Genomic DNA, 72,089 nt, shown 5'->3' with positions numbered 1-72,089 from the left:
GGTTGGCTGTCATTAAAAGTGTACATACCCTTGTGTGTTTGTGTTTGTGTGTGTAGACCTACATATATCCATGTGTCTGACCGCCGTTAAAATACCTAATATTTTATGAAGGAGGAGGATGAAGGAGATCCTCGTGCTATTAAATTAGAGCTGGTAATGCAGGGATGGGAACTCCTGTCAGCCAGTAAAGTTATAAAGGAGCTCATCCAAACCATCCTGCAGTCAGTAATGCACTCAAACTGAGATTGTAGTGAGAATATAAATAAGTTTGGTTTGGCTGGAACATAATAGCTTGTAAGTCCAGGGTTGGGGTGGTTTCTTTCTTTTCCAAATGCCCTAAAGAGGTTGTTTATGTGGTTGCATAGTGCAGATGAATCCACTGATTGATTTGGCATAAAACTTCACCGTTAACATCAAAGAGGCTCTGTCTATCTGAATGAATTAAATAAAGCATCATTTAAATCTTCTTCATACTTTTTTGGTTGATTCCTTTATTTTGAATAGTGGGCAGATCATAACTCAAACATTGATGCAAAACAACAAAGCAAACAAAATGAAGAGGTCACACATATGACGCAAAAAATAAATGACAATCAACAAAGGAGGGATCTAGATGTTCAAAAGGGAGTAGGAAGAAATGTGAAACTCTATCACCCCCTTTGCCTGTAGTTGCCATGAAAGATATCAGGAGTTGTCAAACACCCCCCCTCCCCGCAAAAAAAGGGAGTAAGTAAGAAAAAAAACTTTCGCAGCACAACCTGAGGTGTTGTAGATTCTGTGTGGGTTGTCTTTCATGACAACATGACATGCTACATGGCATAAAACAAGCAGATGTCATGCCTGATGCTCATTTTTGTTCCTACTCCTTCTGTCTGTCCAGGAAGAAGGAGTTGTCACAACTGTGCCAACAAAGCCTTCAAATATTGTTTAAAATGTTCCTAGATTATTATTTTTTTTTTTTTTTTTTTTTTTACTCTTCAGAGTTTTCAAAAAATACCTCCTATGTCAAGTTTGGGGAAAAGCAGGTAAAATCCTTCATAAGGGAATATTTCCACGTGAGTGACTGGTGCACCACATAAAACATCATAAAGAAAAACTGAACAGAAATATTTGCATCTCTTTCCAAACATTTGTGCGCAAATTAAGTCTTACTAGATGGCTTTTTGAGTAACACCTTAAAATGAATGGCATGCAACTTGTGCATGCGTTAAATAAAACATGAGCTCATGGTGCACTGAAAGGTATTATAATATATTTACAGTTATTACAATAGTTTTTGTTCTCTTTAGCATTGCAGAGTGCAGCCGAGGGGCAGACTTGTCTCTGCCTTGTGGGAGCTATGCTGACTTGTAAGTATAATAAAAACAGACACTTTGCCTTTAATATAAACAGTTTCTCTGTATAGTTTTCTTTTTTTTTTTTTTTTTTTTTTTTTTGCAAAAGCAGTGTTGTTTCTGCAGCTCAGGTTAGCTCACTCCAGACTTTTATAACTGCTGACTCTGAGAATGAACTTAGTACTGTATATACATACATTTTTGCTTTTGTATATAAAAAATGCATTCAAACCCTTCACTCTTGTGTGGGCAGTTGAGCTTGCTTTTTCAAACTTGGGTCTTATACCAGGTGCTGGGAGAGCTTGGTAAGAAATAACCAGTTTATTAGTCAGTATCTGAATATCTCATAGGATTCTAGCTCTATCGCTTTCCACCACTGCTGACGGTGTCCTCGATCTTGATTCTGGGACGTCGAGCCCGACCTTGATGCAGATGTTCTGGATGCTATTTCAGCTCCTTGGTTATGCTGCTCCATATGTGCATCACCTGTCTGCATCTCACACCCTGCTACTATTTGCTGGACTACCTCAAAGCCATCTTTGCAGCTTGCATCTAGCATCCTGTGTGATGTGGGAGATATTAAGCTCTATATCTCTCATGCTCAGTGACTTTTCTTGTGTGACCCTGATGAGTGCCTCTGTGCTGTCTTTCAGACCAGTGTTTTCTACCCACTGATAACACTTATTGATGTCAGTCACCTCCTCAATCTGTCAACGCTGCATGCCACGCATGTGTTTATCCTTCCACAACTGTGGTATGAGGAGGTTTCACCGCACGGCTTTCAGCTGCCTGAGGCAGTTGCTTAGCAGTTTATCTCTAGTGGCCATCTTCTGAATGTAGTCTTGGATCTTTGTGGTTTCATCCTGGATAGTGGCTCTGACGCTGACTGGATTAATGTGCTGGCTCAGAGTGGACTGGTGTGAAACCCCCCACGCATTGCGAGGTGCTTTCTCGTCTTGATATCTGTGGCTTGAATCTCGTCATTGGGCTGGGCTATAACACCAGCTGTTTTTCTGATGACTGCCAGGCTGTACATGTAGATGGTGTGGACTTCTTTGCTCCTCTCATAAAGCTGACTCAGGGATCACCATATACTAGGTCAGGGGTGCCCAGCTCCAATCCTTGAGGGTCACAATCCCACAGGTTTTTCATGCATCCCAACTCCAACACACCTGACTCAAATTAATCCATCATTACGCAGGATTTCAATGTCTGTAGGATCCATTTAATGGAATCCAGGTGTGTTGGAACAGGAATACATGGAAAACCTCTGTATAGGATTGATTTTGGACACCCCTGCTCGAGGTACTTGGTTGTAGCTGAGTTCCTTGCAACCTCTTTATGGTTGTCATCATCCTGTGGTATCCCAAGGTAGCTGGCCTGAGCATGTGTTGAGTTTGTTTCAGGTAAAAACCCCCTAAAGTTGTGATCATCTTCTCTTTGAAATGATTTGGAGACATTTATCTCATGCGTCTTTGCAAGGTGAATCAGCAAGCCGATGTCTCCCTCAGTCCTGGTATACAGCTTCAATCAAGAGAAGGTAACTACAGAAATTATATTTGTAGGAAGTCTTCCTGATTATCTCAGTAACAGTGTTTAGGCCTTTGCAGAACATATTTTATGCATATAAAACTTCTGTGCAACACCATGGAACTGAAATATCACTACAACCTTTGTTTCAATCAAAACTATGACTCCACAAGTTCACCCCATGTTGACCCCATGTTGCTGCTTCTAGCCTTTGTCTTTTGAAGATGTTTTATAGACATTACCTCACCTTGTTGTCAAATTTAGTGTAATTTGGCAAAAGATGCACAAGCTAATTCAATCAATACGTTCTTTGCTAAAGTGTACCTATCTCATGCAAAACTTCATGTGTTGTGGCCATGTTAGGATGAGTAAAATATATAATTGGTGAAGGACTCTGAGGTGCACAGTTAGTTAGCCTAAAACCATACAAAAACTTTTATACATAAAGCTTTAAAATAAAAAGGAGAGAGAAAAAAGAAAGTAACCAGAATGTTTAAGGATTTAGGAATACTTGTTGACAATTTTATAGGGTCAATATTTAAATCAATGCAAATCAGAGGCATTTTTCGTTTTCATACTTTCATACAAAAAGCAAAGTTTTTAGAAGTTTTGTTTTCTTCTCTGTTAATGTGACATTGAGATGACACTAAGGTTGATTGGATCAACTCATCAAAGGTTTTGTCAAGTAAATTAAACTGGAGGCATTGTCACATTTTTCTAACAGAAGAAAAAATGCCCTGTCATATCAGAAAGCATGACATCATAAGCAGACAAAGTAAAACTATTATTCAAAGCAAAGCAGGCCTTTTGAAAGCCAAACAGCAGTGGGCTTACATAGCAATGCAAAACACTAGAAACTGGATCATTTTTATCTAACACAGCATTAGGTAGATCAACAGTGACGACATTATTGCAGGATCAATACATCAACCTTTGATTCCCGGGATATAGACAGGAAAACGTCACTACAAACACAGCATCTGCTAAATAAAGAACACAAGACTCCAATCAGCAAAACTTCCTATCAAAAGAAAGCAGTGTGGTCTCTGAGGATGAGTCGCGTCTCTAATCCATGTCTCAGGAGGTAGAACAAGCCAAAATACCCAGGGTTGGCTGAGGCTCACCAGCCTTTCACAAGATACACGAGAAAACAAATTATGTGTGCGGCATTAATATAGAAAATTTTCTGACAGTAACAAGAAAGTGTTTTAATGGAGACTTGAAAGTCAGTATGTTGTTACTTTCATCTCAGTCTCATGGCAAAACATGAAACATAAAATGCTCATATAGGAGAAAATGAAATCTATTTAGACTAAATCTATCTTTTTATGCTGCTTCACCCAGTAAATAAAACCCTCAAAGAATAACATTTGGATAGATTATTTCATATGCGTGCCATTTGGTTTGGAGTATTTAGCAGAGGGGGTGGCACATTGTGACCCTGTAGCAATACATTGTTTTAGTGTGACCCATCATGCTTAACCTCAGTCATCTAACTTTCAACTAACAAGTTAGTTTGTAATTGATTAAACAGCTATTAAATGCTATGTAAATTTAAGTTTAATTTAAGCACTGCATGCATGAAATGTGTGAATTACATTTTAAAAGTCAAGACAAGAGTCAATCTTGACTCTCCCACTTGTCAGCCATCTTTCAACCCCTCATTAAATGTGAAGATGCAGTCATACTCATCACTGAACACATTTCATTCCCTTTATTCTGCACCCGCACACACTGATGCACATGCCTGAACAGTCACCGTGTTGCTGTGTAGGTTTGATGTAAATAGCTACAGTTTTTTTTTTTTTTGTTTTACAGTCTCACAAGCTTCCTGTTGTTAAGCACAACAAGGCAGCAAGACCATCTTTCTGCTGCCATGATGCTTGACAAGCTAAAAAAAAAAAAAAAAGAAAGAAAGAAAAAACTTTTTTTCAAAAAGTAGAGATACATGATTGATTTATGATTATATGATTACATGCTCTGACACTTTGCCGCTCTCTCAGCTATTTTTGTTTGAAAATCAAGAAAAAATCATGTTTGTGGACATAAATCAAAGCACTGTGTGTGTGTGTGTGTGTGTGTGTGTGTGTGTGTGTTTGGCCAATTATTTCTCTCCTTTAATAATGCCAACTTGTGTTGTTGGATAGTCTCATTAGTACCTTTAAAATGAAGTATAACTTGTAAGGATTGTGCCTCTGTGGAACAAATAACACAGCTAAATGTGTGGTTAGTGCCTTCCAAAAATGGACCAAATTCCTCATCAATATTCTCATGTGTGTAATAGTTCTTGTTTTGAGAATTCAAGTGTTGCCAGGTTACAGATGTGTGACTGCTATCTGACAGGCACATCATCGATAGACAGACATATCACAATGTGATTCTGGTGATCCCGTATCTCCAAGATTTTCAGGACAACAACACTCTTCTCCCACCGAGCGAGGATCATCACAGATTAACTCTAGAATTTTGGAGTGGAGAGGTGCGATCAGCTTAGTCATGCTGCATGTGCGAGAAGAGGGGTACCCAAATCCAGTCTTCGAGAGCTACAATCCTTCATCTTTTAGATGCATCCCTTCTCTAACACACCTGAATCGAAAGAATGGCTCATTACCGGGCCTCTGCAGAGCTGAATGATGAGAGATGCACTCAAAGATGAGAAAATCTGACCATTTGGTTCAGGTGTTTGGAGAAGGGACGCATCTAAATGTTGCATGATAGCAGCTTTTTAGAGATGGACTTGGGTGCCAGAGTGACAAACTTCTGGTTGAAGAATGGGAGCCGTTCCACAGCCATAAATGAAAAAAAGCTGGTGGCTGGCGTTAGGTGGAAGTGTGAGGCTGTGTACGGCTCTTCTACGTGCTACTGAGGGGCTGGTAGTGTAAAATTATAGAAGTGTTAAAATGGACAATATGTATTTTTTTCTTATTACTGTTGGAAAATGTAATAATCCAGACCACCAAGCAACTGAAACCAACAGGAGATTGTTGCAGGGGATTTCGGCACATTGTTAGAGGCTGTACCAAAACATTTAGCTGTGTTGTCCATTCCACAGAATCCTTATGAGTTATGACTCATAAAGACATCAGATCATTAATAATTCCTTTATAAACCATCTGTGTTTGGCTTGGTTTAACTAATGTTTGGAAGTCTGTTGTCTTTCATGTCTTGTATTCTTGTTTCTTCCACACCTGAATTTATTTATTTATTTGTTGTGAGCTCTCTGCGTATAAATTCTGTGTTTATTGCCAGAGCCTTTTCATTGTTCAGTGTGTCATGATGCATGTCAGGTTTAGAGAGTTCCTGCTGGATTAACCACAGCCATAGCACTTCTATAAACATATAGATATAGATATAGATATAGATATAGATATAGATATAGATATAGATATAGATATAGATATAGATATAGATATAGATATAAATATATCTTTGGTTTCACACCAACTCCTGATAGATTAACATGTCATATAGCTGCTAGATTTTACACTTGACTTATACCGTGTTGTACCCTGTCTTCACATTTGACTTGTTATTTCTAAAAGTTCACCACAGATGACTTTGATTTCCAACTGGTTCATAAATGAAAATCTTTTTCAAGCCGTTTATCCATCACACAAATCTTTGTCAAATAGATTTAATATTTGATGGTGAATCAAAACTCAGAGCAGAGTCAGTTTTTGAGTGGCTTCCGCTGGATGTGTCTGAATGATAACCTTTGCAATGAAGGACTTCAAAGATAAAAAAAAAAAAAAAAAAAAGGTGCTGTCATGTAAAGAATGGTGAAAAAAGACCCAGACTGTATTCACTTTTGAAATGTTACATTCATTCTGTTTTTTGCTTCCAGCTCCAAAGCTGAACTTTCTTTAATTCGTCGTGTTATGTCAGTTGCTGGTTAACATTGCTTAGATGTTGCATATATTACAGACAATTCATCCTTTTATAAGAAATCTTTATTTGTATTGTCAGTGCATGCACAGTGCAAGTCCTTGGCTTCCACTGAGGATACAGTACTGTACAAAAGTTTGAAGTTATTTATGTCTTAGATGTATGCTCTGGTTCATAGTCCAGCTGTGAAATAGGTTTAACCTGATTACATTGTCACTCTGTCACTAGTCTATGAGACCTCAAGTCGAGAAATTTAAGGGTCTAGTTCATGGTTGGGAGCAGAAAGGGGCAGAAAATTGAGAGCCGGTTAGGTGCAGCATCTGCAGTAATGAGGGCGTTTTAACAGTCTCTCATGGCAAAGAGAGGCCAGAGTCAGAGTGTGAACCTGATCATTTACCTGTTCATTTACATTTTGACCTTCATCCATGGTCATGAGGGTTGAAAAGAGATTGGAAAAAATGAGATTGCAAACACGTGTGACAGAAATGAACTTCTGCCAAAGGACGGCTGGGCTTGCCTTTAGGGAGCTTAGAGAAGTTTGGACATCTGGGAAGATTTCAGAATATTTTCATTTGGAGAGTGTTTCAGGGCAGACCCAAGACCTGCTGGAGAGAATAAATGTCTCAGCTGGCTGGGAAACAACTCTGTGTCCCCTTGAGGGAGCTGCAGAATGTGGCTGGGGATGCAGAGGTCTGCCCATCTCTACTTGCCTCAGCGACCCACGAATAGATGGATGGATAATTTAAAAAAAATATAAATCCATATGACACGAGTCTTCCTGCGGGTGCTGCTACTGATTGTCTGCTGTGTTTTCTTACAGAGGGTGTATGATGTTTTCTGTTTCTTTAGGTGTAGCAGCTCGTTGTCCTATTTTTTTTTTTTTCTGTATGTGGTTGTTTTCTATCTTTTGCCTCCTGTTTCATCCTTTTGCGCTTCTTTTTGCTTCTGTTTGCTCTCCTTTCATTTGTCCCACCTGTCAACATTAATATGTAAATTCAACAACAAACAAATCTTACATTAAAAAAAAAAAAAAATCTATTACTGAAGTATCAGGGGAAGTCTTACATCTATGAAGCTCCTCTTGGCAAAGCAAATTTGTTCAGCACACACAGCAGCCAGACCATCATTCTGTTTGCTATGATGCTGGACCAGACAAGTAAAAAAAAAAAAAAAGAAAGAGGAAAACTATTAAATCTATATCACTATTATAAGGCATAGTGTATCTAAAATACACAATTTAATATGTGGTCACAAAGCTTAAACTTTAGATTTAGACTTATTGTGATGACTATCAACGTATCAAAATCCCTATCAGGGCTTTTGCAGCTAAAAGGAAAATCAAACATTATGTAGGAGGAAAAAATAAGGTTATTTAGGGCTTCAAAGTCAGCTTTACCTAAGGATCAGTGCTCCCTGATTCATGAAAAAATAGCGTAAATAGTTGAAAAATACATTTTTTTAACACAATTTCTATTCAACAAACTGGCAGCTCCAAAATCTTCCAAGTGTAGATGTGAGAAGAAATCAACAAGCCAAATGTTAGATGAAAAACTGAGATAAAAGGCGAAATAACAAGATAAAGACACAGGATACCTGTCGAGTATTGCTGCTTGACAAGCAGTGGTAGAGAAATTAATTAGTAATACTTCAATGCAGAGGGATAGTTTTCCCACACAGATCATTAAGGAGATATAATATAATTTTAAGTTATTTCACTAAAGCAAGATTCAGTATAATGGTACAGATATTGTGTGTGTTTTTATGGCTTGTGCCATATAAAAAATAATTTAGATTTTGAATCAATTTATATAGAAATGATCAGAAAGCCACATTGTCTGTTTAAGCAGACTAAAACAACCTAATTTTGGTTATGTAAAGAGGTTTTTTTTCTTCTCATTTGGTTCTAGAAAAGTAGAATATATTCTGCAATAAAGTACAAAGTAGTGGAATGCGCAACGCTCTGCAACAGAAACACAGCCAAAGATCTTGATGAACATCACTGTCAGTATTTTTTTTAAAAATGAGTCCAGTCCGATGTGAATGAACCCTTCACCCAAAGATCAACTGTAAACAGGTGCTCAACCTTCAATTCAGAGTTTGATGCATCTGTTGATCTTCAGCCAAAGAAAAAAAAAAAGAGTGAATTTACAAAGAACATTGTGAGATGGACTGAGGCAAATGGAAAGAAGGAAAAGGTGAGCGTGCACGGTTAACTGTTTCTATGAGGCTGAAATGAGAGCAGAAGAAAGAGAGCTTGGAGGCAGTCAGGTGTAATAAAGCAATAATTGACAGAAAAGAAATACTGGTTCAACAGATGAAACTGGGAGGAAAAATGAAGCTTCTGTTGCAGCCAGCTCATGCACAACAACTGGTAAAACTGTGTGCTCATGTGTGTATGTGCTGTTCTTTAACCAGTCCATTATTTGTTCACCAGAAGGCACAGACCTGGAGCTGCAGACACGCTAATTCTGCATTTACATTGCAGCATTTAAAAACCCCCTCCGGCTTGGAATGACTTGAACAGAGCAGCACATTTTGCTCAGCTGTGCAGTTTAGGGAAGTTTGCTGGATGCTTATTTAACTCAACAAATGCGTATCTTTAACCTCTTTCAAAGTTCCAGGGTAATCTTACTTATAATTGCAAATTCACTGACGTAAGATATCTTTGTTTGGGGTCTGAAAATGTAGAATCTAGACTTGTGCATCATTTTGTCAGGATCTGGGTGGCTTAATATGGTTTCAAGTGATTTACTGCAGCATCTTCAACTGCTGCAGTCAACAACAGCAGCGCTCCAGTCTCCCATCGTCTCTCATCATTGTAGAAATGAGTGAAATTTATTTTGCCATCAACTGTCTATGTGTGGCTGAAGTATACAAGAGCTGCTTCTACAGAGGCAGAAACAGTGGGGGAGAGGCAGAGGAAGAATGTCCTGTGGAGTGACAGAATGAAAGAGGAAAATAAAAATGAGGGCAAATACAGAATTCTCCTAAAAGCATTTTTTCACATCTCCCAGAAACACCTACAGCAATACTCTAATCCCTATGTTTTTTGCTCACATCAAAGTCAAGCTGCAATAAGAAACAAAATCTTTCTTTTCATTGCTCAACGGTACTTAAACAATATGTTGATTAAAAATTATTAGATAAGTTTAACATTAATGTGCAAGTCCTAAATGATCATGTTAATCAATTAACATTTTCAGAAAGCAAATATAACAAATATATTGTTGGTTTTCTGATTTGCTTGTAAATAGAGTTTTTTTTCAACCACTTTAATTCAGTATAAAAGCCACATGAACAAGAAGTCTCTATGGCTTCTAAGAAACTATGACATTTTTTCTGATATGTGATGTGTGCACCTAAACAGAAGAATGTGAAAAATACACACATAGCCACACATGTCATGAATAATCTAAATGCTTTCTGGACTGTACATAAAACATGAATGTAACCACCTGCTCAGGAATTCCAAACCAATGCAAAAAACGCATTAAAGTGTAACACTGAAGGTTGTAAAGTCTAGGCTTCATGTTTAAGGTTTGCAAAGTTGTATCTGAAATAAAAGAAATTCTGGAGAACCATCTTTTGGACAGATGTGACCAAATTGGAAATAATAAGCCACAATGCACAGTTTATTAAAAACGCAACCCATCTGCATAAGCGCCTTATATTAGCTGTCGAGCATAGTGGTGGAAGGGGGATGATTTGAGTTTGTTTTGCAGCTACTGGACTTGGGTTCCTGGCGGTTATTGAGTTGACTGTGAAGTCCATTGTACACCAAAGTCAGATGTGAGGCCATCTGGCCAACATCTGGAGTCTATCCAAGCTGCCTTTGAGGGAGAGGCGGAGTTGGAGCAGATTCCAATCCATCACAGGGCCAACACAGAGACAAATGAGGGGAATGGTTAAATGTTCACACACTTAATCCTTTGGTCAGTTTGGAACCACCAATCCACCCACTGACAATGGTTTTGAGCGAAGCACCACAACATGATGCTGCCCCATCTGAGTTTCCATTTATCTAATTTTAAGACCAGGAAGCTTACAGAAATGATGTTGTTGTTTGCTTTAAAGTGTGAGAAAGGATCTGGCAACCACAAAACTTAACACTATTATTTGAAAAATAATTACCAGAACTGTCAATTCTCAAAAACCTGCTAAAGTTAAAAGAAAGAGGTAAAAAAAAAACTTGACGTTAATATTCAGATGCAAATAAAATATAATCAAGATGTCAAATTCAATCAGTCGTGTTTGCTGGTGTAATGGCAAGAAGGACTTAATAGCCTGGGGAGGAAATCTGTCCCACGATCAGCAGCAGCAGCAGTAGAGCTGAGTCACGTAACAACTGGTTCATGAAGTGTGAACACTTCCAGCTGGAGGGTTGTGTTTGCTATTGTGGCCCCCGATCCCACTGTCCCACCATTGTTAATGATAATGTCAGCAGTGATGGTTGGTGCGAGGTGTGCTCTGCAGTGTGTTTGCAGACTACTCAAGCTTGTGTGTGCCCTGTGTGATTCTGAGAGCAGTGAATGCGTGTATGAGTGACCAGAGGTGACCCAGTGGTGTCCCTGCCGGTCTGGAGCAGGGATAACACCCTCTGGAGGCAAAGCTCATTAATCATTCCATTCAAACACACAGAACGCAATCCATCCTCCCATCCTCTCCTCCTGCTCCTCCTTCTCTCGCCTCCTCTTCCTCCACTGCTCAGAAGCACCAACGCCCTGTAATGGGGTCAGTGCTCCCATTTAACAGAGACAGACAGAGTAGAGAGAAAGGAAAAGGGGAAGACATCGCGTTAGGAGAGAAGAGGGAGGGAGGATAGTAAAAATGAAGCGAGATTAAATAAGAAGTAACAAAGGGGGGAAGGAAAAAAATGTTTTTTTAAAAAAGAGGGGAGGGGAGATGGGTGGAGGTAGGAAGGAAATAATTACAGAAGGAGGTGGTTGAAAGTAAAAGCGATTAAGAGGAGAGCGATGGGAAATAGCATGAGGGAGGAAAAGTAAAGAGGGGGGGAAAGGCGATATTTATACAATAATATGCTGAAAAAACAGCGAAAGTCTTTCCTTTTGATTAATATCACGCAAGAGAGAAGTATAACATTGTGCTCTTTAGAAAATGCAGAGAAGAGTCTTTTGAATATGCTGCAGAGGGGACCCAACACTAATTATGTGACTCTATGTGTGTGATTCATGCTTGCGCTGGAGGACAAGCATGTGTACATAACCAGCGCACAGAGAAACACAAAAACTGGCAGAGGCACTTAGACACACTCAAACACACAAACTAGCTAGCGAGCAATGCCAGGGGACCTCGACAGAACTAGGTTCCTCCTCCTGCTGCATTATTCTCTTTGGAATGTTGTTTTTATTTCCTGGTTCGAAGCTGCGGTGCATCGCCTTCGGTTATCAGGCATCGTGCACACACAGACCCGCTGGAGCACTTCACTCATCCTTGTCCCCACAACCTCTTTCGAGAAAACAGCTTCTGACAGATGCCCCAAACAAAAAGAGAAACTTGGAGACCAAAAAAAAAAAAAACATCTGAGCCTAACAGGAAGAATTGTTTTCTTTGACTGTGTGCATGCCCTCAAAATATGTTTTGACATGATGGGTTCTCACAGATATTAATGCCCCTTTGTGCTCAAAAAGGAGTTTCACTATTATGAAGTAAGCTTATTTGCAATCAGGCATACAGGTATATTACACATAAAACTGCTGCCACTTTGTCTAGATTGACACAAATGACAGGAAATGGTTAACCCAAATTTGTTATGTTGTTTTTGTTCAAACTGTGAGAATCCTCCAGGGAGACAAGCGAAGAAGGGATAGATGTGAAGATTCTCCATGTGGTGAAAGGGATAGATGTACGCCAGTGCACTGATAACAGTTCGAAGTTGTAGCTTGGCCTGCTGATTTGGCCTGTTTATCAGTACGGTGAGCAGCTGGAACAGCAGCAGTGGATGTGACACACCATGGGAGCAACTGAGATAGCCTATTTTAAAACCTTTGTGTAGCAACCAGTTCAGAGTTTTCATTAAAAAAAAAGACAATCTGTTTTCCATAAATAATTTCAGTCTTAACTGCGGTTCTTATTCTTCAGAATATTTGGGAAAACAAAGAAAACACAATCCATCCATTGATTTGCTACATCGGCTTAACGGTCAGCGGCCCCTTCAGGTTGGATCTTATCCTAGCTGCACACTCAGACAATCATACACAGATGTGCTCACATCAGTTCAGAATTACTTACCAACCTAATACAGATTTCTTTTTTAAAAAAAAAACAAAAAAAAAACAACTTCTTTGTTTAGAAGCCAAGATCCCAAATCTTTTGGGAAGAGACAAGATTGATGGCTGTCATTGTAAAAGCAAAATGTTTTCCTATTTTATCTGCTCAGCAGATCAGGGATCCTTTGCGGCTTTCTTTATTTAATGACTACCAACTCCTGGCAGACCAGTTTAGCACCTGGACTCATATTACAGAGCCATGCTGTTGTAATATGTACCGAATGGGGTTTTGTATTCGCTTTTTAAAATATGCAAGGCCCTCCCTGAAGCATATGCTGCTTCAAAAGCTGTATATATCATTCAGCATTAATGGTGCCTTCACAGATGTGCAAGTCACCCATGCCATGTGGACTAATGCAACTCTATACAAACACAGATGCTGGCTTTTGAGTTGTGCATTGATGAAAAGATGGATGGTTCCTCTCCTCTGTTTGCGGTGTCCATGACTTAGAAATGAAGAAAAAAAAACCAAGGAAAATTCATCAGTTTTCCACATTACTTCAGTCCTTCTTAAGCAAGCTCCAACCCACATATGGTAGTAGTGTTTCTTTATAATTTATGTGAAAACATATTCAGCCAATGCAATTCCAGTGCTTTCAGCAACAGAATTTTGTGTGTTTTTTTTAATGCAGTGTTGCCTGCAGACCTGAATATCATGGCCATTCAATACTGGTTTCCAACCTTATATTTTGTGCAGAGATTTCTTCAGCTTCCCTTGGTATTTTAATTGTGTTATATACCATAGATGGTGAAATTCTCAAGTTTTTTGCAATCTTAAGAAAAGTTATCTTTGTTTAACTGTAAGGGATGAACTTAAAGGTTCTGCCCACAAACTAACATATTGAATCTTGTTTATATCCTTGTGGAGCATCCCCCTGCTTCCAGTCTTTGTGCTGAGCTAAGCTAACATTACATGCAGTGAGAGTAGTATCTATCTTCTCAGCAGTTCTTTGCCAGAAAGTGAATAAGCATATTTCCCAAAAGGTCTATTCTTTTTTAGCAGGCCAAAGAAAAAATGATCAACGGCTGTTTTTTGTATAGTGACAGTGATTTCTCCCAACTGAGTGCAGAGAGGTCTGGGCATTCCACGTCGACACAGAAAGCTCCGACTGCCAGAGACGAAGAAGCTAATTTATATAAGAATAGGATGGAGATTAAGACCTCTGAGGGTATTATGGATTTGGGGAATTAAGCATAATGGATTTCATGTAGAGCTTTCTTTTACTAGTCCCTCGTTGGAGAAAGAGCTCCGCAGTCTCGAGAGCATATCTGATTCATACCATGGCTGGAGCACTGGCACATGCACGTACCAACTGGCTGTCACCGAGTCTAACACATGCAGAAACACACTTTTATTAGCTATGGTCATATTCATGTCAACAGCAGCTCCTGATAATGAAACACAGCTTCTAAACTTTCTGAACTGAGATGGGGTTTTTTTTTTTAAATTCCCAAGAGTATATTCTTATGAGTTAAGATTTCACTTTTTGAATTTAAAAAAAAAAAAAAAAAAGTGACGAATACACTTTATATGACTTAGCTATTGTTGTGTTATGTGAGACATAGTGGAGCACTCAGACATCACATTAGGCATTCCTGCTTTATCAGAAGTTTTGATCATAAAAAGCAGCATGAAAATACAAATAAGATACAATAAGAATAGTTCATTTGCTAGATAATCTTGTTGATTTTATGGTATCACAAGTTTATAGATAATAATTATATTGCGCGATCATTAAAATACAGGTGAGGCATAAAAAAAAATATTTCTTTTTAGCATTAAATACAGCCATTAATCATTGCTGTGAGTTGTATTAAAATTGCAACAACACCTTTATGTATAATTCATTCTAATGATTTTGTCTTTTACGCTTCATCTCACAGTCGCACACAAACGCACAACTCTTAAATAAGTAAATGAGAATTTGCTGGATATTAATAGTTCTTTCTCATTGTGTCTCATTGTGTACGTGCAGTGCACATTGATTCAAGGTTACCTTGTCAGTTTGCGTTGACTTATTCACTGTTTTTGCTCTGATTGTTCACGTTTTATCATTGGGGTTTAAAGTTCCCTTGAATCACGTTTTTTTTTTTTGGCCACTTGGGGGCAATGTAACAAAGTAGAAGCTTTACGTTGACATATAATTGATCCGCTGCACAGGCAAGTGATAATTCTGTTGGTCCTTCACAACCAGTAACTCCCTTCAAATGAAACATGGCCATTGTTAACATAAAAGTATTGACTGGTGCGGGATTAAAGATTTGTTCGAGAGTCGGGTGGCTTGCTTACTAATGTTGATTGAAAACTTCATAACTCCTGCCATAGTCAATATTTGAAGTTGGTTCATTTGTTCCTATGTAATGATGAATAGGTCAACAGAATGACATCCGTCTAAACAATGTTATTGCTGCAATCTTATGCCCTGAATACTTTTGAGTCATCAGTGAACCACTAGTGTGTATATTTCTGAGTTTGTAGAAATGAAAGTGACAGTACTATGCAAAAGTCTTAAGTAACCATTCAAGTCTTTTTGTATGTAGCCAAGAATACAGGAAATTAGTGATTTAATGAACCATCCATCATAAATGGAAATATAGTATGCGATGTAAAAAGAAAAAGAGATTATACAGTTCTAATGAGCTTGAAGACCAATGGCAGGCTTCAGGAATACTTCTCTAGGCGTCTTGAAGGACATAATAAAGCTTTTCTTTGGATGTTGGTAGCCTTTTGTTCTGCTCTCTTTCAAGCTGATCCCACACTGCTTCAATAAAGTTGAGGTCTGAGCTCTGGGGAGGATTCATCTCTCCATAAGACCTGTTGTTAATGATTTTCAGTCCAGTTTTTGTATCATTTGGCATACTTCAGTCATCTCTCTGGGCTTTCCTGTCCTTAAGAATGGCTTCTTGACAGCCATCCTGCAATGGAGACCGTTTCTGATGAGCCTCCAGTGAACAGTACATTAGATCAACTGAACGATCACATGCATCTCCCAGGTCCTGTCAGGGTTTTGTGGGATGTTTTTTTATTTCTTAAAAACATCACTCTCAGATAGTGTTGTAGATTGATCTTTTGTTGGCCTGCCACTTATGCTCTTGACTTATCTGGTTTCCTAAGTTTTTAAGGACACACTGCAAACAAGGCTGAGATATACCAAGTTTTTACCCAACAGCTTTTTGGAAATCTTCATAGTTGTGCATAAATATTATATATGCCAAACTGTATTATTTATAGAATTTTTCATACAGTAGATGTAGAAAAAACAAAGAAATTATGCGTGCCAATCTGCTATTAAAGATGTTTCTAAAGATACCATTTAAAACTGATTACTTGGTAAGTTAAGTGTAAACCCAACAATGGGTCATTTTGTGAGTAAAGTGCAGTTTTTCTGCCTGAATGAATTATAGGTGGGTGTTAAATTGTTTAACAAATAAGACTTCAAAAATAGTTGAATTTAAAGTAAACGCTCCCTTTTGACAAAAAGAAGAGGAGCGTACTCAAATTTACATTTTGTAATCTTACATGATCATCAAATGCAAAAATGTTTAATTGCAAAGTATTCATTCACACTATATTTACTCAAACATGATGATTTAATTTACTGCTTAGGTACTCTAAACCTGTGCTTTCTGCACTGTGGATGGTTAGATTTAGATGTTTGATGCCGTAACTGCAGTGAAAAAAAGTAAAAGCACAGGTCCAAAAATCCCCCTCCATGCACGCGCACAGGACCCATAAATCACTGTTACGGCCCTGCACCCAGACACATAAACACAATCACGTTCCCACTTTCAGAGCGGCACTTGGAGGGAGAGAAGATATTCTGGGTTATCTCTGCAAGCGGGTGCCTTCCCCTGGCTCCCACTTCACTCTCCTTTCCCGCCAGATAAACATGTTGTTCCAAACATTGGTTCTACACACGGCAACGGGCAGAGATTAAGACCGACTTAAGTTTATCATAAATGAACTGCAAAGTCGACAGTTGTGTGGCCCACTGCCTCTAAATACTAAAACCACCAGCTGTGGTATTTAGGAGGTGATGGGAGCTGTGCTGTAGAAGCCAACAGGCATTCCAGTGCTGAGGTGGGCTGTAATCCTCTACTCCTGGCTTGCTCCCGACAGAGCAGGAAACAGCAGGGAGACGCATTCACAAATCAGAATTTATGGCACCATCAACACTGTCTCAAAGCTGCTTGAGTTAGACACTGATCCGTCAGCTGAGTAGATTTTCTCATAGGGCTCATTTCAGTGAATAACTGGCATGTAGTTTGTATTTAGAAAATTGGCTTAAGAAATCAATAATAGCAATATACATGTGAAAATCACATTTCAAAAAATGAGACTTTTGGCATGAAACCTACTGTAGTTTGTAGTGACTAATTATCTTTTTTGTTCCAGGAATGCACAATCAGCACTCACATCCCCGCTAATTTTCTCTTTGCTTTTTATCAGAGCCAGCATTTTCTCAAAGTTGCAAGAAACCTGAGGTCGGCAGTGTCTGTTTGCAGCAAGAAACGCAACACCTCTTGGATGAAAATCGAGACAGAAAGCGTTTTTACATCAAGAATAATTTACATTTTCCTTATCATATCTGTTTTGGAACACAAAAAATGATCAAAGACATTTTTGTAAAGCTCATCTGATGCTTTTAACATGAACCAGTCCAGTCCCTGCCATCTTACTGTCTTCTCACCAGCTTACTGTAACAGTGGATTGATACGGTAACAGACACATATCAGCTTACTATAATAACACCTAGCCAACAAGCCAAGTAATCCGCCATTTTGCTTCACAGTGCCATAAATAAGTATTGTCATGCTACACTGGAAGCCACAGAAATCTTCATCTTTTCACTGTAACTGTTTGGCAGGCACATAATTTAGCTCCAAGTCTTGGCAGGGATCATGTGGGTGGTGTCGCGTGCCTAGGAGCAGACACGACTGTGCAGAATCAGAGTCTGTTCAAACAAGTCCACTCCAAGTACTGTAACCCTCCACTCCCACACAAATGTACAATTCCTCCAGCAGCCTTAAGCCTGGGAACACCCGCTCAGTGATCTTTCTCCTCTTCTTTTCATCTTCTCCCATCCTCCCTGAAATCTCCTTCTGTCCTCTTTAGTCCCTCTTTCCCTCCCTACCTTCTCATCATCATCCACCTTCCCCCCTCTCTCTTTCTCGTTTTCTTGCAGACGCACTTAATATCTATTGCTCTCCTTGTAAGTATTTCCCTTGCTGATATTGTCCACTGAGAGTCAGTGATTGTCTGTGGGTGAGAGCTGGGAAGAGTGGGGCAGATCACTGCAATGCAGAGCAAGCAGACAGCTTCACAGCAGCACATTGCTTGTATGTACAGTTTGTGTACATATTTAAATGAACTTTGTTTACTCTTGCACTTGCATTTGTATGTATGCACACATTTGCAGAACTGATACAATGACGCAAATGTCTATGAGTGCTTCTGTCTGTGTGTGTGTGTGTGTGTGTGTGTGTGTGTGTGTGTTCGTGTTTGTGAAAGATGACCAGCTCAACCACAACTATTTGTCATGGCCCAACACCAAAGCCTCTGCAGCTATGCACCATGACTTTTAAACAGATCTCTTTTCACTGACATCAAACCCAGCCCAACTGTGCATTTTTAATACTCTGCATGTTTATGCAGAGAAGAATATGTTTTCACACACACACACACACACACACACATGCTTAGTCAGAAAGGGTCCGCCTTTCACTGCTCTGGCTAAATCTATCAAAATGGCAGTGTTTTAATCAGACTAATTGTACTGCTCCTCACCATGTCTCTGCCATCTCGACTTAACCAATGCCACAGCCGCCACTTTTTTTTCTCCTTTTTTTTTTTTCAAATAAATGACACAGTGGTGGAGAAAGAGGGAGAGGCAATCTAAGCCACTGAGGCCCACAGGCGTTTGAAGTCTAAAGACTCTTTCATCCTCGACTCTGGGAAATGAATGATTTTTTTTCACACAGTGACAGGACAGCTCTGACAGGACCCAAACACATGAACCATGGCGAAGCTGTCAGACAGGCAAACACACATACATACATGCAGACAAACATGAGTGCCAAAAAAAAAGGGACACACACACACACACACACACACACACACACACACACACACACACACACACACACACACACACACAAAGTTGGAACCAATCCAGAGTAGAAAGTGATGTAAAAATTAGACTCCATGGGTGAGGAAGTGAGAAGAGGAGCGTAAAACGTGAGAGAAAAAGTGTGAATAGCGCGGAGAGAATGATGCTATAATTAGTCGTTTGTTGCTTTAACTGGCATTTAGTTTTAACTAGGCTTCTTTGTCTGAAGACACAATGGGGCTGATGTGGCATGAGTGAACTACACAGCTTAGAGGATTAAGGCTGGACTGAGGCTGTGCAGCGGCACTCATTCCTCCGTCACGCACACACACATACACACACACACACAGACTCCACAAACATCCCGCTTCACACTCTTCCTTAAACATACATGCGCACCTACAAACAAAGGCACACCCCATTCAGTGCATGCATACACACACGCTGTCCCAGTAGTGTGTGAACACCTCCACGGAGGGATTATCTGTGCAACAGAGTTGTGAACGCTGCGAGTGAGGAGGCGTCTGAAGAGCTGCTCCCATCACTGGATGGATGGAAAGAGCTCAGCAGAAAGGAAGAGAGAAAACACACACACATTTTCACCGTGAGCTACCTGCGCGTTGAGCAGCATATAGAACAGCATCTCGGCGCGTCCATCCTGTGAGGCTGAGCTGACAGCCCGAGTGTTGAGAGAGGGAAGGGGAAATAGAGGAGAGAGGCAAGAACAAAAGGAAAAAGGTGAGCAGGAGAGCAGAGGAATAAAGCGCCGAGGAAAAAAGGGGAGAGGGGAACGAATCAGATGGAGAGATGAAAGAAGAGGGAGAGAGGAGAGATCATTACAAAAGGCGTACGAGCCAAAGAGAGATGGTGCAATTCATGACCTTGTCCCTGGGGGCCACCAGCGTTACATGTCCTCATTTCACAAATAGATTCTATTGATTTTGTACCATTAATGCAGAAGATTTCGCACTATTAACTCCTATCTTCAGATTTCAGTGTGGAAGGTGTCCTCAAGGCGCTCAGCTTTGCTCAACTTTCATCTGATCTTCCCAACACGCTCCACGGACAAGCTTACAGGCTTAGCAAACTTCAAGCCATTTCTTTCATGCACCGTTAACAATGGAGACAGTGAGTCTGCATTTATGGAGGGTCAGAGTGTTTGTGTCTGTGTGTATGCAGATCTGCCAAACAACAGCTGCCATGGCAAGGATGTTCATGTAGCACCCTTTATTGTATTTTGTGGGTCGGCGGTAAGAAGGCTGAACCAGATGCAGAATCATCCTATACATCAATATAACATGATCCCTCACAGGAGAGCTTCAACACGCAAAAAACTAAGAATAAATATATTCACAACTGCCTCTAGTATTGTAGGAGATGAAAGCATAAAAAGGTACCTCCATAAAAGATATGAATCAATAGTTGATAGAAGTGTCTTTTTTTCTTTTTTGAACAAAGAAAAAAAACAACCCTTTTACGTTCTGTTTTTTTTTTCTGTTCTTTTTTTTTTTTTTTTTTTTCAGTTCAATTTTCCTCTGAAAAATACTTAAAAATCAACACAATAATTTCTGTGCCTTTGTCCAATGAAAAGAAAGTGTGAAGTGGAGGTCCCCATTGAATCCGGCTGATTACGAAATCCAAAACGCATCCATTGCCACAATGTCCTTCTGTAAATCGACCTCCTCTTTGTTTAGTCTTGTGTTAGAAAAAAAAAAAAAAATCAAATGAAAATAATTGTTTCTAAATTCTTCTTCTTCTTCTTCTTGTTCTTTCACGCAGCAACCAACAATTCCTGAATAAGTCCCCTGTCACAGGTCACGTAAAGAATTAAACTGGATAATCAAACAAAGTTAACTGGATGAGATGAGGAAAATGAACAGAACTGCATACAAACAACTCCAATACTGAATGGGTACTTTTTTTTTTTTTTTTGGCTCATCCAGGGGAATGCAATTATTCTTCGTGGTTTGATTGGTTTTAGTTTCAGTCATCCATCAGTACCCCATCCATTGGTAGTCAAACCTCTTTGTTTAGATAAATAGATCTGTTTTCATAGAAAAATAAGCATTGACCACACTGCTGCTGGCTGTTCATTGCTAAGGCACTTGGCTATTTTCACTTCTTTCTTTTCTTCTCGTTTCGTCTCTGTTGTTTCCTCATCTTACGTGCGCGCCTAGCTCATTCCACACCTTCCAGCTGTCACAGTTTATGACTGTGTTTGATGTTAAGAGCTGTTGTGTTTCACCTCCACACAGGTCTTTTGAGAGTGATAACATGAGCGCCCACCACCACGCTGCATCCTGCTAATTGAGGCGCCGAGTAGAAAAACTGGAGTGTAGAGGAAAAAAAAAAAAAAAAATACTGTGGTAACTCTGCAGCGAAAGTTTTGCCTCCAGGCAAAGATCTGGGATCAGCTAATCCGTGCCAAAAACCAACCTATATATGCCAGTAGTGGGGAAAATACAAAAACTGACCTCAGCTCCAGGAATAAACATAGTGTGTAGTGTAGTCCCACTCCCCCACAGGCTCCTCTCAAAGCCAACCTCTGTACAGGAGTCATTGTTACTGGGTGATTCATCACCACAGAGGGAGATGATGAAGAGACAATAGAAGATGGGTAGCAGAAGGAAGAGGAGGCAGAGGGGGTATTAAAACTGGTAAGAGCGGTCCAGCACTTCCATGTAGTCTGGTGTGGTCCTCTGTCTGACTCTGCGCTCTCCAGCTCCCTGCTCGTTCTGGCTGCTGTGACCACCGCCTGCTGTGGAGCTGCTGGTGGTGACCACAAGTGTTTGGTCGGGCCTCGCATCCTGTTTGGAGTCTTGGGTATGGGGGTAGCGGGGTGGCGGCCTTGCATATCTGTCAGGCAGATCTCGGAACTCCGGAGTGGGGAGTCTGAAGAGGCAGTCCACCAGTTCCACCTTCGGCGTGGGGCCCTGGCTGTCGATAACTGTGGGGCACAGGATGCCGTTGCCATGGAGGCCAGCTAGTGGTCCTATGGCTCCTGTGACAGTGTTGATGGGCGAAGAGGACACCTCCAGAGCCCACTCCCTCTCCTTCTCTGCTGCAGAGATGTACCCCCCTTCGCATTCTTTTGAAGCTGCAAATGTCTGCTGCTGCTGCAGTCGCTGTTTCACCTCTTTTTCCTGCTCGTCTTTAAACATCTGGGTGCTACACACAAGTGAGACCGCGGCAGGCTCTGAGCTTTTGGTCGCAGCCTCCGGGGGCAAGATGGTGTCATAGACATGGTTGTGTTCAGGTGGAGGCAAAGGTGGTTTCTCTTGCAGACCGTGATGATGATGATGATGATGGTGGTGGTGGTGTGCTTGCTCAGTAAAGATTCCACACTCCATTTGGATGCCAGCCAAGTCTACCTCTCCCTGGCGACGGAACGGCAGCTTGTCCCTCCTCCTCAGGGCGTAGGCGATTAGTGCCGCTGCTGCGAAGAATGCGGAAACAAACAACACCAGCAGGCTGAGCACTAACACCGACAGAGGGATGGAATCTGAAGGGATAAGGGGTCCCACCCCTGTGCTGGGGTAGCCAACCGATACGCCTTTGTCTGCAGCTGTGGAGGTTGTTGTGTGCTCCTCCTGCTCCTGGTCCTCCTGGGGCTCCAGCTCAGGGCAGAGGATCTCCATGGAGAGGGAGCGCAGGTCTATACCTTTGGTCTTTTCTGGGGAATGGCACACCACTTCTCCCACCACAACCACAGCACTAAGCCCCTCCAGCCAACGCTTCAGTGGAGCTGCTTCACAGTTGCACTCCCACGGGTTCTGCTGCAGGTCCACCTGGAGGAATACATCACACCACAGCACATTGTCATTGTGCAGTAACACACTAATTGCTGGTCTGTCATGCAATAAAAATTCATGAGTCATTTTGTTAAATGTAAACAAAAAATGTATAACTCTGCTGCCACCTTTCTGATGTATCTTAGTGATGGTGTAAATACATGTTATGATGAAGAATAAGGCAGTCGCTAACATTCTAATAAGACGACAAAGAGAAATATGATCTTGTACGTTTTACATTTTTCTCTCCAAAAGCAAGAATAAATATGCAAAATTAATTATTTGGCATTTGCAGCTTTCCAAATTTATCAGTGCCTCTAAATGAGCTTTAAAATATACAAGTGACAAATAGCACAGATGTGTATAAATAATGCTATTAAGGGGTCATCAAAACATCAAATTACTTCCATTTACTGAATGGCTGAGCACCGACTTTAGACGGTCTCAACTTACACTCACAAGTGCTCTCTTAAAAACCTGTTCTAGTGGGCTGCAGCAGGGTATGGGCAATTTTTAGTTCACTACAAAGACCACTCAGTATACATAAGTGCCTATTCACAAATTTCCCTGACAGCTTTTGGTGTGACGAGCATGCGAGTGCATCACAGCGCTCTGTTTTAAACATAAGAGAGAATGTGATGCAACCTCTCCCATGTGTCATAATCCAGCAGGTGTGCTCATAAATCCGTTTTCTCATTGCCAGCTATTGACTGCACGTTCTAAAACAAAGTCGAATATTCACTTTGCCACACTTTCAAAAGGGCTAAAGCAGATTATGCACAAAGAGAATCACGTCGTGTTGTACTGTCTGCAGGACTGATCCGTCCCATGTCTTTAGCAGTGGCTCTGGCAGTGAAAGCTGATATTCTATCTGTCACACTTCCAAGGAGCTTGCACAAATGTTGTCATGCTAATTTGGTTAGGCCATCTCCCTGGCTTGCAGAGATAGATGGATGCTTTTTGAGATGATTCAGCATTGCTGCACAGGGAGTCATGAAGCTGCTTTCCCCTCGTCTCGCACTATACAACCGGATGTTCTTCCCTTTTATTGGTGATAGTCTACTGTGGGCTTTTGCGTAGCTTTCATAATGATATGTACGACCGGAGGGTGAGTAGAGACAACATTCAGCTGCAGTTTTGGCTCTGTTTGTGCACTCCCACTATATTTAAGCTCAACTGAAAAGTGCACCCCCCCCCCCTTTGTTTTTGTGTTACTATGACACATTTGATTTGTGATGTAGCATGAATAAACGAAACAACATGTTAAACGAACATCACACAACAAACCTAAACCTGTCAGCTTTTTTTTTTTTTTTTTTTTTGGCGCCTCATAGCTTTACCGTCTTACATCTGGTAGAAATTCTTGAAGCATTTTATTGTTTGCTTCCATGAAAATCCCTGGGGCTCTATCGCCTTCTCTTTTGTAAGCATCTGTCCGACACATCCAACACTGTTTACAATTTATACGCCTGGTCACCTAGTGTGTGATTTGCTGTCAAATTGTCAATCAAAGCTCTGTTATGACAGGAAATTATAGACCCTTGTTTAGCCTGACAGGTGTTTCCAGTGTGTGTGATACTATTAGGGTTTTTGTTAACTTATTTCACTTGCAAACCCACATATCACGTTGTATAGAAAGATCAAATCAGTCACCAAAGCCTTTTCTTTTCTTTTCTTTTTTCTTTTCTTTTCTTTTCTTTTCTTTTCTTTTCTTTTCTGTCTGTCTTTCTTTTTTATTTATGCAGCCGATCATGACATTCAGGAAAGCTCTTTAGTCAGAAAATATATTCAGCCTGACTGACAGTCAGTTTATTTGTTCTTGTGGGTTTTCATCATTAAGATGGAGATCAAAGATCAAGCAATAATTGTCCAAGATTTATTTGAGAGCTGCAAAAAAAAAAAAATTCACACCAGGGGAGAAATTCGTAATGTTCTCAGTGAGCCGTGCATCTCCTAATTGATCACTTTGCTCAAACAGCAATATTGTCAGTCATTAGATTTGCTCTAGTTAGCTCACGAAAACGGAGTCAATATAAGCAGGTTTTGGAGGTTCTGGCACAGGGATTTTGCTCGTGACGAGATGCTCCTGAGCCTCGGCTTGCCAAGTCCTCTTCAGGCTGATGAATGCGTTTCATTATCTTTTGAATAATACACAGAGTGAACATAAAAAGAAGTGAATTCAAACAAGAACCTGGAGTGCAGGGAGATTTTTCTTATGTGTGTGTGTGACACATTTCCAATATACATACTGTGTGCCAGAAATATTTGTTTATGATGCTATTATGACACATGAAAGCCTAAAGAGTGTCAAACTGATTCACTTGTGGAAACTTGTAGCGTGAGTTTGTAATGTTGAGCACTTTCCACAAGATAATCTTACTGTACCTTTGCTCCCTTTGCTGCATCCTATTCTTCTACCTCAACAGTGATTTTGCATATCCTACAACAACCCCTTGAGAAAGGGCAAGGACTTGTTCCATCCAGCGTTTTGTATTTCATGTAGATGGAGAGAGAGAGAGAGAGAGAGAAGAGCTGTAGTAACAGTAAAGAACAAGGATTGCTGGTCCGTTGAGGCCGATGCTGGCTTAAAAAGAAAAAGGCATCTCAGCCTCTGCATGGTTGCTAAACATCAGCACAACATGGTAAATCGAGAAAGAAGCCCTTGATCTTTTATTTGGATGAAAAACAAACACTGACTTTTAATGCTGCTGGATTTTATGTGCAAAATGTGCTGCAAATGATTTTGTAAAAGAAACTTTCACTGAAGTTGAACAGGCCTAACTAGCATGCAGGGCTAAACCTGACATTACTGAGACAGGCAGCCAAATGGGAGTGAGATTCAGCTTTCCCTCTGAAGCTGAAAATGTATGCATGCAGGAAGTGTGGTCAAACTTTCCAACTCATAAAAGCCTATAATTTCAGAGGCTTTTGCTGAGCTACCGTATTTATGCCTAAAACACCTGTGGTGGTTGCGTTTTGTGCTGCGCTGTGCAATTTCAGCTGAAAAACAGGTCTATTTTACGAGAAGAGATACAGCTGTGTTTTTCACTGTGTAGTTATATCGGCTGCTTTTACCTGTATTGATGAGATTAAACACACAAGATGTGCAACCAACTGAAAAAAAAAGGCTATTATTATTACAAACGGACTTCTGATTTGATTATTTGTGCCTCTCAAACTAACATAGCTTCACTTGTCTGTTTCCAGCTACAAGCCATGAACCACAACAACCCTGAATGTTGGCTTTAATCTATCATAGGTACAAATTATGAGCTACTTTTTCAATTAGTATGGTTTTGATGAACTTGTTTTTTCTGCTTATTATTTGTGCAACAGCATCTCACACAGCAGCACCCTGATTGAGTTGAGTTCTGTCAGTTTGTTGCCGTTTTAAACTATTTTGCTTGCCTCAGTGCAACCAAATTATTCCGGTGGAGAGATGAGAGGATTAATGCCACTATATTAAGCAGCTGCTACATCATTAGCTTCACAGTGAGACTGGGAACAGGTAACTGGCTCTGTTAAAAGATAAGTAAATCCACCTACCTCTAAATATAATCAACATAATATAATAAGCAGCTGGGTCATTTTGTTCATGCCCAACACAAGGCACCAAAAATGCAACACAAATTAAAGTAGTGTTACAAAAATACACCCTTGAAATTGTGGATAGTGTAATCTACTAAGCTTATTATTTGTAATGTGACAAACATAATACCAGCCCAGGCTAAGAGTGTGTTTTCAGTGAGTGGTCTGTGACCCGGGTTCTCGCACCTTTAAAGGTAGAGTATGTAAGATTTTCAATATTTTCAAAATAAATTAACTAAATAAAAAAAAAAAAATCATAATTAGATAGTTTTTTAAACATGTAGGTTCCACTCTGTCCATATTTGATGCGTTATTAAATTACAAGTTTAATTAATGACAAAGACCCTTTTTGTTTTCTGACCAGTAAAAAAAAGTAAAGTACCTTTTTTCCACCAGTAGGGTGAGTATTAGCCCATTTATTGCAGAGCGGCTCTGAGCTACTGCTCACAAGCGATTCCTGCCCTCATTGGAGCTGGCAAGGAGGAGGGGTGAGGGGTGAGTTTTGCTCATTACTGCCAGCCTGTGGTTGTTTGTGGAGGTAGCAGTTTTGTGGTTTTGCTCACGACCTGGTGTTTGCCACCTAGTGGTGGAAAGAATCGCCTTGAAATCTTACAGACTCTGCCTTTAAAAGCAAATTGGAAAAATCAAAGTAATTTTGAAAACTTTTTCTGATGTAATGTACACTATGGTACAAAGAGTATAATACAAATCAAAGACCATAAAGGCATGGATCAGCAACTTTGATATGGAGGAACTGGAGTGGCCTGCACAGAGTCCTGACCTTTAACCCGATAGAGCACCTTTTAGGTTAATTAGAGCGCACACTGCGATCCAGCCGTTCTCCTTCAACATTGGTGCTTAACCTCACAAATGTGCTTCAGGAAGGAAAACCAAAAAAATTCCCATAAACACCCTCCTAAATCTTATTGAAAACCTTCTCAGAAGAGCTGAAGTTAAGATAGCTGCAAAGGGTGGGACAAGTTCACATTTAAACCCAAAGGATTACAATTGCATTGTCATTAAGTTCCATGTGCAAGTAGAGGCAGATGTCTGCTCAAAAAAAGTTACTAAAAGTTGCTATATGTCATCATATGCAAATGATTTATTAAGTTATAACATTACTTTGTATTCTGCTTGGCTCTAGCTCTTAACATCTGTTCATCATAAACTATATTAATACAGCTAAATTCACAGAAAAACACCCCTCAGAGTTTGTCTGCACTCCATTACGTAGCACTGTGATGCTTCTGCTCTATTGTAATAAAATCTTGAGTTTAACCATTAATGTCACTTGACAAAACCACCATTCAGGAAAAGAGACCTTCCATGTACAGTGACCCCTCAAAAAGAAATCAAAAATGTTTTCAGCAGCACTACAGCTGCATGAGTGGACTTGCCTGCTGCTTCTCACTCACAACAAGACTGTACAGCTCACACACCACAAGAGCCTGTCCTCACTGATCAATATTGTCAAATCTCTGCTTTATGAAATAGGTAAACTTTGTCCTTAAAAAGTCACTAGACATATTTTTTTTTAACAAGAAAAGAAGAAAAAAAAAACAGTTGCTTAAGGTGTGTGAAAAGAAACTAAATCTGGCAACAAATCTGCCTCCTTGGCAATAGTGATTCAGAAAGTCATTGAGTTGAAGATGTCGGCCTGAGGCAGTAATTTGATCACACACAGAATTTTGGGCTCTGCAAGGAAAACTCCTTTCAGTCTCCAACTTTAGGCGGAAAGCAATTTTGCTTATGTATATATATATATACATATATATATATATATATATATATATATATATATATATATATATATATATATATACATATATATATATATATATATGAATCTATAGATAGATAGATAGATAGATAGATAGATAGATAGATAGATAGATAGATAGATAGATAGATTTGTGTTGCTGGGTTGTTTTTACCCTTTTTTAATCAGAAGTTTGACTTTTCCTGTTTTTGTGCAAAGAAACGCTGCTGACTGATATTTATATTCAGTATACACATATTGACCTTATAATTCACAATAGAGCATATGTTTTATTTTCCTTTAAGGATTGATATTGAACCTCTATGAAATGTCAGCGAGGCTCACAAGCTCTCTGTAGTTTGGTGATTTATTGACTCAGTATGAGGTAAAACTGTCAATCAGCAAATGTTATATTTGTCATTCCATGCAATAAAACCTCCTGTCAATCTTTCCCACATAAATAGTGGTTAACTTTACAGGCTGCAAATGCTTTTGCATGAGACGAAACGTGGAAATGGGTAAATTTCCTTGTTACAGCTGGTAATGTCAAGAAAGAGTCATCCAAAACAACAACATTTTTGTTTTGCAGTCTCTAAAAAGACATCTGTTTTCTTGAGCTGTATGTATTTCTGGCATCCATTCAGCTTCTGGCTCACTTCAGTAAATTTATTTAATTCGGTTTTTTCATGGCTTTAAGGTTGACTTGCCTCTGTGTTGCCGTTAATTTTCTACTTAAGGAATTATGCACACCACAGCTATTTTAATTTTCCTCCTTAATGTCACACTAATATTTATTTTTCTACATGACTGTGACACCAGAGACGTATTTTCTCATATCATCACGTGTAAGTGGGTGTAACTGAATAATCTTGTTTTGGATGGTGACAAAGACTATAAGCTACTGCTTCATGATGATGAGAATTTGCTTCCATCTGTGCTACCCCTTGGTATTACCTTTGGCTGCAAACTATTGCTCCAGAAACACACACCAACACCCAGAAAACCCACATCCTGCACTTCAAAACAGCATGGCAATAAGTCAACAGGTGATATCGCTGTCATTAGGCAAAGCTAATGTGTCTTTTCTGAGCGAAATAGACCTGATAAATGAATGAATTCAACTGCTGTGACAGATTTTGAGCTCTACAATGGTAACACTGCTAGGTTTTGTGAATACGGCCCACTGTGTGCTTCCAATTTGTGAATTATCTAATGCTCTTGGACATCAGATGTGTATAACAGTGGAAAGACATAATACATGGCTCCTGCAGATCGTCTCTTCCCCGAGCGACCATTTACAAACTGCCAACCTCACCCACACTCCCTAAAATCAGGGCTTTTTCATGGAACCAAGTAAAACGGAAATTCACAATGACATTCAGGCTAATCTACACCCACCTTACCTCATTCTGCTCAGGCTGTCTAAGAAAAGCCTGGTACACTTAATTTGCTGAAATGAGAGGAGGTTGGTTGAAAAAAAATAAATAAAGGTAATACCTTGGGTTGTGGCCTTATCAGTGCATTGCGTAAAGCAGCAAGTCACAAATGTCACAGTTTGTGTGAGGTAAGCTATGACATACACAAAACAATAATAATAAAAAATGGGGGGGGGAAATGTAACACATGCAGTATTTTATACAATATGCTTACTGAAAGGTGCATTAATTACAACCATGCTCAAACACTTGAAGGGTTGAGCTTTCTCCAGTTTAGCTCCTGATTTATTAAAACCACTTATGCAAATCGAGTCAATTGCAATTTTCCAATTGGAATACCTGAGGCACAAAAAGACTCCCATATGCCAGAGCCAAACGCTCAAAACAACAGACGATGGGAGGGAACTGCAGCTGTGCCAGAGGCCAGGAGATCAGGGGCTGCCAGAAGTTTTAAATTCTAGCATGGCTCCATCCAAGATTTCAGCTTGTTTTTGTTTAGGTTATCAAGCTGTGATAATATATGGTGTCTTAGTAGACTATTAGATCTCATTGTCTGATATTTGACAGAAATATACTTTGCATAATTACACATCTTTCTTTAGTTAATCTCCATTTTTCCACCCCTCAACTATAATTCAACAAAATGCGGGATATTTGGCCAAAATTGCAGAAAGCCACGTGCCAGATAACCATTTTATACATTATGCATGAGTTTGCAGATCAGAATAGTTTGTTTTAAGCATATATTGGCTTCATTTGATAAATCTAATTAGTGATAAAGTAGCAGAAAGTTACACACACCTGTACCAGTCCCTTGAGGTGTTCCAGCACTCCCTCCATAGGAAGCTGCAGGAGGTGATTGTTTCTCAGATTGAGCCGAGCCAGATTGACTCTTGAGAAGACGCCAAGTGGGAGGCTCCGCAACAGGTTGGCATTGAGAAACAACAATTCGAGGGACGGCATAGAGTCAAAAGTGCCGGGATCTATCTCATGGATCTCATTGTACTCAAAATAAAGGTACCTAAAGACAGCAAAGATAGAAAAGATCCATGTCACATAGATAAATATAATGGAAAAAAGACAAATAGTTAATTTTAAAATTAATTCATACTTTCACAGTATCCCAAAACTTTGTGACATAATAACAGTATAAGTACATGCTGAGGATATTGCACCCTCTCCTGCATCCCAGCATGATAATTCATCAATGAAACTTCATAAAACACAATCAGCTGAAAAAAATTACATTTAATTTCCTCATTCCTGCTCCCATTTTAGAAGTCAATCAGTATCAAATTATGTGTAATTTTTACACAGATTGCTTCATACCCATGTCTTTCCATGTGTGATTATCATATTTAATCACATAAGAGAAACATTGAAATTCTAATTCTCTTTTTAAATAATAAAAATCAGCAGGAGACTTTTCTGGTGATCCAACACAGTTCCACTGCTGGTTGAAATTACTCGTAGCACTCTCTCACCATTAAGTCGCTAACAAAGGCTAACGAGAGGTTAAGAGGAAGACATTTTCGATGTCCAGAGAGGATCTTTATTATTGATTAATAGTCAGATTAATGGGTCTGTAGAATTTCTGAAACCGGCCTTGAAAAATACAGAGACAGGGCATCTGAACACTAAAGCCTGGATGATGCCCTGAATATGAAGGCATCACAACTTCTCATTCTGAAGATAGGAGAGCCTGCATGGTGATATGCTGTCTTCATCAATGTTTAATTCATTGACTGACAGCAGATATGCATTATTTGCAGGGGAATTATCTTTGTAAGCTTAATCTGACAATGACATCCATATGAATCAGTCTGACAAGGTGTTTTTATTATAAGCCGTTTTCTCAAACACAAAATCCTGGCATCTCCCAGACGTTTTCTCTTCTTATCAACACTTCTGTATGCAAATTATGAAAAAAAAATAAAGATAATTTTCACATTGTCACTCATACCAGGCTCACAACTCAACTGGAGCATGTCATCAGGCAGCGTGACTAAATAACGACACTCCTGGAAGAGAATGCGTACCTTTAATTTTAATCAAACCCCAGCATTATGGTAATCAAGATTTTCTGCACAACGCTGTGCCAATATTAAAGTGAAATTAATTTCAAATAAATACAAAAAAATCTCTAAGTATCCAAGCTAACATGCAGTTTCAGGTTACAAATTTGTCTGATGTGCAGCTGAAGGGAGTGTGCTTGTAATGCCATGAGTAATCCAATGGGAAAACATCCTACCTCAGATTCTGCAAGCCCAGAAACATATGGGGGCTTAGTCTTTCCAGGTTGTTTCCATTCAGGAAGAGACTCCTCAGGCTCATTAGGCTGGAAAAGGCCCCCTCCTGGAGATACGAGATGCGGTTGTTTCCCAGGTGAAGCAGGTCAAGGCTGGAAAAATTCCAGAAGTCAGTGCGGTAGATCCTCTGAATTAAATTTCCACTCAAGTAGAGCTTGCGACCGTTAAGGGGCCGAGGTGTGAGCTGGGACACGTTGAGGAAACCACTCTCTTTACAGTTTACAGTGAGACCCAGGTCGGTGATGTGCAGGTTGCAAGTGCAGCCCAGGGGACATATGATAGGGATGGGGGGTCTTGTTTGGTAACCGGCCACAGGGGGATTCTGGTTGGGCATCAGACTGCGAGATGTCGGGGATGTTCTGGAAGGTCTTGGCCTTTTAGTCGGCCTTGGCTGCCTCTCCCTGTCTTTCCGTTCTGCTGAGGAAGAAGAAGAGGAAGTGGAGGATGTGTGAGTGTTCTGACGCGAGCCGTGCACCATAGAGGAAGGTTTCGTCGGTCTTGCTCGTCCAGGGTGTGAATTGGGTTTAGTTTTAGGAGGTATGGGGTGAGGCTGTGATCCTGTTGATGGACTGCCCCGCTCTCCTTGTAGCTCTTTATCTGGCTGGTCAGCACACAGCTCTTTACGGGGGATTTCCCTCAAGTCCTTACCATGAAGGTGGAAGGGGTATTCACAGGTAACGTCCCCAACTACAGCCGTGTAGGGGATCTGACCCAACCACTGCTGCAGCTGCACTGCCTCGCAGCCACAGTTCCAGGGATTCTCCTCTAGCTGTAGCTCCATGAGGGAACGACCAACATACTCCAGGGTCCCAGCATATGCCAAGCTCTTCAGACGGTTTCCCCGCAGGTCCAAATGAGTCAGAGACACAGATCTAGAGCAGGTGGAGGAGAAGGATGGTTAGTTGGGTTAAATGAAAGGACGTTGTGAGATCAAAAGGAAATATGGGCTCACAAATTGCAGCGAAATCATTTTATTTTTATGATTAATCCATCTTTTTTTTTTCCTTTTTATATGACAGACTGCGAGCCACAGTAAAATTAATTCAACAGAATGGAGTGACTGACTGACTTTCAACAGATCAGTCCTGGCATAATTAAAAAGCCTGGAGAAGGATAATCAGAACCTAACCTGAACAGATGAGCAGGCAAGACAGGAATCAGGTTGTCATTCAGGATGAGAACTCGGAGCTTATAGAGAAACCTCAGAGCACCGCTGTCGATTCGTTTGATCACGTTGTAGTCAGCCTGAAGACAGAAAAGACACAATACGATGAAGGTGTCATTGCTGAAATTGGAAAATAGACTGAACAGGAAGCTTAGATGTTCTCCTTCTTAAAAAAAAAAAAAAAAAAAAAAAAAGCCTAAAGATTTTTGGGAAAATTCTTTACCCTATTTCACCCGGGCCACCTTCTAGCCACTGATTGCTTCTGGCTTAGCTACCTATTGTATTGTTGGGCAAATTTGTCAATAATTCCGTCATTTAGGGATAATCAAGAGTGGATTTGCTCGTGTCTTACCTGGAGGTATTCCAGAGCCTCTAAACCGGCGAAGGTGTCATTTCTGAAGATTTCTAGCTTGTTTTCGTGAAGGTACAGGCGTTTCAATTTGGCCAACCCATGAAAGGCTCCCACTCGGATGTCCTGGAGTGCATTGTTGCCAAGGTTTATCGACACTGCGTTGCCAAGGTGCTGAAACCCGTTGCTATAGAGACGTTTCAAAGAGTTCCTCTGGAGGTTGAGTTTGAAAGGGCGGACCCATGACTGTGACACCTGAATGATTAATTAGAGGTCTGATTAGTTAGCTTATTAATTACATGAAGTGAACAGTTAGAAACACTTATATGCCACATTAGAGACAGGATATTAGACTTGGAGATTCAGCCTTTTAATAAGATAAATGGCAACGTACTGAAGCGTGCACGGCAATAGAAATAAGTAGAAATTGGTACCTGGCTGCCATTAGTGAATCCCCGCCCATCACAGTGTACGTGCAGCACGCCTTCCTTGACCTCACACGTGCACGGCTCGAAGCACGGCTCATCCACTTCCTCCTCGGAGTTGTCTACCAGAGGGGTGTGTGTAGAGGTGGGGGTAGGGGTGGGGCTGTGCGATGCCTGGGACAGACAGACACACCCCAGGGCCACTGCCAGTGTGACCCACTGCATCCTACTGCTTCTCCCTTTCAGCTCAACAGCCTGGGGCTACAGCCCAGCATCAGCCCTTCATCGCACTGCAAGGCGAGGCAAAGCGCAAAGTTGCACACATTCAAAGACACGCACACACACACAAACAGACACGCACGTGGTTAAGAGAGGGCAAACAGACGGAAAAGCAAGCAGCAAAAGTCACTTCAGGATGAATCAGATTGGTGATACATCACAGGCATATTCAAGCAGTCAGAAAATAAATGTTAAATCACACAGACTCCACAGCCATGAAGATAGAATTTCATTATACTGGAATAATGATGTATAGGCCAACTGGAGGCCATGGTATACCATGATATGAGTCAAACCATGTTAAACGGATGAGATTTATTCAGTCGTGGAAAAACCAGGTTTTAGACAAAGAAGGTCTAAAAAACCAGGACAAATTCATTTATAAAACAACCAGCTTAACAATCTCTGTGCTGCTGCAGCATTGGTTTTGCATTACAAATTCAAACGCTGACATTGGATATGCAAAACAAAGACACACATGGGTTGGTCCACCTGTGAATCACATGTTATCATGTTCAGAGCAGCTTTTCGGACAAGTAGGGAACAGGGGGAAGCTTGTGATGAATATATTCATCTGTATTCTCAAATGGCCGGTGAGGCTGAAATGTCACGCATGTGTTGTTGTAATGTATTCCATATGAACATGAGTGAATGCAAATCAGATGCAGAATGCTTCTAATGAACTGTTCTATTTGATAAGATAAATGGCAATCAGGGAAGAGAGAGATGAGGCACAAAATACCCTATATTATCAATCAGCAACATATGTTAGGTTATCAGCAGCCATCAAGACATGTCACAGTCATTATTGTAATTATGGAAGTGGAGCGGAAGCATTGCTGCAAATCAAAACTCTTCAAAGATTTCAAAAAGGGCTGATGTGGAGGCAGTGCAGCAATGGGCAGGGACACGAACTGATGCTGATGGTGATGATGATGATGAAGATGACACTTTAATAAGAAGAGAAGGAGGATGAGGTTGCAGAAGCCTAACAAAAAAGAAAGGAAAAGAAAGTGAGAAAACCGCTGAGACTGTAAGTCTTGCACAAGGATATTTCCTCTCCAGTCTTAATGAGATCTAAATTGGATAAAGCATCTCGATCTGCTCATACAGTGTTGAACACTGCCACGCAAAACGCAATAATGATCATGATGGTATGGTAGCTGTAATCATCCAGCAATAATCTAGCATCGGCGGGCTAGACAAGGAGGCAGCAGTGAAAACATCACCACCCGGGAAAGGAAGAGCAATCACAGAGGTGATTATGACGGTGAAAAATGAAGGGAGAGATGGAAATGGGAGGAGGAGAGGGGAAGATGGGAGAAAAGGTGAAGGAATGAAGTGAAGGAGAGACAGACAGACAGATAAAGGAAAGACTAATGGGCAGAGAGTGGGTGCAAAGGAGGAGGAAATGGGTGAGGTGGGAGAGAAGAGTGGGATTGCATAAGCAGTAAGAAGTCAGTCAAGGCTGCCACTCAGGATGAGAGCTCACAGTGAAACAGCTGAAATATGATATTGATTACATCAAAGCCCTCCTCTCGCTCTGCACACAATGTACGCCCGCCTCACTGAGAAACAGTGCCGGAGCCAAGTTTTGTGTGCGTGCATGTGTGTGTGTGTGTGTGTGTGAATGTACTGAAAACACAAGAAAGGTCAAACCATATCCAAAAAGTCTGCTTTTATGGCTCCAATGCACAGAAACAGGTGGGGAGACACGTGTAGATGAGTGTGAGCTTTCATAACAAACCAGTGTAATCCTCCAAAATGTGTTGGACGAGCTCACGAAAAGCATGAAGGAGAAGTGAAAGTTGAAGTTTCTCCAGATACAGCAGGAAAATTCACCAATATATCAACACATTTGGAGCATCTGTCTTTCTCAGGATGATCTAGGCTAACTTGCTCAACAGTGTCGGACAAATTGGAACACAACATGAAAGAGAACCCCAGTGAGTCTTCTTTTTCATCCAAGAAATGCATTGTTTATCAGCAGGCCCAAAGCCCCCTCCTTTGGGGAGAAGATCGATACTGTGTCCAGATAGACCGCTGGGATCCCTCCTGTTAGATCCTGCTTAGGCGGTCGGTTATCTCTCCCTAATGAGAGGAAACGCAGTCAACACTCAAACCTCTTTCTCCAATCAGCCAAGTGGACAAGTCAGCAGTCAGCATAGCTCTGCATCATTATGGTGAGAAGAAACCAAATGACTTATGTTGACTGGACACAGCACAGCACAAGACACTATCTGCCTGTTTATAAGTGTGTTTATAAGTGTGTCTGTCACTGTCCGACTGACTTCATGCCCATCCTCACACAGGCCTGACACAGGTGTGGCTTCCCTCCTTCCCTTTCCTTATTCTCTCACACTCTGACTTTTTCTTTTTTCCTTCTTTCTCCTCTAGACCTGCACACTGACGCAAGCGAGCTCGAGATGACGGTCACTGCCTTATTCTTCATCATATTATTCATGTCACATAATTCCACTGTCTACCTCTCTGTCCTCTCTGTCGGTCAGAAAACACTCACACGGATCCTCACACAGGCTTGTACATGGGCCCCTGCTCCCCAGCACAGACCCGCACTGTCAGGCAAAGCAGCAGCATCACTGATCAAATGTGCAGGGCTATCAGCCTGGTTAGCTCACAGCTCTCCAAGAAAATCAATTAGCTACTAACATTACAGCACACGTTGTAATAGTTTTGCTGAATGAAAGCATGACCAATTAAACAGCCTAGTCATTGAAAAAAAAAAAACCTATTAAGACATTTACCAGGCTATGTATGAAAATCCTTTGGCAGAGTAACGCAATCCAATTGCATTCCTCATTGTCTGTATCTCCCCACCAGCCTCTCTGATCCACACAGCGACGCTTAGCAGAGCTGGGATGCGGGTAATACTCACTCAGTCCGCCGCCAAAGAATTAAGGAACGACCGAGAAAACACTTTAGAGGCTGACTGTCGACATGTCGTTCACATTCAGCCGCACTCTTCTCCCTCTCTCCTCTCCTGTAGCGGCTGAGGCGGATGAGGAGGGGAGGGAGGGATGGATGAGGAGGAGGCGGGGGGGGGGGGAACCAGAGCAGGGGGGGGGGGGGGGGTACGTGATAAGACTGCAATGAGGTGGAGGATAAAAACCAGGAGAGAGAATGAGAGAGAGAGAGAGAGAGAGAGAGAGAGACGACTGGCTTTAGGATGCAGGTCCGCTTCTCCACAGCGCAGCCCGTGGGAGCTGCGGCACCGGACCGCTGCTGAGCGGGCGTGCGGCGCGCGGGTTTGTACCCTGCGTAACGATGGAGAATCCTCTCTTCATCTCAAACACAACTGGGTAATTTACGGAAGAAAAGAAAAGAAGGGGTGGGGGGGGGGGGGGGGGGGGGGACGCGGACGCCAGAATTAGCCAGGATGTATGCGAGTGTAAGTTTAAATGTGTGAGGCATAACTATACGCGCGCGGGGTGGGTTTCCACCTCACCGGAGGATCCACTTCATATCCCCGTCACAAACATATCACGGAGGACACATCAGAGTCACAGATAATGAGTCCCATAAACTTTCTCCTCACGTTATCCGCTTGTGCAGCCTGAAAAAAGACAAAAAAAAGACCAAAAAAAATCCCGACTGTTCCGCTAAACTGACAATAATTTATAATCTCATTAGTTTATTCATTTCTTCTCCCGCTCTAAAGCACCAACGGATCTTGTCAAAAAAAAAACAAAACGGTGTGTGTTACCATGACGACTCGTGCCAGCTGGCTTTTGCCCGCGCACACAAGCCTGTAAGCACGCGCACCGGTCGGGGGAAACTGGTGACTTTTATGAGGGGACGAGCGCGGAGATTACAGCTGGGGACCTGGAAGTGTGCACGACCTTCACCAAAACACCTGTCCTGCGAAGTGGAGGCCGTGGGCGCAACAGATGCCGTGGAGACTGAGAGCCACAAAGCCCGCTGCGTCACCATTAGAAATTATCTTCCGGCACCGCGAATCAAAGCCTGATAAAGGTGGTTGCTGCTCCATTTATACATGCGCTTATGGGTGGCAGCTATGAGGGCCCTTGTGAAGCTCGGGGTCCCCTGTATAGACCAGTGAAACCCACCGTGGTGCCATCGGGTTGCAAACATGCATTCAAAGGTGTTCAAATAAGAGCCAGACAGTTTCATGGCTATAAGAAAAGATTTAATAACATGTCTCCCACATTACTGAGCTGAAAGTTCAATTTTCAGTTCAATTTCACATTGATTTCTGCGTGCATTATAAGGTGAATCACCTTGAGGAAATAGAGAGGTGCATCTCTCCCTCCCCTCCCCTCCCCTCCCCTCCCAACAGCGGAGGGGAGAGCTCTCCCTGGAGATTCCTATCAGAAACAGTAACAGAGACTGTTCCAGTAATATCAGAGTGATGTAGATGATGGTTATAGATCTCATGGCTCTCAGGTGCATTAGTCTGTATTACAGCCTCCCCACAAGGCTACTTAATGCGGACTCGCAGTGGAAACAGCCTGGTAGACAGGGTATGAATGGACATGCATTTCAGATTGCTTACAGAAACATGTACACGTTTAAGTTGTTTATAACATGAAGGAATGCTGATGGATATAATTTGATGCTGAAACATTACTTCCACTTTTGCGACTGTTGATGCTGGATCTGTGGTGTAACGAGATCACAAACCCGAGGTTATTAAGAATGTACCGCAGCCCATGAAGGAGAATCTGGGAGAAAAACACTCACTTTGCTGACTGTAGCGGTGTCAACGAACCGTGGAGGCTCCCTAAATTAAGAAAACAAACTGAGAGGAACTGAGAGAAGATGGTTATCAGGCACCATCAGATACCTGCGTGCCATTTTCTCCAGGGGCAGGAGCCGCTCTGAGCACAGAAAGTACTTTTTTGGAGCGTTGACTGGGCCTCTAAAGTAGGGGATCTATTTATACTGGCCTAGTGCCGTCTGCGGAGCTGTCCAGTGCTGAAATGGATAGGGATTCATACTGTTTCATTTAAGCTATTTCTCCTTTCTTCCTCCTCCGCTTTCTCCTTCTCCAAAGCTTATTCTTCTCTCCTGTCTGAATTGTTTCTGTCACCTCATACTTAGATTATTTATACCCCCCCCCCCCCCCCCCCCCCCCCCCCATCTTTCCTCCTTTTGCCCTTTTTCCCTTTTGACTTTCTCACTTTGATTCTCCTGCAGGCCCTTGTTAATTCAGACTGGTTGTCATGCCACTCTTTCTTTGATAAAATCCACCTTGTTTTCCTCTGCATGCTCACTCCATTTTCTCTTCCACCGAGGACATATTGCACAAAGTGGTCATCCCAGTTATGCGGCTCTCTCCAATTATGCTTTTGTTCACGAGATATCCACTGGGATTGGCTTGCAAGCATGAGTGCACACACACTCGAGACTCGAGGACAGTGAGACACATTGACAAGAGCAGGAAGGCTACGCTCATTCCTCTTCCCTGCCAATACGCATGTCAAAAAAATTTTCCTTAAGGCTATAAGCTACATGTTGTTCATGTACAGTTGCAGGTCCCTGAGCATGTGTTCTGGTTTCTGTTGGGTCTATACTGTCCCCAGTTTCTTGTTACTCAGTAGTGTGAAGCAAGCAAAGAGGCAAGCAAGGGCACCATGCTCTCTGTGGGAGGGAGAAGAAAGCAAGTGTTGGAGAAGAATGACAGAAGGAGGGAAAGGGACTAAACAGACTGGCTGTAGGGGAGAGAGTTAAGGGCATTTGGGGGTTGTGAGGGTTTGCTGAGATGCATGACGAAAGGGGGAGGAGGAGGAAAAGAGGATAGCCAGGAGGGCAGGTGGTTCTGTCATTAGCGCCAGATTAAAGCAAAGGGCAACTCCAGAGGACTCACCTCTGATTCACACAGTGGTACCGCAGGCAAGGACAAACTTCCCTGGAGACACAGAACACATGCCGGAGAAACTGTAGTGATTCACAGGATTACCCACAGGCTCATGATCACACACATAAATATACACATATATAAGCATGCAACACCCCCCTCCTCACTTACACCATGACTCACAAGAACATACCGACTCCCACATGAGCACACACACACACATGCCCTAGCATACCACATCATTGAGCTAATTAATCAAATCTCCTGTTTTAATTAGGATTCAAATCAGTTGCTATGGGAACCTTGCCCCTTTGGAGTCTTAAGGTAAGGCTCTGGTTGCTGCTACTGCCTCCAATGACTCCACAGGAAGCCGTCCGAGGGGGACAAATTCATAATACCTACAGTTATTCAGCTGGCTGCATTCTACATTTCATTTTCACATAGACACATTTTTCAGGGGAGGCCTGAGGTGCCAAATCTGAACTTCAATTTGGGCTCAGTCACAGAGAGGAGCACAAAAGTGGAAAAAATATGGAATTACACTGGCTTACGCCTCAACTGTGATGATGCAACGTACTTTCCCATGAAAAGGCAATATGCACTGGCATTAAAGGGGGCTATATTGGTTTGCAGAGGCCTGTCCAATCGATCACTAACAAGTGACACAAATAGCACTTTGGCACAATTCTAACAGGTTGCTTATCCTTGCAATTATACCACAGTCATGCTTTCTTTTGCATGCATGTCCCAGAACATAAGAGAGGCCCTCCAGCAATAGGCAATATTATACAAAATAAATAAATACACATAAAGACGTGGCAGGTCAATGTTTTTACTTCAGCGTTTAGACTCATTTTAACATCTGTGTCAATATTAATCAGACTGAGGAAATATTTATTCAAGGACTAATTCCTGGGCTCTGCTTTGTGTTAACACAGTTTCATCCCACGTGCTGACAGAGCTCCCGATTGCTTATCTAAAACAAATTGGATGAGATAGCTCAAAGTGCAGTAGAACCACGCTGCCTTCATCCATCCCAAAGACCCTAATATCAGCTCAGGTGAAGGCTGGCACTGATGAGGTAAAAGATGAGAGAATGCCAAGTGAAGCCATTAGGATCCAAGAACTCGGACGTTTGTCTGGCTCGCCGGTTGTCATGGTTGCGGTGTTTATCACCTCTTTCCGCCGACAGAAGCCCAGGGGCGAATCAGATTGGCTTCAGAGAGAGAGACACACATAGGAAGAGTGAGTGAGAGAGGGAGATGGTGAGTGAGGGGGAGGACATATTGGCACAGCAGAGGGGTGAAATGCCAACATGCTGCTGAGTGAGGGCTGAGGAGAAGCTTTGGACAAATGTCAACGTGATTTATTCATAGCAAGAATTTGTTTTTATCTGTTTGGCTCTGATTTAAGGCTTGGGGTACTTTTTTGTTTACTCACCTCAAGGCTCTTTAAATTGAGATTTTGTTTTTCTTTTAATTTATGCATTTTTTCTAAGTTAGAACAATTTTTTCCTTTCTGTTGTCAGAAGTTGAAAATCATTTGGACATCTGTGGATAAACTAAAGAACGGACACATATTCGGAAAGCTACTGAAAATTATTGACACAAAAAAAAAAAAAAACATATCTAGAACAATTTTGGGGGAATATCAAATGAGATAAGTTTTCCCCAATCCATGTGACTAATGCCTGCCATCTAGCGGCCTGGAGCATCTTAGACTAAATCGCTGTGAAGCACATAAAAGTGCGGAAGGGGAAATACTTTCCGTAGTACAAAAGCTAGTCAGAAGCTGCATCAATCTTGGCCTAACCGGTTATATTAGCTGAAATAACAAAAAAAAAAATTAATTATAACATTTACCGGTGATGACAAGTGGCTGGATGGACATTTTCTATCAAACAACCATAATCAATAACAGGTGTCTGGCAACAGAAGCAGCTCGCATCCAGCAGTCTGCTTGTCATTGTCTCCCACCCCCACCACATCCCAGCAGTGTACAATGAAACCAGTACCGACACACGTGGGAGCGCACAAGCCACGCCCTTTCTGCTATAAAGCCAATCGACAGACGTTATGATATGGTGCCGGTTGCCGTCAGCGAATCAGAGCGCGCGTTGTTGGTGCGACAGCGGAGTTCTCTTGTGCTGAGGCCCCTTCTGCTAACAGCTCGGAAGAAGGTATGAATACTGCTGTTTCACCGGCTTACGGAAGGATTTAAGTTTTGGTTTTACACTTTTTTTTTCTTGACACACCTAAATGAACTCGCTAAAAGTCGCTGAAAATACATTTCTCCCGGTTATCGGTCATTTATGTCTATGTCTGTGTTAAAGATAGTTGTTTTTGTTGCTTGTTTTTAGTTTGGTGATTATAAAGGGAGATCTGTGCTGCTGGACTTGTGTAAATGAGGGGCTCAGGTTCGAGTTTAGGGCGGTCAGGCTGGGAAGGATTTTAGCTGACATCCAGTTGAATAGGGCGAAAACACCAGACAGCCTGTTTGAATAGCTGTATTGTGGAGCCAGGGAGGCGCGTGCATGTATGTCAGCTCAGGTTCGCACCTTGAGGCCCATGTTATATGGTGAATCTGGTGTTCCCACCGGCTCTTAAGCTTTGAGTTTGCCACAGTCGTCTGTCAGGAAGGCCTTCATCATTGCCCTGTTCAGGCTGACACGGAGTGTCGTCGCGCTCGGGACTAAATCACCGGTGACAGCGAGCTGTCCTCTTGTTTATGGTCGCGCTTTGCTGTCAGCCCGCAGTGCCAAAGTCTCGTCATCTCTGCCGAGGATGCCACAAACAAACAAGTCAAGAAAGGTCCCGGCGTCTGACTCCCTTGGTTCGGTCCAAGCTAAAGCGACAGCTGAGGAGAACCGGGCTGCTGGGGACGCAGGAGGAGAGGTCAATGTTGGGAACAAAGAGATCATCAAGTCACCCAGTGACCCTAAAGAGTACAGGTAAAGAATCCCTCAATGGCCCAGCCAAGCCTTTGTATAAGATGCTTATGAATATTGAAGTCATTCACTGTAGTTTAGAGCTTTGTGTCTATAGTTGTTGTTAATATGAGCTTACATCAGTGAAACACTATCTTACAATAGTAAGTACAAGCCTCACATTTCAGCAACAATCCTGTTACATCTTGAGTAGTCAGTGTCCAGATTGAGTAGCAGTGTAGATTTACTGTCCTCTGAAAATAAAAACACACTAAACTCACAACCATTATTTTGCAAACAGCTGGCTATTCGGGTACAACCTTAGTGATATCTGCACAAAAGCACCTGTTTTAGTAATTATGATCATGTGTTTGCATGATGGACTTAATACATAGATGTGTATTGTGGTGTTTTTGGTACAATTGTGTTAATTTCGACAGTTCACTATATAAGAGGTATATAATCACTTTCTTAGCAACCTATTTTGACATAAATGGCTGTGTATTGAGTAATTCTCAGGAAAATAAATTTAACTGCCTTGCAAATTGTACACAAACTAGTCTAAGTTATATCTAAGTGTAATTTCTATAGGATTATCCTTAAATGAATTTTAAAATTGTTGCTGAAATGTGGTGGAAATACTCACTCTGTGAGATATTGTACACACCAGGAAGCTAGTTTCTGCATTCATAAATTGAAAGGACAGAAAATGATCCAAATCCACTAGCCGTGATACACAGATCATATTGAGCCACTGTTCCAGCTGGATCAGTACAGTCTTATTGTAGTCTGATGGGATGATTTCATGCTTTAAGCACACAGTGCCTCAGGCCTCTGTGGGACTTGGACAGAAAATAAGCAGTGTAGAAACACAGATCAAGCCAGCCTCCAAGTTTGCGCTCTTCAAAGTGATGCACAATTTAAAAGCCAGCTTAAAACTCGAGGAAAGAGAAAGCAGTGACCCAACATCTTTGACTCCATTCTCCTCAGGTATATTGTATTAGACAACGGACTGCGAGCTCTGCTCATCTCAGACTACAGTGGACCAGCAGCATCAGAGGATGAAGAATCAGATGGAGAAGATGAGGAAGAAGGAGAGGAGGAGGAGGAGGATGAATCTGGAGATGAAACAGGAGAGGAGTCTGAGGAGGGAGACGAGGACAAGGACAGTGATAACGATGATGAGGAGGGGGAAAAGAAAAAAGGAAATGCAGAGAAACAGGTACTGGAAGGAAATTTTAATGGGGAGTATCTTTTGTGTTGTACAGGGTTATATTGATACTAAGTATATTTTGGGTTATTTTAAAACACGCAGTTGTGTTGAACTAATAATATCAAACACAGGCCATCACAAACTGGAAAAATACTTCTAGCCAAAACTTTTCTGCTGGTGCAGTATAAGTCTCAACATTTCCTCAATTACTTTAACTGACTGTGGCATTCAGCTCCGTTCTCATTAGTTGCAACAGTCCTAATATACCAAACCAACATTCAACCATCAAGAACATTTGGAGCATCTGTAAATGTCTGACTCTCTTGTCTGTTCAGTGTGCAAAAGCCTCCTATACACCAACCCGACATCAGGAACCCTGCTGTGTCTTATTATGTTGCTAGCATCTGAGGGGTTGAAAACTGCACTTGAACACACCGCAAAGGCGACCTTTGCCTGTCAACTAAGCTTGTACCTTATAAATGACAGTTGGAGGACATTTAGATAAAGGTCATAACTTTATAGTGCAGAAAGAAATGGGTGTTGGTTTACAATTAAACATGTTTAAAAATAAAGCCAAAATAAGTGTGTTAAGTTTTTGTTGCCCAGCACAGTCCTAACTCAGTTAAATGTATAATACACTGAATGCATCATATGGATTGTTTTTCTGCACCCATGCTTGTAGAAAATAAAGCCATTCTCTTCACGTCCGCATGCTACAGAGTTCATCTCTCACTGACACATCTGTCATGTCAGCTGCTCTTCTTGACATCAGTATGCAGTTCCTAGAGTCCTCACATGCCACTTTTTTTTTTTCCCAAACACGTCACTGTGTCATTGAGGCCCATAATGCAGAATTCAGCAAGTACTTCTAAAACTTAATAAGATAAACAGCAGCCGGTGCATACACTGCAGAGTTAGTCCAATACCAAGCAATTGTTTGCATTAAAAATACAAAACACTGAGGACTAAACTGAGCTGCTGGACACACAGATTTCTGAGCTATGTTGCAAACCCAAGAGCTAAACCCTAAAACTGTCTCTTCTGCCTGCTGATCCCGAGATCAGTTCTGATTACCTTCAGACCAGCTTTGCTTTCCAACAACTAATTATGATGAAACTAAATTTTAAATGATCAAAAGATGCTTATCTGGGCTATTGAACTAATAAAACAAAACTCTAAAACAGAACTTAATTACTATATAGCCCTAAACCATGAATTTAAATTGGCAGATTATGTCCTAACTGATGTAGAAGAAGAGATGCACTTTGTCTTCAAATGTGATACTATCAGAGTGGAATAGGCTTGGAAATGTAATATTTATGGACAGCATGGTGATACAGTTGTTGGCACTGTTTCCTTTAAGCAAGATGGTGCTTCTAAATTGGCCATGAGTGTGAGTGAGGGTTTGTGCCAGTCTCTGGTGGACTGAAACCAGTTCAGGGTGTGAAGTGTTGTCCATCTCAATATTGTCAACATGATAAAGCAGCTTTAACTACTGTTTTAAATTTGCTCTTAACTATAATATTCACAATGCTTTGATTAAAAATGTTTCATTGCCTGGCGTCCAAAACTTGTAATCAAACTGTCCAAAATGTTTTGTACATATGTTTTTTCTGGGCTCAGTAAACGGCATTAAAAGCAGATTACCACGCAACTTTCCCCCTAAACTGAATGCCAGAGTCAGAGATGACTTTTGATGTCCTGTGTTTCAGTCTGCAGCCGCTCTATGTGTTGGCGTAGGCAGCTTCAGCGACCCCAGCGATCTCCCTGGCCTCGCTCACTTCCTTGAACACAGTGAGTAAATAACATAAAAGATTTGAGCTGTTTTTATGTTACAACCTGCATTAAGTTAAAGTTGTAGTTTATTCAAATAAGGGTTTTTATTTAAATCAACATAATTGAAGTTAATCTCCATGGGATACCATACAAAAGATACAATGAATAAATAAGGGAAAAAAACACTGAGCTTCACCAAGCATGCATTTGGCCCACAACTTCTTAATGATGGATAATTAAGATATTTAAGTTCAGTTTACTTGTGTGTGGTTTGATAGGAAGGTTTCTGACTGAGTGAGGTGAACTGGAGGTCAGTCATTGTAGGAGCTTGTGGAACCCTGTCCAACAAATGAGTGTCAGTGCTTCCTTTTATTATCTCCTTCAACACTGAGTAACTTTAATGAAACAGAAAAGAAAGACAATTCCTTCCAGCTAAAACATTCATACCAAAACTCAGTATTTAATATGTAGTTACACTTACTGGCTTTTCTATTGGGAAATATGAAGCCTAGAGAATGAATGTGATCCATTTGTAATAGCTAGTCATTAAGTCTTTCCGAGCAAGTAATCTGCTTTCTCGCTTGGTCTACGGTACTTTTCATGCTGCGTCATTAGATGACATGTCTGCTCTAGTTACCTAAATTAAGCATTCTTCTGCCCCCTCTGATTTATTCCCGACCAAATTCTTTATCAACGTCTTTGACTTTGTTGGTCCCTGGATTGTAAAACTGCTTAACACTACCTTCCTTACTGGTGTATTCTCCAAATTTTTTAAGTATACTGCAGTGGAAATGGAGATTAAAAGTCCCAGTCTGGATCCATCTTCACGCAAACATTTTAGCCCAGTACTGAAACTCTGATTTGTGACAAAAATTCTGTAAAAGGCCATCTCTGTCCAATTAATGTCCTGCCTGGCAAAAATCACATGATATCTTCTGATCTGGTTTACAGAGAAGGCATTTCACTGAAACAGCACTGCTCAAAGTCAAAGGTTCAAATTTAACCCACAAGAACCCATCGGGACATAGATGATGCAGACTGTTTGAGACATTTGGCATCACTTTATGGTAAAAACTTTGCTTAAAATCCTGTGGAACACAATGCGATTTCTGTCTTTTGCCCCTTTATGGACACCAGAAAGCAGAAGATTACACTATAAAAAAATTTGGGATTTGACATAAATGATAGCTAACCCTAAAAAATGTTGGTACTTTTTTATTTCATATTTTGTCAAAGGGACAATTAAATGCCTCCATATTAAAAAAGTTGACTTATTTAAACATTATTTCATGGGTGGGGTCTCTATGGGTTTAAAAGTGAACTGATAGAAACAAATTATCATTAAACTTAGATTAAATTGAAATATGTAATTTAGTAGTTGTGAAAAACGTGTAAGTACAGATACAGATGGACCATGTGTCCATGTGGAAAGGGTTAATGAAAATACATTTCTTGGGATAGTGGACAAAATATAAGTTGAAAATCACACATTATACATGTGCATCAGAAATGGTCTTGAAGCATTTCAGTATGTATAAAACCAAATTAAGTTGTGTAGCACAAATCACACCACCTGTGTTTTCTCTGGTGTTACCATATTAGATTTACTGTGAAGAGGTTTGGGGAACACTTATAAAACTACTATTTTTTTCATCATGCAAAAATGAGTAGTATTGTAAAAATAATTCACAACACTAGTTATAGAGATCACACAAATAAACTCATTAAAGTAAAAAAAAAAAAAAAAAAAAAAGAAAAAGTGAATGAATAGCTGAACTTTTACACAATACAAATCATGTATAAGGAAATCCATACCAGATTCAACATTTCATAGAGATGGTGGGTATAACTTAAAGGAAAATATAAACTTACATCATCTGTGTGCTCATACAATATTAAAACCTTTTTATGTTTCTGGAGTTGGTAAAGTCGGAGCCTCAAGCAGTGTCAAAGAATGACTCCGTTCAGAAGGCGGTACGCACCGTTTTCACACGGTACAGAGAAGAAGGGTGTTAACAGTCATTGGGGGTTTATGCTTGATATTTAAGTTTGTTTTATGTATATTATGTTAATATTGTTAGCGGGGTGGCGGTGGCTCAGGTGGTAGAGCCGCTTGTCTTGTGACCAAAGTGAGCTCATATGACAGCAGATAATTGAGCAGCAAAATGGAATACGGGGTAGGAATAAATAAACGTATTCTTCTTCCTATCCTTCTTTTAATGTTCCATCCATCCACCCACCTTGCAAATCAGTTTAAGTCTGCAAAGCTGTCATGCAGTTCCTCAGGGCTTCATTCTGGGAACAATTTTGTTTCTGATCTATATCCTTTCCTTAGGTGAGATGGAAAAAAAACAGTTCAGTGACATTTCCTATTAAATTTATGCCGACAACGTGCGACTGTAGTGCTAGAGCTTAAAAAATTGTCCTTTTTAGTAAATTGTGTGATTAGCATTAAGATGTGGCTGAGCAACAATCCTGTTCAATAATTAGACTTTAGTTTTTGCACTTGACAGTGTTACTTCTGGTGTTTTACACATTCTGGGCTATTTAAGATCCTCACATAAGTCCAGTCTTAGAAACCAAGGTGCACGCTTCAGTGAAGCACTCGAGACCATCACTCATTACATCGAAGAATAAACTGCTTTTTCTTCTCAGGATCGTTGTTAAACTCAGAGAAATGGTGTCAACTAGAGATGGTAATGATAATATTACCTCAATAGTCTGTTCTCGTGTCTGAATGAGAAGGAGCTCGCCTGTCTCCATATGGTCCAGAACTGTGCTGCGAGACTTATGACTTGCTAAAACCAAACAGGTCTTATAACCCCTGTTAGCTGGTAACCACTGGTTACCAGTCTGGTCTATGGATATTTTTAAAAGCAGACACTTTATATATCAGCAAGCTTAATTTAGATGTAATTTTGTTTTAAAAAGAAATTTTCTCTCTGTTTTATGCATTTTATGTTGCTATATAATGTACCTGCACTCTGTGGCCCTTTGTGACAAATGTCTGGAGAGGTGCTAAATAAATAAAACCTACTTTCTTACAACAGCACATCTAATTATTTTGGCTTTTATTTTCCTTGTTTTGTATGAAATCAGTATTCTGTAGTTTGTATAGGATATTGTAATAGTCCATCTTTCACCACAAGAGATTCACAGCACATTGTCTTTACATTGTGTTCACCAGCTTTTCTTGACCTCATGTCATTCTCCATTCAGGTCAAGAATTCATGGCAAGATGAACTATATTTAAGAACACTCTTGTGATTTTCATTGTTTTTTTTGTCACCTGTTTTTCTTTCATTTCATTCTTTATAAACTCTTTATATTTACTGTCACCAAACTCTGTTTTGTTAGGCTCCTTTTACAGTATGTTTCACCTACATGTCATGCTGCATTGTCCTAGCTTTGTGCAGTTTAAGATCAGTTAATAATATTGTATTTCTGTGCACGTTCAACTCCTCAGGCCAGATTTACTCAATGCAGGGCCAAAATAAACAAAGTGAGCTTTTGGGCTCCTTTTGACCCACTTTTTCTCCTTCTCTGTGCATTTTATTTGTCACCTGCAAAAACACATTTCGTTCCCACAGCTGACAGCACATTTGAATTATTTGATAGATTTCAGTTCAGCAAAATTTTTTGTAAATTAATTCCACCTTCGTTCATTACTAATTTCCAGTAAAAAAAAAAAAAAAAAGTCTAGCCTTATCATTAATAATAAGGCTAGACTTTGAAGACAAAGTCCAAATTATTAATTTTCCACTCCCCAAGTGATAACATTGAAGACCCTCCTGGGCAGGTGGTAGGTTTTTCTTTAATTGGTCAATCAGGGCTGCCACATTGTAACACAAAGTAGGCAGCATTTCTTTGCGTTAAAAAATATATTTATATATCTTTTGAAATGCAATCTAGTAAATTGATGATGCTACCTTCAGATCAGTTTTTCAAGCTGAATATTGTTTATAAATGGTCTATTTTATTTTCAAGGAAACCCTTGAGCATTTGTTTAGTTTGTCACCAAATGTGCACATCATGATTTACTACAGTGTGTAGAAAGATATCTGAGACAAAGCTTTCCTTTTCTATAAGCAATGATGAACCAATAAAATGCAACACCGTCTCCGTCTGGCTTGTTGTTCACATAAACAAGGAGACCACAATGATGTCCTTGTGCTGTTACCCGTAATGGCTTTTTCTTAACCCTTCCTTTATATAGTGTTATTTTTTTTTCTCTCTCTCTCTCTGCTGCGTTGTATTCCAGTGGTATTCATGGGCAGTGAGAAATACCCATCTGAAAATGGCTTTGATGCTTTCCTCATGAAGCATGGTGGGAGTGACAATGCCTCCACCGACTGTGAGAGGACCATCTTCCAGTTTGACGTCCAGAGAAAAAGCTTCAAAGAAGCTCTTGACAGGTGAGAAAGGAAGCAAGTTTTCTTTTCTTTTTTTTTTTTTCTTTTTTTTTCTTTTTTATTTGTTTGTTTGTTTTTTTTATTGTTGCTGTCACCCTTCAGAGGAAGATTTCTTGAGAGCCATCACATGATTGACAGATGAACATAAAACAGCAATAATAAAAAGCAGAATAAAACTCCAAGAAGCCTTTGGGGCACGTTGCATCACTTTTACTAAATGCATTATTAATTCTGTCAACAAATTTCCTTCAGAACTTTTGGCTAATTTGAACTGAAAGCGGGAAAATTAGCTGCCTGTATGTCTCTAATCCAATCTGAAGGCATCATCTTTGTCAAAATAAATCTTTATAATTACAATTTTTTTTTAAAGCAGAGGTACATTGTGTGAAATGTGAACAAATCTTTAATCCCATAATTTATAAATCATTCACTACCTATGTTTTTATTTAAAAAAGAAAACAGTATAAAAATGGTGTATAGCCTTACAAAGTTTTAAATTGGCTTTGGTCCAGAGAGGACAATTTATGCGTTTTATGGATCATGTTCACATATAGGTTCATCTTTGTGTGCCTGTGCTTAAAGCGGCCTTTGCGGGTTGAAGTGTGAACTGTGTACGCAGACTGATTTGTGTGAGAGAATCGTAGTCGTTTTTAATGCAATGCTGCCTGAGGGGCTGGAGATAACAAGCATCTGGTTTTGACCTTTAGCCTTGTTGCATGTGCACAGAGATTTCTCCTGATTCTCACAATCGTTTGATGATATTATACTCCATCGATGGTGGGATCTTCAAAGTCTTTGCATTTTTCATTTCGATGCAGTTTCTCTCAGATTGGTGAACCTCTTCTAATCTTTTCAACTGAGTCTCTGCCCCTCTGAATGGCTCCTTTTATACCCTGTCACGTTCTAATTAATTTTCAAATGCTCTTCCAGTTGTTTGTTTTTTTTTGTTTTTTTTTTTTTTTATTTGTGCCAGTTATTTTTCCAGCATTTTCTTGTCCCAGCTCCAACATTTAGACATGCTGCTGCTGTCAGACTCAAACAGAGCCAATATTTTCCATTCAGTGGAAAAATGTCCATTTCAGCTTCTGCTTTGTTGTTGATAGTCTGTAGGAAATAAATAAGGAGTTTATGAGATTTGCAAATCATGGCCCTCTGTTTTTATTTACATACACAACATCCTGATTTTTTGTTTGGAATTAGAGTTGTATCTGTAATGCTAGGAGGATACACAGACCCCAACCACCAAGACTTATATTAATTTATTGGAGGAAAAACATAAAAGAAAGAAAACCATGCAATGCATGCTTTATCAGGATGATTTGGAAGCAGCTGAGGTTTTTTTTTTTGCAGATCTCTAAGTTGTATGGAGATTATGCAGAGGTATCACCTGCCCATCATTCTGTCATACTCGCTGAAGTTAATCACAGTAACCACAATGTGGCCTGTGCCCCGTCTGTCTGTCTTGATGTGGCTTCTGACCACAGTCTCTCTGTCATCTTTCCCCGGTAGGTGGGCGCAGTTCTTCATCTGTCCCCTGATGATCCGAGATGCCATCGACAGGGAGGTGGAGGCTGTTGACAGCGGTGTGTCTCACTCCCCCCTTCTAAGAAATTAAATACTAGCTGATATATTTGGGGTTTCGTGCAGCCTTTCAGAACACATTCACTTGTTTTTCTGCTATCTTACATTTCCACGTCTCTCCTCCTGTCTGTCAGAGTACCAGCTAGCTAAGCCATCCGATTCCCACAGGAAGGAGATGCTGTTTGGCAGTCTGGCTAAACCTGGACACCCTATGGGCAAGTTTTGCTGGGGTGAGTGTTTACAAACAACCGCTGGGACTTTTAATGCACGCTGGGCCTCCCTCGAGGATGCTCAGCAATAACAAACAGGAGCTAGAAATGATGCCAAGACTCTCGCTTATATTCCAGCATTTTAAAACATTTTGTGTGTGTGTGTGTGTGTGTGTGTGTGTGTGTGTGTTTTAGTAATATGCTGAATTCATTGTTCACTTGTTCACAACACTAGGGAATGCAGAGACGCTGAAGCAGGAGCCCAAAAGGCAGAAGATCAATGTCTATAAGCGGCTTCGTGCCTTCTGGAAGAGGCACTACTCTGCTCACTACATGACCCTCGCTGTGCAGTCAAAAGGTCAGGAAAATCTTTTCTTCTATTATACATGAAGAATCAGTAAGTCGACAAAAAAATGTAATGGCTTTTAATCATTTCATGCAGCAATTTTAACTAAATACCCCAAAAGGCAATCTGCAGGTAGCTCAAAAATAGAAATAGTCATTAGCACAAATAAGGATCCACTTCATTCATTTTCAGCCAGCTGGAGATAATCATTCCTGAATCTACTTGAATTACTGTATTACTCTAAATAAAGTCAGATATGAAATATAAAACACATTTTCAAGGTTTTGCAGAAAATGTCACACTGCTAATTAACTACTTCATGTGGGTAAAATAATGACAGGTGTTGACATTTACTGCAGAGAACTATCATCCTCATTAAACTGATGAGTTATTGGTACTCTGTATAAATGTCCTCCTCTTTTTACAGCTTGAAGCGCTTGGTTTGGGGGAAAAAAAGTGTTTTTAATAAATAAAAGCCCATGTAAAGTGAATAACAAGCATCACTGTCATTCCCAACCAGGGAGGAATGAAAAAAATATGGAAAAAGCTTGAATTTCGGTCAGATGTTACCTAATTAAAGAGTTAATTAATACAAAAATGGATAGAAATATATATTTGTTTTGTACTTAATGATGTATAATTTTTATGATGTTTAATGCCCCAGAAACAAACATGGCATCATTTCTCACCTCTCTTGTCAATGACTGCTGGTGAAACAGAGGTGGGAAGTGCAGAAATAAACCAAATGTTAAGGTTTTTTTTCATGCTAACACTTTACAGAAAGACGGGTCCTTTCAGTTTGTCATGAACCCTGAACAAAAGGGTTCTTTTGCAGCTTTATTGTCAAGATAAACACAAATTTTCACAACAATGGAAAACACATTTGGCTGGTGACAACATCTCATTATCTCATTGTAGTTTCAAGCCAATAAGCAACCTTTTAGCTGGGAAGGTAAAACGGAAACAAGAGGCCTCATTCATCCTTAGCTTCTTACATTTGTTCTTAAGATTTTATAAAGTTTATTTTAACATTCACTATTGTATTTCTCAACTTTAAAATTGACTTTAAACGCTCCCAAAAATGCATAAAAATGCTCTCATAAAAAAAAAGAATCAGCTTGCAGTTTGGTCCCACGAGCGCAACAGGATGCATAGCCTCGCGGCGTGGTACCTAATGGAGGAAGTGGTACTCCGCTACAAGTCAGTCTCTCTTTACATAACCGCCACGGTTTGTAAAGCATGGAGAGATGCCTTTTTCCACCTGCTGTGTGCAAACCATCCAGCATCCTTTTTAAGATGCCTGGAGTGTGCCTGATGGTGGAGCGAGTGCGTGCACCTGATGAAATAAAACCTCCTGTTGAGTCTGAAGGTCGACCAGTGGCATCATTAACCAGGGGGTCAGGGCGCAACCTCAGTCTCCTGGTAAAGTAAATCGTAATAAAAAGCCACTGCTTTAGAAAGTTATTGAAAGACACGGTCTGTAGCAATGAGCGACGCATCACAAGCTGTGCCTGGTTGGAGATGCATGCCCACAGAGCTGTTCTGTAACTTGAAGGAGTCGTGTGCTTCTCCTGGGAAGCGTGACACAACAGCCAGCCGCTGATTCTAGGAATTGCAAATGAGTTGGACAGGGATACTCGTGCGGTCGAGGGGACTGAGCTGGCAGGGGTGTTTTTTAATGTGCATGTGTCTATTAGTGTTAGGAACCCCATCTTGACTGTTCTTGAGTTAATTAAATGAATAAAATACATTTTTATACCCCGAGAGAAATTATAATATTAAGGCGTGAGTAGCAATATCGTGACATTTATTCTAAATTTAAAATGCCTTCAAATGATCAGAAGTTATTTTTAAAAAATCTGACACAATTACCCCTACAAATTTATCATTGTATTTTATCAAACAGAAGACAACATTGATACTCATCTCAGCAGTTTTTTTTATTGTAAGGAAAAAAAATTATTAGTTTGTTCTGTTATTTTATGTTAAATGTTCAGACATAATCAACGTCTGAGTCCTATATGTTTTGACTTTCCTGACAAAATTATTATTCCTAGTTGGGAATTATTAAGAGTCACTCAAGCTGAAATTTTTCCTCCATGACTGTGTGTGTCCCACAGAGAAGCTGGACACTCTGGAGGAGTGGGTGAGAGAGATCTTCAGCAAGGTGCCTAACAAGTAAGTATCACATAAGAGGCTCTCAGTCACTTTGAAGAGGTGCCGCTGTTATATAGATTGATTCTCAGCGTCCTTTGCTCAGATGTGAATGTCAAGCCTTCCTACATCTTTCTCTGCTCTGGACAACTCAATGTGCTTTTTTCCATCAAAGCACACTTGCAAGAGATCAATTCATATTAGCGAGACGAGTATTTTTTGACTGGGCTCCGCTTCTCTTTGCTTTATGAGTCTCTGGTTTGTTTGTTTTTTTGTTTTTTTTTTTAGGAAATCAGAATCCATGACTTGGTTGCATGAAAGCCATGCAAGCTTCATTTGTTTAAGCCTTTCATTCCAGTTAAAGGATTACATGTTCCTGTATTGAGCTAACAAGATTTCTTACATCTCCGCTCATAAAAGCCTTTCAAGTGTTTTAAACTCCTTTAACTGAACTGAATTAATTTTCATTGAGCTTAAAGACTTGGAAACATTTTGGAGTAATGCCTGAAAAAACATCATCTTCTCTGACATGGTTTCAATGTGCTCTTAAAGAAATATTTAGTGTAATTTTTTTCCTTTAGTTGTTAGCTTGTGGTGTCATATTGGCCTATTTTAACTACCCTCAGCTCCAATAATGTTTTTTTTTTTTTTTTTTTTTTTTTTTTTTGGGGTCCACAGTGGTCTGCCTAAGCCAGATTTCTCTGACATGCTGAATCCCTTTGACACACCAGCCTTCAGCAAGCTCTACAGAGGTACTGAACCACATCTGTGCTGCTTCAACTTAGCCTATGAATAAGTCTGAGTTTTGGGCTTTTTCATACAGCAGATAAACTTCATTTATCTTCTGGGACATCTGAGATGGGAAATGTATTCCTTTTGCTGGAGCTACTGACAGCATGTGAATATTTGGAAGATGATGCGACATTTACTTCAGTCTTTTAGTCTGATGTTTCTCTAATTTTGTGTGTGTGTATGTGTGTGTACTTATGCAGTTGTTCCTGTGAGGAAAGTTCATGCTTTGAACATCACCTGGGCTCTCCCTCCTCAGGAGAAATATTACAGGTGAGCCTTACACATTATATAGAGAAGTTTCTACAGTGAGTTTATGAGAAACTATGTGACAGAAGTGCCCCCCCTCCCTCCCCCCATAATCTTCCCATCTTCATGCATTTTCATATAAACATTAATTAGATCTGCCCAAAACTGTGCTGATTGTTGACAGATTGCGTCATCTGTTTTTGTTCTGTTTTTTTCTCCTTCCATCTTCTTTTCAGAGTGAAGCCTCTCCATTACATCTCATGGCTGATTGGCCATGAAGGCACAGGAAGCATCCTCTCAGTGCTGAGGAAGAAGTGAGTGTTATTGCTTCTGTCTGTTTGTTTTTCTGATTTGAGGGTTCTTCAAACCTCAATTAAAAGCGTTTTAATTTTCTGGGTATATATGAGTGTTTTCAAGCTCACAGTGGGCACTTGGTGTGTGAGCCCCCCTCCGACAATCTCTAAACTATATAGTTTGCTGTCCCACTTGACAATGTGATTCATGTATTCTCATCTCTGGATGTGGCTATAGAAGAGCAAGCCTCTTGTTGTGAAGTAGGAAAGTGATTTGCAAAAGCTTGTGTGGTGCCACAATACCAAGAGGCCACCCAATAGTCCCTTTGCCGGCAGCACCACTTGGATAAAATATTCCTGTTTATTTCGTGCGCCTTTTCCACATGCTGATAAATGATGCTAGGGAAGTTTGAGTGTGCTTGGTTTCAATTTGCAGTTGAAACAAACCATGGAGACAAGAAAGAAGCTGTTTGTATTGAATTTAGATGACATGGAGGCCCAAGAGTCTGGTATGAAATTGGGCAGTTGTTACCTCTGAAATACACACCACTGACTCTAATGACTATATCAGTCCTCCTGCAGTTTTTTTTTTCTTTCTATCTGATTAACTCTTCCAGTGGTCTTTAGTTATTTTCAGTTTGAAGCCTTTTTACATGATCATTCCTTTACGTGCTCATCATCTTTGCAGTTTCTGCGAATGATTACCCAGCTTGTTTTTTTGTTTTTTTTTGTAGTTTTTTTTTTTTTTTTTACTTTCAAATTAATTAAAGCTTTTAATTAAAGGAAAAACCAGAGGGAAATTACTTTTTTTTTTTTTTTTTTTTTTTTTTTTTTTTCTTTAAATGTCATTTAAAAATTCAAACCTCCCTGCTCCAACAAGACCACAGACTTTTCCGGTTATATGCATCCAGGAAACTTGAAGTGACATTTCTTTGACTTAATACTCGACACATATTTCAACACTTAATCTGCTTACCAGCTCTAGTTTAAGTCTTCAAGTGAATGTGTGCCTCATGTATTGGTGTTTATCTTTAGGTGTTGGGCTCTGGATTTATTTGGAGGAAACAGCGAGACCGGCTTTGACCAAAACACCACTTACTCCATCTTCTCCATCTCCATCACACTGACTGATGAGGGGTTCCTGAACTTCTACCAGGTAAATAACTCTGTTTTTCTGTCTTCCTGAATAAAAGAAAAACACATAGCCCTGATATGCAAAACATTCATCTTTTGCTAATCATTTATTATTTGCTGTCAGATCGAAAGGGATCAGTGCTCTTCTTCATTTTGTTTGTACGATGCAGACGTTAAAATGCTTCTATACGCTTCAGTGATAGGAACTAATAACAGAGACACCAGAAACTGGGAGCATGACCCAGCTGTCCTGTTTGTCTTGTTGTCGCTAATGGAAAAGGTAATTTCAAGGAAGTTACCTGCATTATCAGTTGCCATGACAACTCTTGTGTTAACCTCGGTCGCAGTGGCTGATCATTCAATGGGATGACTGTTTGCTCATCATATTTCAGGCTGCAAGCTTTCATCGAGAAAAAGAGATAAATAAACTGTGCAGGAAAGTTGTGATATATAATGTAGTGGAGTGTAAAACAAGTTAGTGGCCTAGTTTTAGTCATTTGTTTGCAGGCGGTACATTGCACAACATGGAATTACATGGATGTGGCTGTGTTAAAGGCCAGTTGCCACTATTCCTTAACTCATGTTATTGTCCTTTTTAGTTCTTTTAGTCAATTTTCTATTTTTTAATGCTTTTCAAATAATTGGACTCGAGTTGGGGGAACAGATGCTTTTAAAACCCGTCAGTCAAATCATCAAAATGTCAGTGTGCTCCAAGATACTGCTCCAGGCAACCAAAGAGCTCGCAGCAGTTCAGAAAGATGCTTCCTAACAGAAGCAAGGCTGCAGTTGTTCACTGGGTTCATTTTGCCAGACTTGCATCAGTACAGAACAACATACTTCCAATATACATGTATTATTATGAGACGAAACCGTGGCTGACTGAAGGATCTCTGCTCTGCTACACTTTGCTGCACATGTTTCAAGTATGTTTGAACATTTTCTCGCTTGTAGCTTGTCTGAAGTTGGAAAAAACCCCAAAAGGCTCATCTTATTCAGACAACCAGCTCAGTGCTGCCTCACATGCAGCAGTGGAATAGCAGCTGATGGATCTATCCAAACCTTACGGCACTCTGAATATGGCACGTTTTGTCAAAGACTTTCCAGACCGTCTCAGAAGGTTTCTCCATTCTAGTGGCCATCCAGGTGTAATTTCTTGTCTAAATATCTGTTGTAAATTTGAGCTGTTGTTATATAACCATTTCCCTGTGGGAAATATGATCTTTCTTGTCATTCGCATTCTCGCTTCTTGCAACAAGGTTAAGATCAGTGATCTCTCTGTTTTCTCAGCTGGTTGCTTGGCAACTAGTCCTGGCCAAGAAATAGCATGGTTCAAGACCCTGTTATGATTGAGATGCATAATTAGTTAATTAGTAAAATTGATGTGTTTGCAGTCCTAAAGTTAGCTAAGCTAATCTGCAGAAATGAGCGTGGTATCCGTCTCCGATCTGACTAATTAAATACATTTCTGTCTCTGATGCTGAATAAAACCAAATTAAACGTCTAAAACCTTTATCATTCAAGACAGAAAATATTTTCCTCATAATTAGCTTTAATTTATGCATTTTTGTTTGTATTTCGATCTGATTTTAACAGGTGACTCATCTGGTGTTCCAGTATCTGAAGATGTTGCAGACACTCGGACCACAGCAAAGGCATTGTCTCACACACACACACACACACTTAGACTTATAAATAACACTTGGAGGCAGATTAAGAGACAAGTTTTCAGCCAAATAAAATGCTCTTGTGTTTTTGTGTCTGGCACATTGTGGAACAGGACATAGTAAATTCAGCATTTTATGGGATGCTAACATTTAATATGTCCGGTTTTCCTGTTGTTCTTCTATACATTTATTGTTTGTTACTTTTCCCATCGTCTGATGTCTGAGATTCTGTCAGGGATAAATAAAGCTCTAACTTTGCCTCTATGTCCATTTGTTTGCAGAATATATGAAGAAGTGCAGAGAATCGAGGCAAATGAATTTCACTATCAGGAGCAGGTACGACTGCAAACAGCCCCAAGCTGCTGTCGATGATGTGTTTTTAACAAATAGCAGAGAAATTCAGAGGTACAATCAGTGATGGTGTGTGGGTCAAACAGATATTTTTCTTTGTCTTTGACAGATTGACCCGATAGAGTATGTGGAGGACATCTGTGAAAACATGCAACTGTTCCCTAAGGAGGACTTCCTGACCGGAGATCAACTTATGTTTGAGTACAATCCAGAAGTAAGTCGTTCACTAACTCCTGGATTGAACCACTCAGGTTATTTTTCTGAATGCAGCTTTTCCTTTTTTTTTGTCTCTAGAGAAGGGTGTCAATTAAACAGGTCACTCAGATGTGGAAAAAAAAACAACTTTTTTCTCTGATATGTTTTTATAGCTAAGATCCTTTTCTGGGAGAGATGTTTGCTCCAGTTTCTGGCCTTATGGTGGATGTTAGTTTGCATGAAAAGCCACAGACTGAATCTGGCTTTGCATATTTTCTGTAATGACGATAACCTCTGCTTAGTTTTCTGCATTTTAGTGTGATTGGCAGCTTGAATTATTCTCACACAAACAAGTAATTTGGAAAACTTGAGGAAAAACTGCTGCTGTCTGCAAAGCTGACTTGGTTTTGTGTGTCTGCCTTTCTTTGTGTGTGCGTGTCTGTGTGCATGTGTGTGTGTGTGTGTGTGTGTAGGTGATCGGTGCAGCTCTGTCCCTTCTCACCCCAGAGAAAGCGAACCTGATGCTGTTGTCACCAGAACACGAGGGCCAGTGTCCCCTTAGGGAGAAGTGGTTTGGCACTCAGTACAGTGTTGAGGGTATGTGTGTATGTTTGTTGAAAGTTATTCCATTAGTCCCTTCCAAGATGGTTTTTCTTTAGGTGGTGACACTAATTCTGACCCAGCAGTGAAAATACCAGCATTTATTTTTCACCTAGCAAATAATAGTGTTGGAATGACATTCAAATGAAAAAAAGTACAAAAAAGTAGCTAATTTTTAAGTGATGAAACAGCCTGATTTAGATTATTAACCAAAAGCAAATAGTTCTTTGTGATTAACATGTTAAAATTCACCCAGATATCCAGCAGGAGTGGATGGACCGCTGGACAGGAAACCTGGAACTGAGCAGTGAACTCCACCTTCCTGCAGAAAACAAGTTCATCGGTAGGTGCATTAGCTTATTTGTCCACAACAGCTGCAGACGTAGCTTGTTGTGCTGACAATGTGATGTGTGGTAAACCAAAACAATTTTTTTTTCTTTTTTTCTTGTTATTTTTAAAAGAAAAAAAAAAAGAAAACCAAAATAATGAACAAAACTCTACACTTGTTGTTCTTAATCTTTCCTGCAAATACACTCATCACACATGGAGGAAGATCAGTGTATTCAGTCATATGCAATATCACCGTTGACACTAAAGCTCAGATTTTTTTTTTAAAATCTCAACATATATATAATTTTTTGCTTTTTTTTTTCTTTCTTTCTTTTTTTAACCCCCTTAAGAAAACCAATAGTTTGTCATGTGCAAAGCCATCTCTGTAGTAAGTGGAGCCATCATTACATTTTCCAACTAATTTTCTGATTGTCCCTTCATTTAAGTCCGGTGGAGAACTGCTGTGCATTAAGTGTTTTTTTAATTTTCTGAGTTTCAACAGCTCAGCCAGCAGCAGCACGGCTACAGAAGAAGTAGGAAAGATGCTGCTGAGCTGATAAAGTATGGCTTGACCTGCCTTTCTTTATCCAAATGGATTTTATGTAGTTTGTCTCTGTAAAGCATCAGTAGTTGTCCTTTTCTTGCCAAAACCCCAACTGATATTCAGACATTACCTTTGTTTTCATGGATGACTTTTAATCAGATTAACTTTCCAACCAGGATAAAAAAAAAAAAAAGCATCCTGCAAACATCTCTGTCAGATCAGACTGACCCGATCTGGCTCGGTCAGTGAATTTTTGATCAGATACACAGGGGTGGTTTTAGCCTTTTTATAATCTGATCAACAGGAAAATGTTTCTGAGACTTAATCTTATCATCTGTGGATTATTATCTTTATTTGTTCTCCATTTGCTCTAAGCATGTGAAGCAAGGTGACAGAAGTATCTGAGAGGAAAAAACATTTTAGCTGCAAAATATACTTTGAAGGAAACATTTTCTGTCTGAGACTTGAGAAGAGTTGAGGACTATTGAGAATGCTCCAGTCTTGATCAATAAATTCCTCTTGGTCTGCTCATGAATGGGGCACTTTGTGAGGGGAAACTGCCAAGGTTAATTTTTTTTTCCTATTCAACAGCAGAAGAAGTGGATGTGCTGTTGAGCCTGTTGAGAGGAGCAGCTTAATCACAAAAACAGTCTCAGTTCTGCTCAAATTCACCGACCAAATCAATATACCTTTATCAGTTAAATATGGGGAGTGGGTGGGTCTGACCTCTTCTGCTATGTTTTCAGCTTCTGAGTGGGTTAAATGCTTTTGCAATATGCAACTGTAATTTTATCAGGTCTTTGATATGCATGCAAACATTAATGTAAACCTTTTATCCGCATGATTTCAGTCGATTTCTAACTATATTTTTCCATGTTAGCATTGTACTATCTTGCCCAGAAAAGAAATAAGTTTGGGGATGTTATTCAAAAATGTGAGGAGCTAATGACATAGCCTCTCATTTGTGGCCATGTTAGGAGAGTAGCATTTTTGGGGAACTTCTTATGACCTTTGTGACAGCTTTGCTTTAAGAAGTAGTTTTAGTCTCGAGACCCCACCAACAGCAACTGAAGCAACATTTTCATCAGACTTTTTGGAGCCACTTCCACAAGGACTTGGACTTTTTCAAGATCTTCATGATAAATGAATAAAAGCTACTGGTTATGCTTCTCACGCTGCATGTAGAAACAGAAGCAACCCCTGTAATATGCCAGTGGTTAACATGCTGCTAAAAATGCAAACTTATGCTGACTAATGCAAAAACAATAACCCACATTTACAGACTGAGCAGAGTTTATGTATTAAACAACTTTGGCACAGTTGTGCTTGTTGACCCTGAGATATTTTCACAACTTTTTGACCCAAAGCTTTCTGAACGATTTCCCAGAGGGCATCATCTTTCTCTGTGTTACATGTTTACGCCCAAACTGCCTCCACTGACACGCTGAAACTCACCCATTATTTATGACATTTTACAGAATGGAGTGATGAGTTATTGCTGATGTGATTTTTTTTTTTTCTTTGTGTGTGTGTGTTTTTGTTTTTTTTATTTTTTATTTTCTTTTCCAGCCACCGACTTCACCCTGAAGCCATCTGACTGCCCAGACACAAACTTCCCAGTGCGAATAGCCGAGAGCGACAAGGGCTGCCTGTGGTACAAGAAGGACAACAAATTCAAAATCCCGAAAGGTGTGTGTGTGTGTGTGTGTCTACTTGTTTTGTGTGGTCGCTTTGCGACAAAAGACGCTTCCATCATGACATTTGATATACTGTGTATCTCTTGTGACGCAGCCTACATCAGATTCCACTTGATCTCCCCAGTAATCCAACAATCTGCTAAGAAGTGAGTTCAGCCTCATGTATGAAAAGAGCGTCTGTTTGTTTTCTGTTTTGACCTTTAACATCTGCTGAGTCGCTGCCATTCCTCACTCGTTTTTAATTTCTTCTCTCCCTCCCCCATGACTCCCATTATGTGCATCCCTTTCTCATTTCATTGCTTCCTCTCTCCTGCCTCAATCTATCTTGTCTGCCTCTTTTGCTGTCTCGTTTCTCCACTTTGCCCAACCCATACCCTGCACACCCTCCACGTTTCCTTACTTCATCTTACATTTCCTTCTGATTTTCACCCTTCTCCCCCATGTCGGCCTCCAGTGTGGTTTTGTTTGACCTGCTGGTCAACATCCTGAGCCACAACCTGGCAGAGCCGGCCTATGAGGCCGAAGTGGCGCAGCTGGAATACAAACTGGTGGCCGGCGAGCACGGCCTGATCATCAAAGTGAAAGGATTCAACCACAAGCTGCCTGTGAGTAAACTCCTCCCTCCTTTCTGTGCGTGATAAATCCACAAGCATAAAACCACACACTGATTAATGCAGAATCTTGTCTCACTTGTTGACCACGTCTCCCTCCACAGTTGCTGTTCCACCTGATTATTGACCACCTGGCTGATTTTTCTGCCTCCCCCGACGTCTTCAGCATGTTTGCAGAGCAGCTAAAAAAAACCTATTTCAACATCCTCATTAAACCCGAGAAGCTCGGCAAGTACGTTGTGTACCTGTTGTCTTTTTATTTTCTCCCTCCGCTTGTCCACCCCATGACTCATAAGCAAGTCTGTGTTGCCTTCTAGTGGCGAATTGTGTGACATTCCTGAGTAGAAAGGCCTCCTACACATGCCATCCCATTTTATCTACAGCTAATACTCACGTCCTCCAATTTTCTCTCAGGGATGTGCGCCTGTTGATCTTGGAGCACTCTCGCTGGTCCATGGTGGAGAAGTATCAGGCTCTGACAGCCGGGCCGACCACCGAAGAGCTGATGGAGTTCAGCCAGAGCTTCAGGGCTGAGCTGTATGCAGAGGGACTGGTGCAGGGGAACTTTAGCAATGCTGTGAGTCCACGGCAGTCAGGACACACACAATTCAACTGACAATAATATTGGCTGATTAGACCAAATCTGCTGATGTTTATTCCTGCACTTCGGTTAATGCTGAGTGTATTTGACATTAAGCTCACGCTCTGCTGATTCCCTCTCTTTAGAGTTTCTTATCTCTGCCTATTCATTATGCTTTATTGTATTTTGTCCACAGGAATCTGTGCAGTTCCTGCAGTATGTCACAGAGTAAGTTACTCTGAATGCACCTTTCTAATGTGAAAACCAATGCTAAACAATCAGTAAGATTTGTTTGCAGCCGCACAAAGCGGCGGGTAATCCACCATTTCCCATTCAGCTTCTTCAATTATGCTTTTTTCATTTGGTTTCTTTTAAACGTTTTTTTTTTTTTTTTAATTTAAAGTCCTGCCACTCGTCCTTACTTCTTTCCTGCCTTTGCATTTTCTTTCTTCCTTCTGTCTCTTGCAGTAAACTGCAGTTCTCCAAGCTGCCAGCTGAGGTGCCGGTAATGTTCAGAGTGGTGGAGCTTCCCCCAGAGCACCACATCTGTAAAGTCAAATCGCTGAATAAAGGCGATGCTAACTCTGAGGTCACTGTTTACTACCAGGTAATACACACACACACACACACACACACACACACACACACACACACACATACTGATGCTAGATCAGAAGTAGTGTTTGTTCTTCTGTTTGTTTGTTTTTTTTCTATGCCCACTCAGTCACTCTCCTCCTGTTTGTAGTCTGGACCCAAAGCTTTAAGAGAGCACACTTTGATGGAGCTGTTAATTGTGAGTGTTTAACAGATGTGGCTTTTTATTCCTCATTCATTCGTCCTTTCATCTTGTCAGTCCACCTTGTCGTCGCTCCATGTCTGACTGTGTTGCTGTTTTCCAGATGCACATGGAGGAGCCCTGCTTTAATTTCCTCAGGACTAAAGAGACTCTGGGGTGGGTCTCTCTAGCTTTCATTACCACTGGACAGTGGAATTTTTTTCCTATTTAAATATTGTTTTGCTGATTAGAAAAGCCTGAAATGGAAAAATGCTTTTCTGAAGTTATACATTCATCGCTTGAAGACAGAAATTAAAGGCAATCCATTTTTGTGCCTGATTTTTCTTGTCTCTTCCCGCAGATACCACGTCTACCCCACCTGCAGGAACACCTCCGGGGTTCTGGGTTTCTCTGTCACCGTGGAAACGCAGGCCACCAAGTTCAAGTGAGTTACCAGAATAGTCATAACCTTTCATTTGCCCACAGCAAGACACGATTTATCTTGACCACTTTCCCAAAACTAAGGTATGATATATCTTACTGTTCATCCATTCCCGAGCTACAATTTATCTATGTAGCCCTGGAAACTGAGTGAGAGCAACTGATAAATGACTTAAAGAATCCAATTCAACCCACAGCTATAATATATCTCTTACCTCTCATCTGTCAGTTCTGAGTTGGTGGATTTAAAGATTGAGGAGTTCTTGGTTTCATTCGGGGAGAAGCTCAGTGCTCTAACTGAGGAGGCCTTCAATACTCAGGTAAGTGTGTGGATCATTGTGTGTATTCGTAAAGGCTTCAACTTTTGTTAAGAGGTTTAAGAAATGTCAAGAGTTACTTGGTGTATTAAAGAAAATCTAAACCATAGCCTATTTAATTCTGCACTTCAACGTCTAAATGCATGTAAATAAACAGTGTTGAGGAGCTGGTTGAATGTTTTTGTGCACATTTTTTCTGCAGGTGACTGCTTTGGTGAAGCTGAAGGAGTGTGAGGACACACATCTTGGTGAGGAGGTGGATAGGAACTGGGCAGAGGTGGTAACGCAGCAGTATGTGTTCGACAGGCTCAACAGAGAGGTGAGAACTCACAGAATGTGTGTGTGTGTGTGTGTGTGTGCACATTTTGGCTTTGTTTTTTTTCCATCTATCACTTTTCTGTTTTCTGCATGAAAGTATTCTTTGGTTTGAGTAGTTTTTGTACTTTATACACACATAAAGATTTAATTTAAAAAAAACAATACAATCATCAGTTAAAGTGACACTGATTTATTTTTGGTTCAATCAATTAGAATTGTTGAGTTAAAACATTTGCTTTTTATTAAACATTTGGATTATAAAAGCAGCGCAGCTCTATTCCAGGATGTTATAGGTGTGCTCAGGAACTGGTGAGCAGTGCAGGCAACCCTGGTTGTCATAGGAGGAAAACAAAATTAGGACCACACTGATTTTCAGACAAACGAATTGATTACTCAGACAAATACAATACATAATACATATCTTGCCAGATGTGCTGTGAATAACATGATTTTCACCAGCCATCATATAAAAGGCACATTATATAGACACAGTGAGAATGTGTTGGACTGATGCAGGTCATGATGAATTACTGTAGATTATTTCCCCACTGGATTAACATTTTATTCCATTCAAATAAAATATTTTTCAATGTGACTTTTGTTTCATTTAAGCTGAATCTAAGAAAAACAGGATTTCTGAAGTAACGGGTTACTTTGTTTGGTTTTAAATTAGCATAAATTATTTAGTATTGTTAAAATCTCAAACTAATTTAACTAACTTGGACCATCTTGGTGCCCTTCATGATACTTACCTAGTTTTGGTTCTTTTACTGGTTACCTAGAGGATTATTGGGACTTTGGTGCCATCTAGTGAACCAACTCAGGATTTGACCATTTAATTATAATCACATTTACATCAATAATCATTCCTGCTTTCCTCTGTCCAACCCATCAAAAATGACACCCACACTGATGTTTCTGCTCAGCTGGTGATCAACAGCCCAACATCTAAATCATTTATTTCTGGTCAATCAGGTGTGAAAAGCAGGAGAGCCAGTATCATATGGATGCAAAAGGGCTACTAGTAAAGTCCAGTGAGATAAACAAAAGATTTCATTTTGCTGTGAGGTCTGTGGTTAGTTTCCTCAGACTTTTCTTTTAGTTTAGTAGTGAATAAACCCAGTAAAATTGCCTATAATTTGATTTAATCTAATTAGATTAAATTCATGATAATCCACATTAGATGAGTTTATTGCAACTGTTCATATAATGCCTGTCATAGATGACTTTGTACGTCATATTGATCAGTGCACATCTGGCAATATTCGTACTTTTGTATTTCCTGCCCATCATATTATCTCAGTGGATAACCCGCCCCCCTCAAAAAAAAAAAAAAATACGAAAGAATCACACACTTTCAGTAAAAAGTTTGCGTTTTTAGTTGTGATTCTGCAAGTGAACCCAATTCAAACAATGGATCATAAAGAACGGAGAACGTTATTATATGAACCATCAAACACAAACTACAAGTATTTTCTGTTAAACCTTGTTTGACTTTTTAAAAAGAGAGGAGTTTTAATTAAATCACAATGTTACATTTTGAGTGAAAAAGAACCTTTGAACCTTTCATTTCTTCTCGTCTTTGATCAGATTGAGGCTCTAAAGCAGATGACCAGAGATGAGCTCGTTTTCTGGTTCCAGGAACATCGCCAACAAAGCAGCCGCAAGCTCAGCGTGCATGTAAGCAGTGCCATCTTTGTTGTTTGACTCTTGATGTTGTTTGATGTTGTTTGACTTGTTGATGTTGTTAAATGCAAATGATACAATCCTCCTTTGTCCTTAAGGTGGTGGGATTTGGTGCTGAGGAGAATGATGAGGAGGCCGGTGGTAAAAAACAAGGAGAAGATGACAAAGAGGAGGTTTTAAGTGGCTCTACCTATGGCGAGGTGTCGAAGCTTACCTTCCTTCCTGCTTCACCCAAGATGACAGGTGCCATCACCATCATGGACATCCCTACTTTTACCAAAGACTTGCCCCTCTTCCCCTACCACAAGATCCTCCAATAGACTTCTCATATGGAGACAGACAGATGGCCGAGCTCTGCCTCTCGCTGAGCCACGCTCAAGGACTCTGCTTCATTAGAGATGCAGGCATTTGATATGAGCATCAGCTGCTCTCAGGTTCTCGGTGCTGCTGGTTTTTAACCAAATGATGTGCATAAGCAAGAAGACTGAGTGATAAGCAACGTGTATTTTAACTAAGTAATATTCTGTAACTTATTCTCAGACACAGAGAAAGTAAAAATGGACTCTTCATACCAAACTGACTTAAAATCTATTAACCAAACTGTATTACTTGGCTCTCAGATTTGCTTTCGGCTGTTCGTATATGAGCCCCGACAGAACTGAATTCCATTTTAAAAAAAAGAAAATAAGTTGAATGTGAAATCCGCAGAACTGCGGGGTCCTTTGAACTCCAGATGTGTGAGTTTGAGTGATTGTGTGCTGGATTTCAAGCCCTGGCGAGCGCCACTGTGATCATGCTGTGGTAAGAAGCTGTGCAAAGAAATAAATCATTGAGTGAGTGAAGGAACGAAGCAGTTTGAGACAAATTCATTGTGAAGTTTGATTAAATTAATGGAAAGTTATGGTTAATTAACTTTCCAGTGGTTTAGCACATAATCATAGGTAATATTTGTTGGTATTACGTTGAATAGTTTGGTGAGTATATTATTTTTAAAAAATCCCCAAAACGCTTCAGCTTTAAGGTAGATTAGTCTTTTTAATCAAGGTCAGCAGGCTAAAATACTTTTAACCAAACTACTTTTTGGTTCTCCGATTTCTTTTCAACTGTATGTGTTGGAGCGGGACCAACGGGGACATTTTCCTCATTGAGTTGTTTCCTTTGTTACTGAAGTGGTGCGAAAAAATTGTCTTTTAATTCAATTCAGTTAGCTTTCATTTGTATAGCACCACTTCACAACAGTGTCATCTCAGGGCATTTTACAGACACATGATCCACCCATCCATCTATTTTCTTAACTGCTTAGACCAGAGGGCCAGAATCCTGCAGGTTTTCTATGTATCCCTGCTCAGACACAACTGTTTAAAATTAATTAGTAGTAGAGCTTAATCAGTTGTGCACGTCATTGGCTGTTTGATCCATTTAGTGGAAGCTAGATGTGTTGGAACAGGAATACATGGGAAACCTGCAGGACAGCGGCCCTCGAGGACCGACTTTGGACACCCCTGGCTTAGACCAACCACAGGAGCCTCTCCCAGCAGTCATTGGGCAAGAGGCACACACACCTTAAAGTCTGCACAAATTTAGAAAAAAAGTATTAAAATAAAACAAATATAAAATTATTGCAGGTAAGAAAAGGAACAAAAAAACAATTCCCTGCCTCTAGCCACTACATGGCAACAGCTGTGTCCAACTGGACTTGCAGCAGTCTGACTAGCATTTATCTATGTTCCCTACTGTTGGATTTCTTGCTTGTGTTGTTTTCACTCTCAAATGTAGGTCGCTTAGAATTATTGCCACTAAAAAGTCCAAATATATGGTTTAGATAAGAGTTTTTGAACAAAGAACATAAACAGTATTTTTCCATTTAAGCAAAGTTTCAAGACATTTTAAATCGTCTTTGGGAAAAAAAATAGCAAAAACTATATGGATTAAAGACTAGGAATGTTTAAGATACCTTAGATTTAAAAAAAAAAAAAAAAGTTTCCCATCAAGTTATCCAAGGAATTCAGTGACATGAGTCAAGGATATTTGGAGGCTCTTGTTGGGAAAATGTGCTAAAGTCCAAACAAAAAGAACCAAAAGACCTTCAAAAAGGGAATGTTGCTTAAAATTATTATTATTATGCTGACTACTGATTATCCAGAGTGCCTACGGCTTTGCATCAGTCCCTGATCCTATTTTTTCTTCTTACACTGAAACAGATTGCATGTAGCTAACTGGAGGAAACTCTGCACTACAAACTGATGAAGACCCCAGCCCAACAGAATTTAACAAATATCACATATTCTCACACGGACATCTCCCTTCATAACAGCAGTCTAAAATAAGTAGAGAAGAAAGGTCCGGTAAAATGGAGCCGGGTGTACCTTTGGGAATGATATTGCTGCTGCAGCTGGTTTTACTGATGCTGTGTGGAATTCATTTGACAGTCTGGTCGTATGGTTGCAACGTGCAGTATTGCACAGCCCCACAGAGTACCCAAGTGATGACAAACAGATTTAATTAGCTTTCAGCTTATTGTGATCTGAATCACGTCTCCCTGGTGGATAAACCACAGTCATCTTCTCTGTGGAGAATACAGGATATTAAGCATGGGCCACTTGCACTACATAACACTAGACCAGAGATACTGAAGTCTCATGATGCGGGTGGTGGAGAAGGGGGGGGGGGCAATATTGTAGTCATAAACTAAAACCAAAACCGAAGAAACATTTTTAGCTTGAGGACAGCTTCAGTTCTTCCTCTCCTGCTGCTACATCTGCCTGGAACTGGATGTACTGTACCACGATCCAAACACATCAGCGGGTTTGGAAAACCTGAAAATCTAATTATGTCCTCAACCCTCTCGTCCCAGAGGATTTCTCACAAAGGCTCGGTGAAAGCGCTTGATTTTGTTTTTCTTTGCAACAAAAACACACAAAGATTGTTTTTGGCCTTTCAGACGAGAGAATATTCAGGTAAACTGGATGAAAGCAGTCAAGATGTGTTCAGTTTGGTTCCCTCACAGTTTAGGCTTTTATTTTTCTTTTATTTAATGTGATAATTCCATTAGTTTAAATTAGTCTGTTTTCATTGAAAACCACGAAGAATCAGTTTCTGCCTTTAAAACAAAATGACTGACTGTGGCTGAACTCTCCTTGTAGCAACACAGCAGTGTTTTCATTTTCTCTGATCGTGCATGAATACGGTTTAAAACGGTGCTTTCCAAACTATTTTCCTTAAAGGTGGTGTATGTAAGATTTTCAATATTTTCAAAATAAATTAACTAAAAATATAACTACAATCATAATTAGATAGGTTTTTTTTTAAACATGTAGGTTCCAGTCTGTCCATATTTGATGTGTTATTAAATTACAAGTTTAAGTAATGACAAAGACCCTTCTTAGATGTTTGCCTACCAGTTTAAAAAAAAAAAAAAAAAAGTGCTTTTTGTCATTTGTCATTAATTTAACTTGTAATTTAATAATGCATCAAATATGGACAAACTGGAACCTACATGTTCAAAATATCTAATTATGATTGTAGTTATTTTATTAATTTATTTTGAAAATATTGAAAATCTTACATACGCCACCTTTAAGAAGCCCTTTCATGCAACTACCAAAAAGTCATGGACAACCTGGCCTGCTCCACACACCCAGTCCTGAAACCATGCTTACTATCAGGGACCGAGCCGTTGCTGCTGATTGTTATTTATATTGAATTAAGGTCGCGGTGTTGTTTTGACTTTTCCACAACCTTAATTTAATTACGATGTGCTTGAATGTCTTTATGTTCACTTTTTATTTGCGGCATCTGATATCTTCCTTCAGGTTTTTGCCGGTTGTCCGTGTCTGGCTTTGCAACAGAGCACAGCAGCGACGCAGCACTTGCTATGAGAAGGTCAGAAGGCAGCCGTTGAGCTGTGGGACTATTTCACAAAGCAGTGGTGCCTGCAGATGAACTCAGGCTGCACTGTTGACAGCAACTGGTGGTCCTGTCAAGGCAGGCTTTGTGACTTTGTCCAGGAGAGTCGTGCTCATGTTGTGTCCCCCTGTCAGAGGTTGTTTCGTCTATTTCGCTCCTCCGTCTCCATCCCTCAGACTAAATACATACGCTAAGAGGAATTGTATCGCAAATGCATGCAGACAAGCTTGCCCATGAATCAGCGTAGATTAGATTAGATTTGTTCAGCGTGGGCACACACACACACGCTCTTGATTTCACCCCGGGTAAACTTTCCACCACTACACTCTGTCATTCCTGTTGTCTTTCTAATTTCATCTGAGGAACCCTGCCAAGGCAGTAATGAACTCAAGTTGTGAGGCTGAGGCCACAGTGAGTGGTTATGAGCCTGTGTGTATGGAGCAGAAAGGAAAATGGAGATGGAGGTGAGGATGGTGTTAAAACAGAGTTCAGCAGTGCAACTAGCCCGTGTGAGTTGCATGCATCTCCAAATGCCATGTCTAACATTGTGGGTGGTTTGAAATTAATCAGTGCAGTGGGGTGTATCATCTAAGCTGCTGTAATGTGTCGACTCCTTTATTCTATTTGAGCAGTAATCTTAGAACTCCCCACCGGCACTACCTTCATCAGCCCCCCCGCGATAAAGCTAGCTTAACTTAGCCATGGAAAAGCACAGAGGCAGAGAAATGTTAAAGAGATGAGTCATTTACTGAATCAAGATTATACTTAAATAAGTGTATCCATGCAGGCTAAATCTCCTCATTATACGGGTATTATTATGGTCAGGAATGGACCCTGTTTGCATGAGCAGTTTGAAATGGTTGGTTTCAGCCGGAATTAAAGAGATAAAGTACGAGCTACTTGTAG

At 40.4% G+C, this 72,089-nt stretch overlaps 2 protein-coding genes across 2 annotated transcripts; one reads left to right on the top strand and one right to left on the bottom strand.

Annotated features, from left to right (window-relative positions):
- Window positions 1-21,794: 21,794 nt before the first annotated feature.
- On the bottom strand, window positions 21,795-34,199 carry LOC306773065 (SLIT and NTRK-like protein 3; the record flags this gene model as incomplete). Its single annotated transcript, XM_079262785.1, has 6 exons — window positions 33,978-34,199; window positions 33,547-33,798; window positions 33,159-33,274; window positions 31,972-32,901; window positions 30,522-30,741; window positions 21,795-22,934 (listed from the first exon to the last, which is right to left on the bottom strand). Exons 1-6 carry the CDS (start codon window positions 34,191-34,193, stop codon window positions 21,795-21,797), a joined length of 2,874 nt encoding a protein of 957 aa, XP_079118911.1. The 5' UTR covers window positions 34,194-34,199.
- Window positions 34,200-42,242: 8,043 nt separating this feature from the next.
- nrd1a (nardilysin a (N-arginine dibasic convertase)) lies at window positions 42,243-68,055 on the top strand. Its single transcript, XM_079262588.1, has 32 exons — window positions 42,243-42,265; window positions 42,835-43,036; window positions 44,003-44,234; window positions 45,938-46,019; window positions 50,263-50,416; window positions 51,923-51,996; window positions 52,129-52,224; window positions 52,439-52,561; window positions 54,670-54,727; window positions 55,382-55,455; window positions 55,696-55,765; window positions 55,978-56,055; window positions 57,070-57,190; window positions 58,762-58,820; window positions 59,114-59,168; window positions 59,293-59,397; window positions 59,852-59,975; window positions 60,235-60,321; window positions 62,422-62,541; window positions 62,644-62,695; window positions 63,004-63,154; window positions 63,265-63,392; window positions 63,575-63,737; window positions 63,937-63,968; window positions 64,209-64,347; window positions 64,486-64,533; window positions 64,640-64,692; window positions 64,877-64,960; window positions 65,186-65,276; window positions 65,476-65,592; window positions 67,182-67,271; window positions 67,376-68,055. Exons 2-32 carry the CDS (start codon window positions 42,870-42,872, stop codon window positions 67,595-67,597), a joined length of 3,249 nt encoding a protein of 1,082 aa, XP_079118714.1. The 5' UTR covers window positions 42,243-42,265; window positions 42,835-42,869; the 3' UTR covers window positions 67,598-68,055.
- Window positions 68,056-72,089: the final 4,034 nt, after the last annotated feature.

This window comes from Telmatherina bonti (assembly GCF_933228915.1).
Source record: "Telmatherina bonti genome assembly, chromosome: 22".
In the NCBI taxonomy this organism is placed as follows: domain Eukaryota; kingdom Metazoa; phylum Chordata; class Actinopteri; order Atheriniformes; family Telmatherinidae; genus Telmatherina; species Telmatherina bonti.
The sequence above is the reverse complement of the archived record's forward strand: the minus strand, read 5'-3'. Positions and strand labels throughout refer to the sequence as shown.

Bases quoted from the DNA above. Each gene is read 5' to 3' on its own strand.
- nrd1a (XM_079262588.1), top strand. From the start codon at position 42,870: ATGCCACAAACAAACAAGTCAAGAAAGGTCCCGGCGTCTGACTCCCTT. The intron at 63,155-63,264 runs GTGAGTAAACTC...CTCCCTCCACAG, and splicing joins GATTCAACCACAAGCTGCCT to TTGCTGTTCCACCTGATTAT. The intron at 63,393-63,574 runs GTACGTTGTGTA...ATTTTCTCTCAG, and splicing joins AAACCCGAGAAGCTCGGCAA to GGATGTGCGCCTGTTGATCT.